At 32.6% G+C, this 52,280-nt stretch overlaps 3 protein-coding genes across 9 annotated transcripts; all 3 read left to right on the forward strand.

Moving 5' to 3' along the window:
• The first annotated feature begins 14,199 nt into the window (after positions 1–14,199).
• On the forward strand, positions 14,200–20,247 carry LOC147401779 (large ribosomal subunit protein uL3y). 3 transcript variants are annotated; one of them, XM_086443189.1, is made up of 6 exons: positions 14,200–14,330; positions 16,512–16,620; positions 18,125–18,235; positions 18,387–18,691; positions 18,781–19,190; positions 19,718–20,247. In XM_086443189.1, exons 2-6 carry the CDS (start codon positions 16,536–16,538, stop codon positions 19,974–19,976), a joined length of 1,170 nt encoding a protein of 389 aa, XP_086299315.1. In that variant the 5' UTR covers positions 14,200–14,330; positions 16,512–16,535; the 3' UTR covers positions 19,977–20,247. The 3 variants fall into 3 exon arrangements, with proteins under 3 accessions (XP_086299315.1, XP_086299317.1, XP_086299316.1); XM_086443191.1 differs by having other exon boundaries at positions 14,282–14,330; positions 16,498–16,620; XM_086443190.1 differs by lacking the exon at positions 14,200–14,330 and adding an exon at positions 14,525–14,603.
• A 6,918-nt stretch (positions 20,248–27,165) lies between these two features.
• Positions 27,166–32,032, forward strand: LOC147401780 (RAF-like serine/threonine-protein kinase PRAF). Of its 3 annotated transcripts, none has more exons than XM_086443193.1 (3): positions 27,166–27,243; positions 27,811–28,112; positions 31,114–32,032. In XM_086443193.1, exons 2-3 carry the CDS (start codon positions 27,944–27,946, stop codon positions 31,869–31,871), a joined length of 927 nt encoding a protein of 308 aa, XP_086299319.1. In that variant the 5' UTR covers positions 27,166–27,243; positions 27,811–27,943; the 3' UTR covers positions 31,872–32,032. The 3 variants fall into 3 exon arrangements, with proteins under 3 accessions (XP_086299319.1, XP_086299320.1, XP_086299318.1); XM_086443194.1 differs by lacking the exon at positions 27,166–27,243 and adding an exon at positions 27,332–27,634 and having other exon boundaries at positions 27,746–28,112; XM_086443192.1 differs by lacking the exon at positions 27,166–27,243 and adding an exon at positions 27,332–27,634.
• A 10,984-nt stretch (positions 32,033–43,016) lies between these two features.
• LOC147401781 (Acyl-CoA N-acyltransferases (NAT) superfamily protein) lies at positions 43,017–47,366 on the forward strand. Of its 3 annotated transcripts, XR_015178697.1 has the most exons (6): positions 43,017–43,505; positions 44,822–44,874; positions 45,291–45,467; positions 45,548–45,765; positions 46,663–46,799; positions 47,222–47,366. XR_015178697.1 is itself a non-coding variant. In XM_086443196.1 (5 exons), coding segments are annotated over exons 1-5 (906 nt in total). In that variant the 5' UTR covers positions 43,017–43,049; the 3' UTR covers positions 47,224–47,366. The 3 variants fall into 3 exon arrangements, 2 of the variants coding, with proteins under 2 accessions (XP_086299322.1, XP_086299321.1); XM_086443196.1 differs by lacking the exon at positions 46,663–46,799; XM_086443195.1 differs by having other exon boundaries at positions 46,663–47,308.
• Positions 47,367–52,280: the final 4,914 nt, after the last annotated feature.

Here is a 52,280-nt window from a genome sequence, read left to right on the forward strand (position 1 = left end):
CAAGCCAGATTTTCCAACATATCAGCCAAGGCACCATTTGTCCAAGAAACATTAAAATGAGTCTATCTGCTAAATTATATCTATTTTCGGATCATACTCCTGAGTCCTGATCGGCAGACTCTTCCAAAATTGGCCAAGGGACATATTGAAGTTGTACAAAAGAAAGTACATATACATATGATGAATTTGCATTTGATAAACCTAGGGATTATATAGGTTGACATGGAAAGATAAATAAGAGGCGTGGAGTAGGAACATCCAGCATGTAACACTGAATTGCATCTCAGTTGACGTGAATGTGGATGTGGCAATGTACTAAATAGAAACTGATATCTTCCCTTGGCCACAAAGAAAGGGATAGAATCATATTTGACAAAATGAAGAGGTTGGGGAAATGATTTAGATAGTTTATATTCCTTGTCAAGTTCTATGATTACCATTAGTACGAATGCTAGACTTCCAAATCTTTTTTTAAATCACTTGAAAATTGATTCCAGAATGTTGTGGCAGCTGGTTTCATGGTTCAAAAGGAAAACCTAATTAACCAAGGCTATTTAAATGACATTTCTATTTTTTTTCTTTTTTTCTTTTTTAATGCTGAACATCCGCCGGATACGGGTAAAAACTTAACTAGATAGTGCAAGTTCTCTTAGTCATTATAAACTTAATAGCATCTAATACATTTCCTTGCAATATAAAATACACCTAGTATAAATTATGCAATAACATCATTCGGTTCTCCATATGATAGTAGGTAGGCAATTAAATTGATTAATTTGGCAAACCAGCATTTAAATGAGATTAAATTAAACCTTAATGAAGATTCAGTGGTCGAATACAAAAACGTCATCTTAATCTTCACTGCTAGCTAGGAAGAAGAAAAATGTTCACAAAAATTAAAATGACCAATTTTTTCACTACAGAGGGTTATAATTCCATAATATATACCTTCTATACTAATATGCAGTATCTAGTTAGAAAAATATATGAACTTACACATTGATTACTTACAAGCTCAAACGCGGTTTACAAAAAACTATAAGACTCGAAGCAAATAATCTTTAAATATTTAACATTCCTATAATGAACACAAGCTATGTTTTTCGATATAACATTCTTCTCATTGTGCCCACACACATTCTCGTAGATTGGCTCTTTGGTTCAGAATAGAATATGGCTCCTCAAAATTTAACTGATTTTTCTGATAAAAGATAAAATGAATCGGTTACATCCTAACATTTTAGTTCTTGGAGATTCTTTTTATAAATTTCAAACTTAATGATAGCTTCAACCACTTAAAGTTGATCACATATGCATTCTGGCTCTCATTAGCTGGCCCATACGTGGCCTCCTCATGGACAAAAAAAAAAAAAAGGGTTAAGATTGTTTCAAAAGTGAGTAGCTAAAGATCAAACAAGGGAGAAAATGAATGAAAAGAAGAGTGAATCACTTCTATAAATATGCAATATCAATAATATCTCCCTTGGGAATTATATTTATGAATTACAAATGTGCGACACGAGTATATGCATCTCTAGGCAGCAACCCTGTGCTTGCCACGTATAGATCCCATTGGTAAAGTGAAGCACTAAGGAAAGTCAGGTAAATCGTTGATCCTACTCTTTCTCCATGCAGATTCTGAATCTTGTACATTCAAAATCGTCACAGGGTTTCGCCCGCATTTGTAGAAGATGAGTTCCGTAGTCGTCATTTCATTAACCATTGGAACACTTGACATACTTTCACATCTTTTACCACACATAAACACGGACCAGGTAAATCATCGATCCAATATTTAAACAGCTTAACATCAATGTTAAGCATCTGAGAATTTTCCCCCTTATCATCTTTTTTTTTTTTTTTTTTTCAAATTGGACATAAGGGATAAGAAAAAAAACTAAATACTATAATTCAAAAGATATGAATCCAAGGAAAAAATAAAAAATAAAAAGAAGAAAAAGGATTTCGAGAAGTTTGAAAAGCTCTCACCAAGACAACTTTCCTTTGTGATCATTCATGCGCGCGGCAGCTTGAGAGAAGAGAAAGAATTGAGGGCTCTGGGAAAAGAGAAGGGATTGTATTTATAGTCGAAAGTTAGGTTAAAACAATAGTTGCTAGAGTTATAGCTAGGGACGGTTATGGTAAGAGAAATGCTAAACTCTGTTGACGTGGTGGTGTCAATAAACCATAGATGCTTTTCCTCGAGATACTGGAATGTACACTCGGGGAAAATCTGTTGTTTCTCTGCACAAATAATACTGTAAAAAGTATTGTAGGGTGTCATTGTAGTACTGCTCTTATAATAAATCTACCATATTTATTAGGGCAGGCTGGTGGGCCAAGAGAAACACTTTCCATATTAGTAAGAGAGTCCGGATCCTATGTACCAGGGTGGAGGATTGAAACCCTCCTCCCACACCTCAACGCATGCCACCTAACTGGTGCATCCTACCTGGACTCATTAGTAGGATTTCAATTTTCAAATCTTACCAAGTATCGTAGACCTCACATGCATTATTACATATGGAATAATGCTAAAGTGATTAAAATTTAAAATGCTGATGTGGTTGTGTATGAACCGTAGATACTTTTCATCAAGATACGGCTGAAAAAGCATTTATGATTATGTGCGCACCTCGACATCAATACGTCACTCTGGCATGAGTTTTATCAAATTGACACTCCAATATCATAGTTTTTCTAGGTTTCATATAAAAACTCAGATCCCAAACAGTTTTAAAAAATAATCTTTTTTAGGGTTTGATCGAAGCTTTTGAAAATTGTACTGAAGTCTCAAATTTAAAATTAAAATTTAAAGGTGAAAAAAATGAGTAGCGATTTGAACGGTGTCCCGTTCCTAACCAAGGTCAAGTGGCACCCCATTTTATGCCACATGGAATTTTCAATGACCCACTGATCGTATAGATACATATGTGGTCCATCCCTTGGTGAATCTACACACAAAAGATCAGTTTGATTGGTGATGTGCATCCATTGATAATAGCATAGTCTTAAAAATGATTTATAGTCATTGGATTTAAAATCTTTCAAGAGCTTAGATTTAATGGATACAAGTTATCAAACACTCTGATTTTCAGTACGTAGGTTCACCAAGGGATGGACCACATATCCATGTGGTCAGTGGGTCTCAAAAATGTCACGTGGCATAAAATGAGGTGCCACCTAACCTTGGTTAGGAATGGGACACCGTTCTAGATCCCTACTCGAAAAAAAATTAGTTTTTATTTTTAATTCATAGAATTTTGTCACCTAGATCCCTATGGCATGGGATTATGTTTTTGGATGCCATGAGGTGGTGAGCTCAACGACCATTAATAAGATTTGAAAACTTATTAAGTTAGTAAGGCTAGACTTACTCTTGGCCAAAGTGCAAGTTACCATTGACGACTCCGATCTAACTTCATCCCCCTTCCAGGCCTAGATAGAATACCTATAAGCATCCCATCCATATTAACTTCAAAGCAATCTCCAGCTGATTTTAAACATATATTAATCAACAAAGGTTTTGTCCTTATCACTCTCACAGGAATAAAAGTTTAACAACCAATTCATCATCTATAATCCACATGGGTTGGAACTATTAAGTAAAGAATCGTGATAATCTGACTACCTCACATGGCAAACTCAATCAACTACTTGACGTGACAAGCTCGAAAACCATTGATATGTGCTCCTCGATATACACGATTCCCTCAGGATACATTTTTTTATAGGAAAGTGCAATTGTGTACCGAAGGGCACAGATCAATGGTTTCTGAGCTTGGCATGTCAGGGTAGTCAGATTATCGCGATTCTTAAGTAAATAATGTCCACTCTATTCCACAATTATTATAAACATTGGGTAAATAGTGTCAGGTGTCCCTTCAAAAAGGGCCACATGGATTTATCCATACTTGGTATGTGTGATTTGTGAGGTATTACATATACCCGGCAATTTGGACAAAATATGGTTCTCTAATAGGCCAATTGGCTCGCCCATGCTAGTCGGGCCTATAGGTTCGGAAACCCGTACAAAAAAAAAAAAAAAACAAAAACAAAAGATTTCCTAGCATGTCAGCCTTGATGCCATTGCTCCAAAAACATTAGATTGAGTCTTTCTACTAAACATTATCCATCTTTGGCTAATTTTTTGTTTTTTCTGCTAAACAAAAATATTGTACTAGAAACAGAACCAAGATACAAGAGAGAAGCTTAATTTACAAATCAGATATGAGGAAGATTCAACCTGTCCCCCAACAGAATTCAGTTAAGAGGCTTCACCACCACACATTTCACAAAGTGAACGTCTTTAAGCTCGATTTCACATGATTACTCAAGACAACAATTGAAGTCATTAATTTTGAAAATGTGAAGAAGATGAAGAATGAAGGATGAGTTGTTTTTTAATGAAAAACCCTAAATGATGATCTGATTCAATGAAAGTTAACCTAATACCGAAAACAAGAAAATAGTAAAAGAAGGTGAAGATAATCCTATGTGAAAAAAGGGTAAATTCAATGCGACTCTTTTAAATAGTTCTCTTTGCACCGGTTTTGTTTGGTTGGTCATCTCGGTCGGCCGTGCTATTTTAATGAAAAGCATACTTATCACAGAAAAAAAAAAAAAGCTTGTCACTTTTATCCAGAATATAGAAATCGAAAAATATTAAAATGAAAAGAAAATAAGTTGAAAAAAAATGAAAATTAGTTAATTAGGAACTTCATGAATAACATTATAATTACTCCAATTTCAAGTAGGGAAACTTTGGTCGTAAAAGAGCTCAGTAGAAGCTTCATGATGAATATGCAGTCTGTTAAATATTATCCCCAACATTATGAATTAATGATGCACAAGTAAATTACCTATTAGAAAACTATCCCATGCATTTAATTGAGCATCCATTTTAACATTACTTTGAAACATTTATTCATTGTTGAGAATCTTGACATAATCAGTTTGCATCAATCCTCTACCATAAATAAGTAAAACCAATGTGCAGATAAAACTGAATATATCAACTCTAAAGTTTAAGATGATTATTATGAAGGACTTAAGCTATGTTCTTCATTACGTCATCTTTTTCATTGCAGCCAAACCTATTCTCTAGACTGGTTCTTTAGAATAAACGTTCGCTTGCAGCATAAGAAACTGATTGATCCTTTGTAACCTAATATTTTAGTTCTTAGAGATTCTGAATATTAATTTCAATCTTGATGATAGCTTCGACATTTCAAAATTGATCATATACATTCATTCTTGTTGTTGGAGCTTTGAAGTCTAGAGTAATCAAGCAAAGTTGATAACATGAGCTGGCAAGTGCATGGGATTATATAATGAAAGTTCAGTGTTGATTCCTTTACTGCTTCTAAACATTGAAATGAAATATTTTATTTGTTTTTCATTTTCCTCTCAAAGGATTATAGCACGTGGCTACAAACCAAGGTGTCGGGGGTAGGAATTCCTCCTCAACCACAACCGGCCCAAAGGAAGGACCTTTCCTTTACCTCTGGGAGTAACAAAATCCTGATGAGTCGTGAATTTCTGACGCCCCCTTTGACACACGTCCTCTGATGTGGCATGGGGTAGAATCATAAATATTCCCTTGGGATACACAACTGCACATCCCCATAAATCTGTGTAGTTGTATATCCCAGGGAAAAGAATCTATGGTTCTAACCCATACCACTTCAAAGGGTGTCAAAAAATCATTATTCAATCCTGATTGGATATTTGTTGGTTTTTCATTTGCCCACTCCCTTATGGGAAAACAAGAACTTAAGAATGGTACAAAACTAATGAAGCAACTAAAGATCAAATAAATAAGAGAGAAAATCAATGAAGATGTTATTGTGGAGCATCACTACATTTGCAATTTGTTCATTGGTTTGGATAGAGAGGAATAGTCGTACTTTTGATGGAAAATGAATGAACGTAAAGATACAATTGTGTCTATCTTGGGTCTTATTTTCTTTTGGTCTAAGATTTTCAAGGAATTTAGTGGGGTCTTGTTTGAGAATTTCATTTGCAATTGGGATGGGATTAATTGTATTACTATTGAGTAGTTTATTGGTTGGTCATGCCATATAGAAAACTGCTTTATCAAGAAGCGTTGTGTTTTTAAACTCCTATTAAAATATGCCACATAGACACCGCTCCTATTCTAAAGAAACGGAACAACGTGTTGGATCTTGACCATTTCATTATGCTATGTAAGGCCCACTGGACTGTTACATTCACCAAATTGGACATTCAATTATCATTTTTATTTTTTATTTTTTTGTTGATTTAGACATGGCCCTCATCTTTTGATAAATATTCAAGATACCTCTGTATTTTCAAATTAATGACATGCCCCTTCAACCTTCATCTACTCTTGGGGCTGTCAATGGACCGAGCTGGGCCGTACTTTTTAAGGCTAAAAAGCTTGAACCGAACCCTACCCATTTAGATATCGGGCCGGGCTTAAGTAATAGAACCTTTGCCAAGCCCGGTCCAACTATAACCCGCCCACCTATATTCGGGCCATTGGTGAGCCGGGTCAAATCCATTTTAAATTCTTTTTAATTCATCAAAAGCCTATCAAATAATAATAAAATAATTAAAATAATATTTTAGTAGCATATTTGACAAAATTAATTGCATTCTATCCAATAAAATTTTATAGGCACCATTATTAATTCATAAAAAACAATTAGTATACAATACATTTTATTATAGTATAGTGGGTTGGGCCACCGATCAGGCCTACATTCAATTCCCAAATCCGGCTCTATAATGAAGTGGGCTTAACCCCGACCCAATAATTAAATGTGCTAAATTACTACACCCAAACCAATCCATAGCAGGCCGGGCCAGATCGGGCAAATACCCGGCCTATTGACAGCCCTATCTACTCTGCAATTCTAATAAAAAGGACCTAAATGTCCTAGTTTTCAACTACTAGCCAAAGTCCCACGATTTCCTCTACCAAACCCATCAATCTCGCTATAGATTTTTACCTTGTTTTCAACCTTAAAATTCTATCTCTGGTGCATTACTGTTCTACCTGGTACAAAAACTGTTCTACAAATATAGGATTAAAATACTAGCTAGGATCACCCCTTTGAATGATCCACCATTCCATTGAGCTTGAAGATTCAACATAATTAGATACTATGGTGGATGAGATGGATTGTACCATTATGTCTATATCTCATTGCAATAGCAAGTCTCTTTTACGAATGGAAGCTCTATTAAGTAGGTATAGCTTCAATTAAAATGTTATATATTCAAGACTATCGTTGTTAGCATTTTCTAATAGGAAGTATAAAATTCATGGAATTTTCTTCTAAACTTGAAGTTATATGATTCTTTAATTAATTATTTGAAGAGTTTCTTAAGGCTCTGATTTGCAACTAACAAAAGGTCATTGTACTGCCCCATCACTTGAGAAAAGTTTGCAACGGCCATCTAATGTATTTCCCCCCCTTTATTTAATCTGAGCTGATTTATATCATCTTTATCATAAGGTCTACTGATTTATCATCTATTTTCCTTTATTTTTTATTTTTTTTAGACTTAATTCCTAAAATTATAGGACTCTACCAAGAAGGTGCCAACTTATAGTTATAAGTTGGTAAGGCGTATGGAGCGTTGACCCACGACCTGAACCAACTTTCATATTGATCGATAATCCCTAGCTTGCTGCTTGCCTAGAGAAGAAAACAAATAATAACATAAAAAATTAAAAATAAAAGAAAAAAATAAATAAAAGAATAAAAGAAGTTAGTGAGATTGAGAGAAAAAGACGCATTATGCTTAGGGCATATTTTAAAAGCATTTCAAATCTGAATTGGCAGTGAATGCATACTTTAGATGCATTTCATGTCCAAATCAATTTTTTTACTTGTGTCCTCCATTCTTTACTTTATCTGATTTTTCTCTCTTTTATTTTTTTTTAAAGAAATTTATTACACTCAGTAACTACACAATTATGATGAGCCCCCTCAATGTTCGAAGATATGTGTGGCCCACTATTAAAATTACCATCCATCTTTAGACATCCCATTTTTACATCTATCTAATTCGACAATTTGTCACTTAGTTGATGTGGATTCATAATGATGAGCACCGAATGTATGAAGAAGTCAAAAGCTTGTGAAAGACCTTCTTCTAATTCCTTCTAATTCTTTCTCAGTCCTCATGATTTTGTCTCTTTCTTATTTGGCCCACTCGATGTAAAAATTACACATGCTTAGGATTGCTATATTTTACACTTGATTTAGTAAGTACATACGCTTAGGTTTTCTACATATTTTGATGATTTAAAGACCTTGCAACGCTAGAAAAATATGACCTCGATACTTAAAAATAATCATGTTTGGACTAAAAGAAGTCACTTGTAAAAATTCGTAAAAATTAATAAAAATGACTAAAATACCCCTCGCGGCTCTCACACCACCGAAATTTCTCGAAAGTACTTTCATTACCTTCAGAATGCAATTTCAAGTCTAACGAGATTAAAATCAATGAAAATAAAGAAGTTTACGAAGAATTACAAAAATGACTAAAATGTCCTCTAACGTTTAACTTTTAGGGGTCATTTGTTAAATTGAACAAATTAAGTACTGAAAAATTATAATTGTTGAAATTGTATAAGCACTGAATTTAAGTGTTGAGATTGATGTCTGTTTATCAGTCTTAATTGTATTGAATTGATTCAAATTAAGCGTTGTAATCACATAATATTGTTTATTACTTAAAGTTGAAAGCTGATAAATTGACTAGATTACCTTTTTCAAGCATTGTAATCACATAATAATGTATGTTTGATTATTTTAACTACTTCTTCACATCACACATAACAAAAAGAGCATACATGTAAAAGATAATCTGATTTGATATTTTAACTTACAAACATAATTTATTATACCCAAATTTTGAATTACATTAAATTATATTCATTTTTTTTTAGATCTAATTTTTCTTTCATATTCTTACATAAATATACAATATTGGTCCAAATTTCCTCAATCTTAATATTTTTGCACTTAGTTTTTCTTTATCTTCCTTCATGTTTATAATGAAATAACATCCGACTCCTCATACCATGCAAATAAGCCACAACCATTTTTTATTAGTTGTAATAAAAATAACGTAAAAATTAAATATATTAATCTATAATATGATATTGAATTATATCATATTTGTGTTATATATAATACCCTGGATTTTCAACTCATATCTCGAGAAAATTAAATGGTGAGATTTGAAGGAAAATATCGAAGGAGAGATTTAGAGTAAAACACTCGAATATTGTTATGATTAATTTCAAGGAAAATCGACTTCACCATTAGGTTCAAAATAATCGAAATATATACGTTAGCCTGTAAGCAAGTTCGAATTCGAGTTCGGATGAAAAAGTTATAGAATCCTCGAATTTCGTGTTAAGTGGGACCTAAACAGTAAAAATTTTATTAGAGGAAGAATCAGGAAAATTCGACATCACCATTAGATCCATAGCAAAAAAATTATTCGAAATAGAATACTCGTTCGTCATTTTTCGAGTCCGAATGGCCGAGTTGTCGCTAAAACTAGGAACAATGAAAAGATAATTACAAGTTTACCCCTCAAGCCTTTTATTTAAAAGAGAGTGGTTTCTTTTTATTCTTTTCTCTTCTTCTCCATAGAACCAAACGATTGCCACTTTTTAACCCAAGGGTTTCGACCCATTTCCATCAAGTTCTAGCGCGATCGAGGCCGAGTTGAACCTTGACGAAGAAGGCAAAGTTGTCGACCACGACGAGGGCCACAACTTCACCATCTTTGGTTGTCCATTCTCGTTCGTTTTCCCTACCCTCCATCAATAATCAGCCGTATAGTACGAAGAAAACTCTACACCTTCCATCCAAAGGCTCCATCGAGTAGGAGTTAGAGTTACCATTTATCGTAGAAGCGAAGAAGAGCATCGTCGTCAAATGCTTTGCAAACCCTCATCTATTTTGCATCCAAGTCAGCTCAACCTCGACTCTCGAGCCATCCAACCTTGATTTGTAGTGCTAGCTTATAGCCTTGGCGTCCACAACAATAAGGGACTCTCAATTCTTAGTAGTAACCTTAGATTTCGGAAATGTGCATTTAGGTTATTTTAACAAAACTTATTGTTTGTTTTAAATTGTAGAAATCTTTGTTTGAATTGAAATTCATGCTAGAAATAGAGATTTGATGTGTTTTATTTATGTTTTAAATGTTAAAATTCGTGGGTGGGTTGAATGATTCAAAAAACGGATGAAAGACTCGAAAAATTGATTAAAGGAATCCAAAAATCGTGAAGTTTCAGTTCTGTCGGCAGATGCCGTCGGTCCCACCGATACTTACCGATGAGCATTCTGTCGGTTCCACCGACAGAATCAACCTTCTACGGTCGATAAAATCCTTCTGTCAGCAGGAACCGTCAGTTCCACCGACAGAACAAGCTTTTGCAGCCGACAGCATTTTTCTGAGTCAGAAACAGACTCTGACTCTTGGCTTGACTTCCCCATTGACTATACTTGATTTCCTACCCTTTATTTCATTAAAAACATTTAAGTAAATGTCATTACTTTAAGTTCTTTAATGAAATTAAGATTTTACCCCCATTTCGGAACAATGGGAATGGTTTTGAAATCCGAATCTCAAATGATCAAAATCCAAATTTTAGTTTTAAGAACAAAACATAGATTTCGACATTTTTGGCAAAATTTCAAAATGTAATAACTTTCGCATTACTTTGAATTAAATTACAAAAACTATATGGTTTCGAATCTCGTGATCAAGACTTTCATTTCTAAAAAACCCGTTTTCAATTTCGAGAACTTTGAAAAATTGAGTTTCCGACACTTAGCCAAATTTTCACCAACTTTTCTTATTTTTAACAGTTTTTGTCCCGTACATCGTCGGGACCTCGTTTTGATTAAACCTTGATGTTTTTCGATGGAAAGACCAAAAATGACTTTTAAACATTTAAAATGAATGGTTTGACTTGAAGAGACGAAACGTGAGAATGTCGAGAGAATGAAAAAGGGAATAAACGGTAAAATTTCATAATCACACCCGAAGGGTGATGTCTGCATTTTACATTGTATGTTGTGTGTAGGTTGATGAAAGGATATCCAGGTTATTAATAAAAGGGTTACATGTTTATTTAAGATTATATTAGCGCGTGCGCTGAGTACTGTTATTTATTTTTAGACCGGGTGGCCACAGTTGCATGGTAGGAACTGGATATCCATTCTCAATCCTGTTCTGTTAGTTTCTCTTTTGTTTTAAATGAAAAATCATATATATATATACGTAACTATTTTGTGAGTTGTTAAGGGGTCTGTGAATACTTGAAGGGGTAGTACGCCACATCATCCAGATATGTGCACTATCCTGAGATATACGGTAAGGACCACCAAGCTCATACGTGATATGAGATGCGTATGAGAGTAGAGTCACAACTGGAATCCGGGTCCATTCCTTTCTTATCTTTACCAGTGAACATGTATTGTAAAGGTAATCGTATACGAGTGGAGTGTCATTTGGGAATCACATGCACGCCTGATAGGCATAGACGAAGATGATTAGTCAGTGATTACTAACAATCTAGTAGTAGTCGAACGTTCTGACACATCGAAAAGAGCCTCATTGCTTACGGTCACATCAAACGACCAGCCTGAGTCGGATAAATGATCCCGCAAGCGTGGTAAATAATGATCAGCCACAAAATCAGGAACTACGATGTTATTGAGGAATATCATGTCCCGATTAGGAACGATCCAGTCGTGAATCCCAACATTCAGATTTCATTACTCCACCACTTGTACTATGTATTTATTGTTATGTTTCGAATTATAAATTGAAAAGCATGTCTATTATTTCAATGTTGTCAATTATTTTCACATAAAATGGAAAATGTATAATGAGTATAGATGATTGATGTTATGTGGGATTTTAAACTGTTTAGTTGCTCAGAACATAATTACAAATTATATTTAGATATGCTTAGGTATGCTATCATATAACACATAAATGATAGCTAAAAGCAAGAGGAGAGACAACTATGAATTTGTGTCAGCTCCTGCATAGCAATTGGAGTTTCCTTTTACATAATCCACAAGATTTACAAGAGTACATGTTCCAATGCATGATGTTGAAGGCAATAAAATTATTGGAATGTGACAGAGTATCAGAACTAGAATGACAAGTCATCAATACCTTAGCAAAATGGGCATGCATCAAGCATGCCTGAAGATAAGTCGATTTCCTTGCCAGCCGAAAGAAGGCATTAAAATTACCCGTCCTGCAGGCTCTGAAAGGGAATGATAACCTCAGATATTAGATCATAAGAAAATCTTCTGCAGCAAAATAAGACCGAACAATAAAAAGGGATGAGAATACCTTGCAACTTCACGAGCAAATAGAATTTCTGGGGTTTGCCTTATTTCTGAAGTCATCTTTGCAAGATCAAGTGATAGTTCTACAGGTTCAACCTAATGTAACTTCTTACTCTCACAAACACATAAAATGGGAAGTAGCCCACAATAGTAGATGATTTAAAAAAGAAATTCTAAGTGAATTACAAACCAGCTAGCAAAGAGATGTGCATCATCAGTAGAACCAACGCTCTGCAAGCAATTCAAAAGCATTTGTTGGACAATTTCCGATTTGGTAATGGATTCTGAAGCTTCGGAAGTGCTTTCTCGCTCGGATTCATCAATAATGATTAAAATTAAATCATCTCCGAAGATGCGGACGTGGTCAGTACCCCCAATGTTTGAACTCCAAGAGAAAGTTGAAGTTAATCATGGAATGTTTATTTCAAGCCGTCAAGTAGCTCACACTTTCTTTCACCAAATTGAACCCTCAAAGATTGTAAAGGTTAGTTTGAACCACTGTCACACAAAAATTGAATTTTTTTTTTTGAAAAGTTTATCAGAATAAGGGACCAATTAACACCACCACCACTCTCAGCCTGAAGATTCTATCTTCTCCAACATTCAAAACTCTAGAATAAGATAGGGTTTTAGGGAGGTTGAAACCCAAAAACATTTTTTGTATAGTTCCCAACAAATTTCGGATTTTATTTTCAAACTTTTATGGCTTTACAGGAATTGAAGTAAATTGAAAAAGGAGGAAAAAATGAACCTCGGAGTGCGTGAAAAAGAAAATGATTGAGAGAGAGAGACAACGATGGCTCCGATTCGATCGATCTAAGGGCCTGTAACTTGAGAATTGTTCGAACTTGAGAAAGAGGACGATGATGGCTTCAAATCATTCGAGCTGTAACTTGAAAGAAAGAGAGAGAGAGACGACGATGATGGCATCGGATCGTTCGAGCTGTAACTATATATATATATATATATATATATATATATATATATATATATATATATATATATATGGGAGGGAAAGGGTTTCTTTGAGTTTCAAATAGATTACAGAGAGTTTTGTAACTTGGTTTAAAGTAGAGAAGAAGAGAAGATTTCGTTTGAGTTTCAAATAAGTTACAAGGGGCTTTTTATAATTACAAAATAGTTTTACTTTAAAACTATAAAACACATCCGAACCGTCGGATCTGATCAAATCTAATGACCAACAAAACTTGGAATAAAACTTGGCAAACTTTAGGGCCGCCGAACCGCGCCCATATATATATATATATATTAAATTATTATAAACTATAATGTTCTTAAAAAAATATATTATATACAAAATATCAATTTAATTATAATTTATGTTAAAGATGTGAGTTAATATAATTTTTTTTATCAAAAATTAAAATTCTTTTTTACAAGTGATAAACCTTTTGGAGAAATGATACATTTTAAACTCCCATGCGTAATTTATTTGAAAAATTGAATAACTTTATATAAGAGGTATAAGTTTTGAAATCTAAAAAACATTAAATAATCGTGGTACGTACCCATCAGATAGCTTCTAATAAAAACCGAATAGGAAATCGGGTTTTCGGTTTCGATTCTGGTTAGATTGGGGTTAAATGGGCACCCATTGACACTCATACACGTATCAGTTGTCACGTGAGAAGCTCTAGGGTTTAGCGTTAGCTCAACTCCAGCCGCCCAACTTTACATTTCTTCTTTTAGTCTAATAGCCATAAGTCATACTATTTATGAAAATGATATTCGGTTTTAAATTTTAATACACGAGAAAAGCATCCAACGGTTAATATCTTTTCTTTATTTTGAAATTAATCCAAACCGTTGAATTTCCTTTATAATGAAGCAGAAAAGAAACCAACACCACCTAGGGTTTCATTGAGCGAGCGAGGGAGAAGGTTCGAGAGAGAATCGTCTGGTCTGGGATTCGAGGTATTATCCTTCTTGCTTAGATTACGTCTTGTTCTTCGTTTGAAATCGATTTATTCAAAGAGATTTTTGGCTAATTTTTAAATCTAAATCGATCTTTTCTCTTATCATTTCTCGTTTAGATGAATCTGTGACCCGATGTAAGACGAATCTGATTTCTTGATTTATATTTGAATTTTATCTTCTTATTTTGACAGTAGTGGCGACAATCGACAGCGCCATTTCGCTTTCACACTTGGATCTATCATTGAATCCAGATTGGAAGCATTTCTGGTCGTAAGGCCATCGATCTGTGTAATCTGTAGATTAGTTTTGTCAAGAATCTGTTTTTTTTTATTTGAATACTTCATCCATGGTTTTAAATCTCGGACGATGTCGAGGCGATTTGGACTTTTTTTTTTTTCATATAAATATAAATATAATTGATTTCTAAATGTTTGTGTCCTATGTAAAGTGAGATTTTGTTATTGAATATTTATTTTTCCAAATTCATAATCGAAAAATGAATATTAGTTTACTGATCTCAGTGGGTACTGAGAAGATTTTAAATACCATTAGTACTTTCTTTGCTTTCTTCTTTTCTTTATCTTAAAATTTATTTAATTTAGGCTTAATTTACTCACTCTAATATTTATTAATCCTTTAAATTTTTGTAATGGATTGAGGTTTTGAGTTTAAAATTTTTTTTGTTTTTTTGTTTTTTTTAGTAAAATGTTTTTTTGTTTTTTTATATTATATAATTGCATAAATTACACACGCTTTGGAAGCATTTGAATGTTAGCCTTCTTGTGATGGCTGAATTGTCCTCCCTAAAACAATCACATTGAGTAATCAAGGCTTGAGTCTCAAAAGCGCTCTTTTGCCAAATACTCTTATTTGGGTAATTGGAGAGAAACACGAATGAGCCAGAGAATTGGTATGTGCTTATACCATAGGCCTTTGGTTTGGGAGCTTTTCTGATCATCCGAGGGATTTGGCAACAATGTTCTAATGTCTTCTAGCTGGTGGTGTTAATCTAATTTGGCTGCATATCCTTAACTTATTTAATATTTGACATTTTGGTATCTTATATTTTTATCAGTATACATATTTTTCTTTTCGAAGGAATAAATTCCTACTAAAAAAATATAATGATTTTATTTCTTGAAATCAAAGGGTAATTTTGTTGGCTTAATATGGGAGAAAACCCCTTGTTCTGATTTAATTTCTTGTCATATAATAGTTTAGTATTTATAAAAGTTCGTAACGGTTGATGAAATCTCTTATTGATGGCAAGTTGAATTTGTTGGTATTTTATTTGGTATTAAGTTTTGATACGATGTTTAATGTAACATATACTATTGCACAATGGAAAAAATTAGGTAGCCACCACATTTTTAAATTTATAGTTTTAAATCCTCATAATAGAATGCCAAGATATATTCCACAACATTAATAATAATTTATATTTCAACAAGAAATATATATATATATATATATTATATTTTGATAATTGAAAGTTTTTGAAATAGATAACTATTTTATTTTTATTGCAAAAAATGACTTAATACATCCTTTTCATTAACTTTTCAAGTTTGCTAAATATTGCAAAAAACGATTTATCTATCAAATTAATTCAATTTTTGTAGCGTATATTACTTCTTATCTTCACATTTATTCTCAAATGTCCAATCATGTTGCATGCCAGAGAGCAATATTTTGATCAATTGGAGTATCTTGTGTTAATTGAACTCGTACCAAGTGTCATGCTCACATCATGACATGTCTTGGAAACTGATGAGACGCAGTCCAAAAATCAGCTGGATTGGTGGCTTGTTGACTGTTTAATTTGTAGTTTGTGTGGTAACTACAGCAAATTATTTTTAATAGATTAATCATTGGTTGAACCTTTATGTTTTTTGCCTTTTTAGTTTACTTAAGCAGGGTCCATTAATGCGTGCGATTAGTTGTTAAACTCTAGATTTCCCTTCATTAACTTGAATCAATTCTGGAATTTTTTTATTATTTTTACGTGATAGCTTGTTCTGTCCAATCTTCATTAGCTTGAGTTATTTCTTGATGTTGGATTATTTTTATCCGATAACTAATGCAATCCAATTCAAAATCTGGATTGTGAGGTTTTAAATTCTTAGCCACCAAGGAAAATATGATGAAGCTCCATCAATTAACAGGTTAGTTTTGCAGAGGGAGATTTTAAGAGGAAAAAGCATGTCTCATCGCAAGTTCGAGCACCCAAGACATGGCTCATTGGGGTTCCTCCCTAGAAAAAGATCCTCTCGTCATAGAGGAAAAGGTTTTTAGTTTTTTTTTTCTCCCTATACTCTTCTCATGTAGATAAAAATATTAAGAAAAGAAAATGTTCATAGAATGTTGTTTCATAAATTATTTATAGCCTCTTGATGGTTTAGTTACTTTTATTGCTCATTTTCTTGTTGCTTTTGATGAATTGCGTTTATTCGTTCCATCCATTATATAATAACAAAAAATGGCTCTTTAGCCATTCATATTTTTTGCATTTTTCCAAATTGCTCCTACACTATCTTAGTTGGTCATAATAAAAAATCATTATAAGTGGAGTATTTTTCAATCTTTTCTTAAATGATCAAGCCCATTAGATTGCCAAAATTTAAAAAAAATCGTCCAGTTGCCTTTCATTCTTGTTACTCTGTCTGTCTCCAAACAAATATTTCTCTAACCAACTATTTTAAACCATGTGTTAAATCAATCTTTTCTTCAAAAATAATAATTTGTCGAAAAAAAAAAAAAACCATTTTCAGAATCTTGTAACATTGAGTCTGTTAGTTGATTTGTAGTAAAATTTTACTGTTGGAAGGCTCTAATTACATATTTTTAATGACGTATTCCTAAGTATTATTATTAAAGTACAAAATTTATGTTTACTTAGAATTAAAATATCTACCTCTTATCTATAAAAAAACAAAAACAAAACACACCCTACTTTCTACCTTTTTTTTACTTGCATTGCAAAACTCTATCCATTAAAACAACGTAAAAGTCGCTACTTGAGCATTACAGCATTTCACTCTACTTTATAATAATGTTGGAATTTTTTTCTTCATTTTTCTTTTTGTCATTACCATATGCTTTTGATGTTACAAAGGGAAGTCAAAAGTTAACATTAATTGCTAATACTGTATATATCTTACATATACTAGGAAGAATTCATGTGTCTTGGTATTTTATTATAGTCTCCTTTGCTTATTATTTTATCATAGAGTTTTTATAAATAATAAGGTCTTTTAGATCAATGGAATAGCAAATTTTGTAAAAAGGAAAATGGATACTTAGTAATTTATTACTTGTGCATGGACCATTGTTGGTTGTAAAATTTTTAAAAATCAAGTTTCGAAGTGTGATATTGGAAAAGTTTCGTAACAATTTTATATTTAAAATACGAAGATAACTTTTGAAAAACATATTTATTATGTGGATCATTGTAAAGATCTCAGAGAACTTTCTAATGGAATAATTTTTATCATAAATTACCCTACTTCTGGAAAGTTTTTGTCTTTTGGAAAATTTTGAACAAAAGAGGGCCGTGGATGGGTATGGTTGGGTTGCAACATGGTTGCTTGAAAATATTGTAAATTTCACAAGGAAATCTTTGTGGTTTGGCCCTTTCTATGCTTTTAATTGATAATATCTGGGCGTATTCATGAATAGTATAACAGTGACAAGGACATATTTTCTACAGGTTCTAGATCTAAAGTTCATTGTTTTATGACAAGGTTGCCACTTTTTACTTTCTAACTTTTAGCTCAATGGGGTTCATGCAGTGAAGGCCTTTCCTAAGGATGACCCAACAAAACCTTGTAGACTAACTGCATTTATGGGATACAAGGCTGGGTTGACTCACATTGTGAGAGATGTTGATAAACCTGGATCAAGTGAGCCTTCTCTCATTTATAGTCATTATTGATCCAAGCCCCACTCATTCTGATGCTGATGATGCTCTTGAATTGTATACTATATCTTTCTGAATTAAGTTCATGTACTATTTACTATGTCGTACTTACAAGTTCCTTTCTTTTAACACAGAGCTTCACAAGAAAGAAACATGTGAGGCAGTGACCATAATAGAGACACCCCCTATGATTATTGTTGGAGTCGTTGGTTATGTGAAAACTCCTCATGGCCTTCGTTCTTTAAACACTGTTTGGGCTCAACATCTTAACGAGGAAGTGAAGAGGAGATTTTACAAGAACTGGTGCAAGTCGAAGAAGAAGGCATTCACCAAGTATTCAAAGAAATACGAAACTGAAGAAGGGAAGAAAGATATTCAGTCCCAGCTGGAGAAACTGAAGAAGTACTGTTCTGTAATTCGTGTTTTGGCTCATACCCAGGTATTCCCTCTCTTCTTGAGCTTATTTACTCTTTCTTTATATTGAGTTGCTCATATTTATATCTTGCATCCCCATTTGTGGTTTTATAGATTAGAAAGATGAAGGGACTGAAGCAGAAGAAAGCCCACCTTATGGAGATCCAGGTCAATGGAGGAGATGTATCTCAAAAGGTTGATTATGCTTACAAATTTTTCGAAAAGGAGATTCCAGTCGATGCCTTATTTCAGAAGGATGAGATGATTGATATCATCGGGGTAACCAAGGGCAAGGGCTATGAGGGTGTGGTCACTCGATGGGGTGTCACTCGCCTTCCACGCAAGACCCACCGTGGTTTGCGTAAGGTAGCCTGCATTGGAGCTTGGCATCCAGCCAGGGTTTCTTTCACAGTTGCCCGGGCTGGACAGAATGGGTACCATCATCGGACGGAGATGAACAAGAAGATTTACAAGCTTGGGAAGGCTGGACAAGAGTCTCATACTTCCATCACTGAGTTTGATAGGTGAGGCAAATTTTCTTTTGTGGTCTTTTTCCTTGTATCTCTAAATATATTTTCGAAAACTATTAATGGACTTAGAATTTTTTTTTCTGACTCATAAAGGTGCAACACATGCTCTGTTACTCCTATTACTACCTAAATCTCATTAATATCATAGATATTTTAAATAAATAAATATATATATATACGTATGCATTTTTTTATTCTGGATTTGTTTTTTGGAAGCAAAGACATTACATCTGACTTCTTACTTGCTAGTTTGGGGCATTCACTTGGTTTCATTTTGGTTGGCCATGTCATAATGGAATTGAGCTGCAAAAGAGGAGATAAATTGCAAAAACTCAAATAAACACTTCGTTTGAATTGATATTTTTATTATTCAATATGATGTTGTCTTTCGTTTTTTTTTTTTTTTTTTCATTTTTTCCATGAACTGAAATCATATGAGGCTTGCAAATTTCAACGCCATAGTTTTGTGGTTCCAATTGTTTGTTGATTATATTAATTAGTTACTGAATTTGATTGATTAGGACTGAGAAGGACATAACCCCAATGGGAGGTTTCCCTCACTATGGGTTGGTGAAGGAGGATTACCTGATGATTAAGGGTTGTTGTGTGGGGCCAAAGAAGCGTGTTGTCACCTTGAGGCAATCACTACTGAAGCAGACATCTAGGGTCGCTATGGAGGAAATTAAGCTTAAATTCATTGACACATCCTCAAAGTTTGGCCATGGTCGGTTCCAGACTACACAGGAGAAGGCTAAGTTCTATGGAAGGCTCAAGGCGTAGAAACTAAACTGCAGAGAATGGGATTGTTATTTCTTGTTCTATCTTTTAATAAGTACTCTCATTTTTACTTAATCTTGACTCTTTAGGAGATTTGATTTCTTTCTGTTTGTTTTATTTTGGTTGGATCTTGAATTTTAATTTGCTAGACTAGATCTAGATTGTTGATACTTGTTTCAAGTAATTTTTGCATTTTATGCACCAGTGTTGCAGACAATCAAAATTGGATGAGTTATTGCTTCAGTTTATTACAGAGAAAGAGTTTTCCTTCAAATTTGTCTGCTAAATTGTTTTTTTTTTTTTTTTGGCAGGTTTCAAGTGCATATGCATTAGGTGTATTGTTTGCATAGTTTAACAATCATCTAAGACCGTATTTTTCCGTAGTAAGAAAATCTCCTTTTACAAATTAAATTATGTGTTTTACATATTTAAATAATTATGATTAGTTTATACATATATTAGAGTTTCCCCAAGAAAGATAGCGAAGTTAATGGGGTATTATTGAACAGGTTAGAATCGATATACTCATGGAAAGGAAACTCATGTTTACTCATAAATTCAATCTTGTAAACACAAGATCCAACAATTGGGATAGAAGATTTAGTTCGAGAATGCAACACATATCTCTAAGATTTATCGCAATGCTAGATTTTAGATATATGCATCCTCTTTAGGTTAGGTGGTAAAAGAGAAAAATAATAAAATTGTAATGATATTATTGAAAATCTTTGGAGTCAAAAGAAATCAAAGAGAAAAAATAGTAAAATTATTATTTGCAAAATTAGGTCAAATGACAACATTTGTTGGTCCAAATCAAACCCATAATTTCATTTTTTGATAAATTAAAGAAAATCCATTTTTACTGTTGATGCTACGGCCCTATATCCCTGAATATATTTTAAAAACCAATTAATGGATTTAGCTAATTTGAGATATTCACTTCGTTCTTTTTTATGGCTTTCCATATCATAATTGAATTGGGCAGCAAAAGAAAAGAAAAATTGCAAAAACTCAATTTTTCACTTGATTAGAATTAATGCTTTTATCGTTTAATATGATTTTTTTTTCATTTTTTCCTAGGACCAAAATCAATATTAGACTTGCAAATTTCAGTGCCATAGTTTTGTAGTTCCACCAATTCTTAACCATAGTTTTAGCCAGTATTAGTATGTAAAGGGGTTCTGGTTATTTATAAGTACTATATATATATATATATATATATTTTGAAGAGTGCATAATTTGATATTTATTGTTAACTGAATTTGATTGATTAGGATTGAGAAGGACATAACTCTTATGGGAGGTTTCCCTCACTATGGAGTTGTGAAGGAAGATTACCTGATAATTAAGGGTTGTTGTGTGGGGTCGAAGAATCGTGTTGTCACCTTGAAGCAATTGCTACTGAAGCAGACATCTAGGGTTCCAATGGAGGGTATTAAGCTCAAATTCATTGAAACATCGTCAAAGTTTGGCCATGGTCGATTCTAGACTACACAGGAGAAGACTAATTCTATGAAAAACTCAAGGCATAGAAACTAAACTGCAGAATGGGATTGTTATTCCCTATTCAATCTTTTAATAAGTACTCACTCCCCTTTTTACTTGATCTTGACTCTTGATGAGATTTGATTTATTTATTTATTTATTTATTGTGGTTGGATCTTGAATTTTAATTTGCTAGATTAGATCTAGATTGTTGAAACTTGTTTCAAGTAGTTTTTGCATTTTAATATTTGAGAAGAAGTTCTGAGTAGTAGAGATTGTTGTAATTTTGAAAGTTCCAAACTTGTTGGGAAGGAATACCATTTATAGTGTATTTTGAGTTTCTATTTTCCTCAACAGTTTCAAATCTTTTTCCAAGATGTTACAATTTCTGTTTGACAATTGAGATAACCCGGATTATACATTCAAAATCTTGGCACTATGATAATTTTTTAATAATTTATAATTAAATATTTTTTTTAATAATTTAAATATTTATTATTTTAAGGAAAAATATGATCTTGTGACTAATATTCTTCTAATCCATCTTATTATATGAAAAATATAATTATTTACATTTAAATGAGATGACTCATACGACTCAACTTGGCATCCGAACATGGGGGCAAGGTGAAACACGAGGTTTTAAAATGGCATCTCCTTCTAAGTTGGTTTGTTCACTCTTAGGTTGCAACTTTGAAGTGGGCAGGCCATTTCAAAATTTTTGTAAAACCCTTTCGTAACATCACATATGTCTTTTGTATTTATTTCACACTCTTATATTTTTATTAATATTTGAGAGACCTCCTTGGAGACACATGTGTAATGCCTCCCAAAACTTTGAAGCGGGTTGTCGGCTTCAAAGTTTTTTCCTCTTACCTAAAGGAAGGATTCTTTATTTATTGCCTAATCTTTTTTGGTATATGATGTTTGATTCTATTGGTTGGACTTTCATAACCCAAAAAGGGATGTGGCAATATAATTCTCTATTCAAATATCAAATTGTTGACCTTATTAATAAGGATAATGTTGAAGTAATATTGAAATATACATCGCGGGGGACATTTCTGACGTGGATGTGTATCAAAACCATCGATTCTTTCACGAGATCTCACTTGTATCTCAATGAAAAGTATCTATGATTCTGACACACATCCAGGTCAGAAATATCCCCCACAATGTACATTTCAATGTTACTCCAACACGACTCTATTAATAATAAGTAATGAATTTCATAGTTTAAGATGATATGGCAATAGAAGTTCTCTTTCTATATTATGATAGTTTTAATAAGAAAAATACTTTGTTTAGTAAAGATCTAATTAAGGGCATGGTTTTAATTCTCGTCTGAGATCAAGACGACTTGTTCGATACGTCTTGGTATTGTCCACCAACAAAACGGATAGACTAGTCAATGTATCGAATGAGATTTAAAACACATATTCATTTTTCTCATTGTTGAATGAGACGTCTCAGAGGTATTGGAGACGACTCGATCTTGTTCACAGATGAGACGACACGTCAAAACGAGTTTTAAAACCATGGCTAAGAGTCGTTTTGCTTAAGTGGACTACCACATCGACAATCCAACACCGATGCCCTCTAGATTTCATGTAAAAAAAACTCGAATTTAGAGAAAGACAAAAAAAGAGCTTTTATTATCACATCAACTTTAGCTAATGCTACACCAATTGTGTTCCATTCTTTAATAACTTCCATAAGAATTTGTGTGGCATCAGCAAAAGTTATTGTGACAATAGCAACTCTAAAAAAAATTGTATTTTTGGACTTGATCCTAGGTTTTAAAAGTGTTCAACTATCTAATGAACTCCCAAGAAGTGCAATATGAGGTTTTAGCTTGAGGTCACTGCACCACGACTCTAAACTAATATATGTAATTATTTATTATTATTATTATTATTATTATTATTATTATTTAATAATTATTAATTAATATTTAGATGTTTAATAATTTTTTCTAAATAGTATACAGTTACATAATAATAATAGGTGGCGTCTAGGTTGCATAGGTAGAAGAAGAACCGAACAAATCAAAAGAGTGTGGACCCACCTGACAGAATCCGTGTGAGGCCCTCATAGTGTCTACACCTCGAGTTGATCGCCACGCACAGTGGCTTCTGCCACGTTGTGGTGGAGTATGGTCCACATAGAGTCTCTGAGCCCACACACGCTGTTGCTATTGTAGCTACAAGACTCGTTGTGGGACCCGGTAACATGGTATCCTAATTCCAAGTCTTTAGAGACGTGGCACATGGGTTTCTGTACAAAATGAATATAATATTAACATCTGGAACACTTTGATTGCTTATTTTTAGGAATCAGATCCTCACAAACACGTATGTTAAATTGACAGCTCTAACGTGGTTGGTAGGAATTTTAAAGGAATGAGATCTTGTCTTACAGTACGGAGTGCATGAATGATTGAGCAATGAATAATTTTTTTTTCCGTAGAATATATTGTCATGACATGTCAAAAGGAAAATAATTTTTAGTTATTATGGTGGGAATAATCCTTAGTCATTTTTGAGCAATATTTCTGTGCACTTCGTATTAAGGGATCTACGGAGGGAATATATGTCATTTCCTATACTTAAAGAATAAAAAAAGGAAAATGAAATCATTTGCTATGATTTTCAAACTTACTGAATGTATATATGCCAAGCATCCTAATTATAAATATTTACCCTATTGGTCACAATATTAGTGATGGTGACAACACACGATGAATTTTTTTTGCTTATTATATGCTCATTGAATCTTGGGTCCATTAATTACACGATCCCACTTGTATTGATTGACATCTCCAATTTACAAAATTACCCTTGTTAGACTTAATGTGGCATGTGCTAAGGAATCTGTGGGCACTATGACATGCAAGATACTATGATAATCATTATTAAAGGGTTTAGTATAGATACGTGATTTTCGAATTTGAAGATCATCTCTACGAGTATTTAGAGTCACCACCATTCTTTTTATAAAAAAATGTGAATGATCATCTGAAAAATATTTTTAGAAAAGTATGTTGTTTTGGCATCATAGTGATTCTCGTAAAGATTAGGACATCGATCTACCTAGAATCTAGGTAAGGGTTCGATTACAGAGAGGGGAAGGTGTTAGGCACCCTTCTCTCTCCACCAAATAATGATAACCTTAACAATGTGATCATTTAAAGAAAAGAAAATGAGAAGAGCGACAGTTTTGTGCCCTTACACGTAAAGGACTTTTGATGTCTACTTGAACTAAGAAGGTCATCTCATTGGGATAAAAGACCCTACCATGTCTTACCTCAAACTCCCATGATTTTGGAAAAATATGTTTTACTATTAACTTGACAATTTTCCAAGTTGACACAACCGAGTTGGTTTCATCCAATTTTGTAGTGAAGTCTCCTCAAAATTCACTCAAGCTTAGTTGAGTTGAGGAGTTTCAAAACCATGATCTCTCATCTCTTTATCACTCTCTTTGCTTTTAGCCACATAAATCATGAGATATAGTGGGATGTGGTTATAAAAAATAAATTTTGATAGGTAGACTCATGAAAAGTGAACTCATATGTGGACATAATCCAGGTTTTTTATATGTAGGATCCAACGGTTGGGATAAAATATGTATCCCAAGAATATATTACAGATCTCTAAGATTAATCTTATAGTTTACCTAGACTGACTTAGTTAGTAAGGATTTCACATTTATTAAGGGTTCTTGGGCTCACCTCTTGGCATCCAAAAACATGATTCGAAACTTTAGGGTTGTAGAGGACGAAATTATATGAACTTTGAAAAAAAAAATTGTTATTTCTCATTGTTGAATTTCATTTAAGTTTGGGAGTTATATGGAAGTTCGGTAACTTTCCATTTAAAAACCTTGATCTAGTTCAAAAGAAATTGTTTTTTGAATTTGTCATTTTTTTTATTTGAGCTTTTCGATGAAACTTAGAGAGATGTGGTGTTTGGTTTTTGATGTGGTAATCTATTTTAGTAAATGACTCTTAGTAAAGGAAGGGTTACACTAATCTCAAATAGTTAGTAATTCGGTGTACGGAAAAAAAATTGTCATGAGATTAATTCGAGTACAACTCAGAATATTCATTTAGTAGTTGATTTAAAATTTTGGTCAAAATTTGAAGAATAGAAAAAATGCGAAACGAGAATGGTTTGGGTATAATTCGACTTCACTACTCTAAAAATATTTCAAAAATTCATATGTATACATATTAAAATTTTCATAGTACTCATGTCCAAATATTTAGAAAACTCCCCTACCTTTTTAAGATTTATTATTTTTATATCTTATTTTTCAAAATTACCATCAATACCTTTCATCTTTGAACTCATTCTTGGTAAATTAATAACATATGACATTTTTATGCGTGTATATCAAACACTTGAGCATTATTACAAATCAATAACACTTGGATACCATTACACATATTCAATTTCAATATTTATTCTAAAAATGCATATATAGAAAAAATTTAAAACCAAGAACATATATATATTTTTTAATGATTTATCATAATATTAAATTCAAATCTTCATAATGAAAAGCACATACTATTGTAATTAGTTGAGTTACCAAGACTCATGCTCAAAAAATCCGAGAGGATGGAGAAGATATGTATAATGAGTGAAAAAATTAATTATTGATTGATAATCGTGAGATTTAATAACAATCAACAATTAGTGATTGTCTAATAATGAAACCTATAAATGTGAAGAGAGAATAATGAAAATATTATAATGCAATATTGAGATAAAAAATTTATTATAAAAATATGGGTTAATTTGTGTTTTTAACTCTTTGCAGGAAGTATTTTTTATTTTTTATTTTTTAAATTCAAGAAAATAAATCGTGAATGATTCGAAAATGTTGAAGATGTCAATTATATATATAAATTGAATTGGATGAAAGTTTTAATCGTTTTGTGTATTAACATATGGGCTCAGTTTCACAAGTGAGGAGTCTACAAATCCCAACCCAATTATCAATCGAGTATGACTACTCTTACTAAGCTAGTAAGGATTTCACCCTTACTAAGGTCCTTGGCTCATCTTGTGGCATCATTGTGGAGGATAAAATTTTATGTACTTTGAAAAAGAAAAAATTCATATGTTATTTTTCACAGTTGAATTTCACTTAAGTTTAGGAGTTATGTGAAAGTTTATTAACCACCCATTATAAAAACCTTGGATCAAGCTTAAGAGAATTTTTTTCTTTTTAATTTGAGTTTTTTTCTTTGATGAAACTTAGAGGGCTGTGATGTTGGATAGATGATGTGGTAATCCATTTGACTAAAACGATCCTTAGTAAAGCTTATTTATAAGGAAAGTGTTCCGCTTATCAATATTCTATGGGTTGTGCTGGGGTGACACAAAAGGAAACACAAGGGTGACAAAAACTCGTGGTGTGACGCACATTATCGTAGATGCTTTTCCACGAGATACGAGTAAAAAACATCTAAGATTATGTACACGCCACCGCATCATTGTTGCCACCTTTGTGTCTCTGAATGACAAATGTCATTCTAGCATTTTACATATTCTATGCAATGCTTTCGTTTGAGTGAAAGGAGAATGTCAAATCCTTGTAGAATAAGGGTATTTTAGTCATTTAAATGTTATTCTTAAATTGCCCCGATAAATCGGGTATATAAGGAGGGGAGTTGGTTTTTTCGGTTTCAGTTTTGGAGGAAGTGAAAAGACATCGGTGGAGCAGCGGGTCGCAAGAGGAGTCCAATCTGTGGTTGGGAGTCACAACAGCAAACGTAATCATTCAAATTCCTCGATTTTCGGTTTATCGAAGAAAATGAAAAAAATTATTATTTTATTTCTTTTTTTTTTCTCATAATAAATTTAAAAAACAAAAAACAGTTACGTTTTTTTTTTCTTTCTCCATGTTCAGAGATTTTGCAGCATCTCTGTGTTTGTTTAAACCATAGTTCTCTCTCAATCTCGATGTCGAGATTAAAAGATCAGTCGAGAAAGATCGAAATCAAAGTTTTGATTTCTGTTCTCGTGATTCTTACATTGTAGAAGATGTGAACGATCTCTGATCGTTCCAGCTTGTTTACTGATCCAAGGACCGCTTCTTATTTGCAAAGTTTAGATTGAATCGGAATCTGGAGTTTTTGATTCGAAAGAGCTTCGATTTTGCTGGTTTGTTCGATTTCAAATCTATTTTTCCTCTTTTTTAATGAAGTTTCTTTATAAGACGAACTCAGATTATGCATTTATTCTCGAACATTTCGATTATTTTATTATTTTCAGGAAATTGTGCGAGAATCTCCCGAAACTTCGATATCCAATAATTTATGATTTTTGGAATTTTACAGATTTTATTAGAATCACAGATTCGTAAAAGCGATTCGGCGTTGGCGCTGCGAAACGGTGTCCCGTACTGTTTCAACTACGTTCTCCTCTTCTGGCTTGTAATTAGTCGGCGAGTTATAGTACGAATAGAGAGTAATGGAAAAGGTGGAAGGAGGAGAAGAGACATTGTTGTCGCCAAAAAATCGGGTGAAACTCTTGTGTAGCCATGGAGGGAAGATCTTGCCGAGGCCACCGGATGGTCAACTAAAGTACGTAGGCGGCGAAACACGTGTCTTCGCTTTTCCTCGCGACATCAACTTCTCAGGCATCTCTCTCTCTCTCTCTCTCTTTCTCTCGTGTTATCTCACGCCGTATGCACCTCTTCGCTTGTTTTGAAATTTTTTATTTTTCTCGTCTTTTTTTGAGCCATAGCTTCCAATTTAAGTGTACGGCTGGGATTTGAGAAAAAACTCAGATTCTTAGGAATCAATAAATTATTTTTACTTTTAAGGATACCTAGGCATATTTTCTCATCTAAGCCGTATGTTTGAGACTAAAATTATGCTTTTTAACAAAAACGAATTTTTACAAGAATTTTTCTAGTCTCAAACCAATTCTGGATAGTACAAAAGTGGAACGGGAATATGTAAAATCTTGGTGACTATTAATTTTTTTTTTATTTAAATAAATTATTTTTAATAAATCAAATTTTAAAAAAATTTGAAAATTTTCTTGGTCAATAAACAATTTTTTCTTATTAATGATTTAAAAAAATATAAAATAAAAATTGATAGACTTTTTTATCTGCAAAAGTCAAAACCATATATATTTTTTTCTTTCTATTTATTTATGAGAATTTACAATGATTTACTTATGAACCCAATTTAATCAAGAATTTGCAAATAGCAAAAGTGAAACCTTTCTTTATTAAAAAGGTAATATTTATTATCATATCAGAAATCTAAGTTTCATGAAAAAACTCAAATCCAGAGGGAAAAAAAAATTTAAAGAACTATTTCTTTTGAATTAAATCCAAAGTTTTGAAAATAGACGGCTACCAAACTTTCATATAACTCTCAAACTTAAACTGGAATTCAAGAGCAAAAATAACTTTTTTTCCCCCAAAATTCATAGAATTTAGTCTTTTACAACCCTAAAGCTTCGTATCATGTTTTTGGATACCAAGAGAGGAGCCCAAGGACCCTTAGTAGCTTGGTAAAGCTAGGGGCATTTATAGCAAAATCTTGAAACTTAGTAATTTTTTAAACTAACATAGTCTCCTTTTAAGAGGGACATCTAGATTTGATTTTAGCTGAATTTCCTAGAAGCCTTAAAGTGCAACTTCAATTGCTGTTCATATCTCTATATTTAGAAATAAAGGCTTTTCAAACACTCTATCCTGTCTTCAAAATGAAGATTTCATCTCTATTTCTCTGTTCACATATTCAAATATAGAGTGGAGAGAGAACTTTCTATCTTCACCTTTTTAAAATATCTATCATATCTATTTATTTTCTTCATAAATACCAATTTTGAGTTTCACTCTTAATGGAACATGTTTTAAATATCATTTTTATTTCATGTCCCTATTATATTCCCTTTTAAATTTTATGAATGGGTGAATGATGTTTTAGAGAATGAATAGTAATTTAAAGATGAGACTAGTTGTAGTTTAAAGTGGTTTGGAGTATTTAAAGTTGAAGAATATGATTCACTAGGGTGGTGGCTCAATGATAAGACGTAGCAACAGGGGTTTGCTTCCTTAGTTGTGACTTCGAAATTGAGTAAAATTACAAACTCCCCCTGATTAAAATGAAACATGTGGTTGTGGGCTCTGCTTGGGCCCATGTAGTTATAGTCTCACCAATGTGAGGATTCTACCTGGGTCACACACAAACAAAAGTTGAAGAATACTTCAATTTGGAGATTTGGGCTGGAGATGCTCTAAGCTTACTGTGACTTGCTAACATAGCCAGGCTAGAGTTTTTCAAAATAATATAATTATAAAATATACTTATTTAGTATTCTTTTTTTCTTATCACATCTATTTACCATTCTTGTAAGTATACTTATAAAAATTTAACGAATCCATCATTTGAGCATCACAGACACATTCTCGCCAAGTCAGATTGGAAATTCAGTTTGATTATTATATTTAATATTCTTATTTTTTTGAAAATAAAATAAATTTAACATCAAATTTTATAATATTAATATATTTTTTATGGTAAGGTACTTTGCTCTTCCCCCCTCCCCCAACCCCCCATTTTTTTGTTTTTTTTCGCCATAAAACAACACAAAGGGGTCAACAAAGTCACATATGTCATACCTAATTTTACTTTTTTAACTTAGAAATAGAAATGTATTAATCAAATCAAGATTTTTTCTATGATAGTTTTTGTACTACTAGACAACCTGATTTCACCCAAAAAAATAAGGGAATTTGCCATGATTTTAGATTTTTAAAATGTGGATGACACAATCTTGATAGGCATTCTTTGTCTTGGATGTGTTGTGTACAACATCGTTGGACAATATATGTATCCTTCTATAATTTATGAGTTGAAAAAGCTAGGTTTGGAGGGAGTTGTTTCAAATTTAAAAAAAATTTATTAAGAAAAAAAAATATTTTAAAGAAGAAAACTTCGCTAAGCTGATGAACAAATGACATGATGCCGCTCATGTAGTGAAAAAATTAGAGTGATTGGTTGATAGGAAAGAAAGTAAAACAATTAAGTGTTTGGATATTACACTCTTCTGTGTACATGTGGCATCTTGTCATTGATACGTCAATATGATTCGTTCCGTTTCAACTTTAGGGGAGTACATATAATACCTTAAATTGATGATATTAGTTGTATCCCCCTTTAAAATGCAAGAATAAACTTACCCCCTTATCGTAAGTCAAGAATGCGATTTCTTGATAATTTTAATGGTGAATTTTTGATTTCTTTTTTTCTTTCAAAATCCTCTATAAAATTCGGTAAATAAATTACTAAATCAAAATTTTGCCGTTAAATCATTAAGAAATATCAATCTTGATTTATGGTTTAGGGGCTAAACCTAATCTTGCATCTTGTAAAGGGTAAACCTAATATCACCCATTTAACAGGAGGGTATCTCTAAAATACCTAATTATTTTTTATTTATGGAGTCATCCGAGTCAACTACACAAATAAAAAAGTTGACTCAAATCAAGTTTTGAATTTTAAAGCATAGTTGCAAACGAACGATCATACATGACCATATAAATTTGTTGCATGTTTGTATTACATACAATTTTTAGCTGACATTATTCTTTTGATATCTTCCTCTTCTCTTACCAGAGCTAATGAAGAAACTTACTACCATGTCAAATGGTGATATGGTTCTTAAGTACCAACTGATCCCTGATGATTTGGAGACCTTAGTATCTGTAAAATGTGATGAGGATCTTCACCACATGTTGGCTGAGTACGATCGCCACTACGAAGAGAAATCCACCGAAGATGGTGGTTCCCCTAGACTTCGAGCCTTCTTATTCCCTTCAAATCCCCCCATCACACAAGAAAACCAAACATCTCCTAACATAATAACAGATGATCATGTACTCCAACAGACTTACATCGATGCAATTAATGGAGTCATTCGTACCCCTCCTACAATATACCTAAAAGGTACCTCTAGAAACATAAGCCGCTCCACCTTGAACATTGCCTCGGCTGGCTCGTCCCCAAAGTGCATCGACACTATCAATCAGGATGGATCTAAAGGGAGTTTTCTTATCAAAGAGATCCCTAAAGTCAGTAGTTCGCCTAGCCTATATAATCTTGGCCACAACCACCCCAATTATAATCAACAGCAGCCATACTACCAACAACCCCAGAAACTACATGGCCCGCGGTTGATGTCAGTGTTATCGATGGGGCGAAATGAAATAGGGAGGTACCATGTGGGTAATATGCACCCCTCACCAAGTAGACCCAAGAGAAGGAGTGGTGGTGGATGCATTTGTTGTGAAAAATCCAGCAGAAGTTATGGGAGTGGAGGGCCTGAAATGGTGGACAACCTTCCTCAGAGTTCCATGAAGGCAACAGGGGAGTAAGAGAGTCCCCTTGGGACCATCAAATTAAGGCATATTGGTGTTGGGTTTCATAGAATTTGATTTGTGTGGGTTGTAAACTTGTAATTGCATAGAGTCTAAAAGGGTGTAGACAATTCTTTATAATTTAGATTGTAATTGAATGGAGGAACATGATAGTATAATTTTGGGACAAGACTTTGATGATGATGATGATGATGATAATATTTTATATGAATGCTAAATTGTTTCGTTACAGAAATTTCAAAAGATGATAGATTGTAATATTTCCTCTTTCTATTCAAGTCCAGCCAGTTAAGTGGCAGACACCGCTAGGCATTTTTTCTAGCAAATTGACCTTTTTTTTATGCATGTAGGTAGTGCAAAATGAATTAGTCCATGTGTATGCCACATGAACTACTCATATGTGAGATGGCAATAGTTTGAGTGGCCAAGAAATTATCCTGACTTGAGGAGTGATCACCTATTCGACGTCTTTTGTCTAAAATTGTACACCACACTAGAGGTCGTTGAATAAATTAGAGAATGGTTTTTCAATAATTTCATGCTCTTGTTAACTATAAATAAATTATTAGGGAAACAAAGCAAGGGTAGCTCAGCCATTTTAACCCTAACCTGATCTCTTGGAATTGAATTTCTGTCATTTTTCCCTTACGATTAGGGTGTCGGACACATCTTACCCTATCATCTCCTAAGGCATTATCCACATACACAAAAACCACCTGTTTGACCTATATATATATATATATATATATATATATATATATATATATATATAGAGGTCAGGAGTGATTGGGGGACAAAAAATTTGATAGTATCTCAAAAATATGGGTTAGAATTCAAAATGGGATGATTTTTTTGTGATGATATCCTCTATGGCAAGAACATCATCCTCACAAAAAATCAGCCCACTCTAATCCCATTAAAAGTGCTTTAGAAATAATTGATGGTCCACAATTTTTAACCTTGTAAAAGTGGGGTTAGAAGTCTCCTTCTCCCATGTCTTTAGAGAGGTCAACAAGGCTGTCGATATGCTAACTTCCTATCAGAATAGTTTAGGTTGTACAGAATAAGATTGTGAGTTGCTATCAAACGACCTTGTATCTGTTATTTATCAGGATGCCTGTGGTATCCCGTTCCTTTGGTTGTAGTTGGTCTGGGTAGGACTGTCAACGGATAGCTATCCGATCGGATAGTGCTATATCCGAATTCAAATCCGAAAATAAATAACACTATCCGAATTCGAATTCGAATCCGATCGGATATCCCTAACAAACATTCGAATTCGAATCCGAAAAATATATCGGATATCCGATAATATCCGATTCGATAAAAAATCTGACGAAACCCACAGATTTGTCCGAACAATCATTCAGACCAGTTCAGATCGAAGAGAGAGAGAGAGAGAGAGTATGTACCTGCATGCTCGCCGGTCGGGGAAGACTTGTCGGAGTTTGCATAGTTGAAATGACGAAACCCACAGATTTGTCCGAAAAATCACTCTGACCGGTTCAGATCGGAGAGAGAGAGAGAGAGAGAATACGTACCTAATGCTCGTCGGCCGGAGAAGATAGTGGTCGAAGTTCGATCGAAACCCGCCGTGTCATCTGGTTGTTTACGGCTTTAGTCATTAAGGTGGATTAGATAGAGAAGACGAAATTTTAAAAATAAATTTTCGTTGTATAAAACGAATACATAACACATATATATATATATATATATATATATATATAAACGTTTTGTTGTAAAACATAAATACATGATATGTAGTGTTATCGGAGCGGATATTATCGAATCGGGTATTGCGATATCCGAATTCATATCCGAAACTTATTCGAATGTTAGAATGACATCTGATATCCGATATTCGAAATTTTCGGATAATATCCGATTTTTCAAATTCAAATTCGGATTTCGGCTATCCATTGACACCCTTAGGTCTGGGTCTGCCTTAACCCTGTTGACCTTTCAAAAAAAAAAAAAAGAAATTTCAGAATAAGCTGATTTTTTGTGAGGTGATCAGCGGTCCAAAAACTTCTATCCATTCAGTTTAAGGTCCATCCTTTGGAGAACTTGCACACAAACCAATATATGTGATAGATTTCTAACCATAAAAAATCCATCTACATCCACGCTTGAGGCTCCTAGGATATTAAATAGAAACTCAAAGAACACTCACCAATCTTAAAAAAAATGTCAGAGTAAGATGTATGTTTCATTAGTCACGATGTCTCAAGACCCTTAACAACAAATGGAGGAATCCTGATTGACTGTCTGTAATAGAGATGTGGCCCACATGGATGCCCTAAATACATGTATAGGCACAAAAACCCATGAATATTTAGTCCACCTTTTCTTGGGCTTACAGTCTAAAAATTAACTTGATTGGTGATTTCTAGCTGTTGGATTTGAATATGGTAAGAAAAGTATCTAATTCGATCCAAAGCTCTACATACAAGAAGCTTCACACATTATTATGTACTTCCTCGCCTATTGAATGTGGTGAGTGGAATCTCCAATCAAACAATTGGTGGGCCAATACTATATCATCAGGACCATTCAATCAGATTGCACAAGATTGTTTGGACTATGTCTATTAATTATCCTATAACTGCCATGTGGCAAATATTATGTGGTCCTCAAATAATTTCCAATCGGATTTATCATGTACACACTCGTATTTATCTTATCTCTTCTCAACACCAACCACATAATAACATCACAAGTTGGACCTTCCAATGACAGCTTAGTGGGCTGTAAATGGGCCTGTCCAGGCTGCCAATGGGCCTTCTCAAAAGGCTGATCCACGCCCTAAACATGAATCTGGACTAGTCTGGCCCAATAACGTAATGGGTCCGAGTTTTGCTAAAACGTGGCGCATTGATAGCCTTACGGCTAAAGAGATTCTCAAGTGAAATCAACATTATGGAAATGACTTTTATCTATCCGATTGTAAACTTCTTCTAGAGCTCCAACTCAAATATAGTTACATATGGTTTTGTAATCCGGCTACTCGTCTCATCTTTTGCAACCACCAAGGTAGACTGTATGAGTTAATCATTAATGTCATTTAAATTATTTAAATAAATAAATAAATATATATATATATATATATATATATATATATATATATATTATGTAGGTAAAAAAAATATATGATTAATCTGGAACATAAACATGTCACCTCGAGATTCTTACAAGTCGGGACATGAATTCAAGAAATTAATAATAAGGAAACCCTAACACCAAGACAATGATCTTATATAATAGATGAGAAAAGACATGTAAGGAATTCGCATCCCTAGTCATTCGTTGAACTTAAGTAATCTTACTAACGTAAGCATTAGAGTATCTTTGATAAGGTACCATATTGGTGCTCGATTACAACAACTTAAGTCAGCGTTGGATTCGATTTGTTGATGTTTTGAGGTATTGTGATTGAAGGAAAAATCGCATAGGTATTCACATTTCGATAATAATTAATTTTATAGCGTAAACTTCACTAACAGGTTCTGTAGACACCCAAATTTGACTGGGCGCTCAATGTAAAATGCCTCAAAATTGTAAAAATTGGAATGGGCCCCAAGGCCCAAACCTTCAAAAATGTAATGTATTTTGTCATCCTCTTTCAATAAATGGCCCAAGGCTACTCGCGTGGCCCATGGATCCAAACTCCTCACTACCCTTCTACACTCCTCAACCCAACCCAACATAAGTCCAAATTTATTCATATTCAACCCATCACCTAAGTCCAATCGTTCCTCAACCCAACACTATACTCACCCAAGCCCATTCAATTAAACCCCAAGTCATTTTATTTAGTTTTTCATTGTTAAGTTCATTATCCTACCCATCATCATTACACTATTGCATATACATGCACTCTCATTACATTTGCATTAGTCAAGAAGAAAATTTCAAAATTCGAGGATTTGAAATCTTTTTATCTAAGGACAGCTTTTACCCTCAAGGATTTGGACATCTCGATAAATTGTTGAATCTGGCTGCAAAATGAACTGTCATTGAATTTGTCATTCAGATGTCACACTATCTATCAAAGTGTCGACCATCTAATTTGCTCTCACCCTCTACTAAAGAGGGGCATCTATAGACACCCTATTTTTGTATTTGCCTAATTCGACAATTCATCATCCGATTGTTATAGATTCTTAATGATAAACGCAAAGAACTCGAAAGTTTGAGAGGCCCTTTCCCAATTTTTTTATTTTTAGTCATTTCGCTTCTCTCACTCGTTATCATGCGACATAGAAAATAACGCACACGAGTGATCACTACACTTTACACTCGATTTAACAAGTATATATGCTCAGGGTCGCTACAAATTTCAATAACTTAGAGACCTCGTCAAGCTAGTAAAATATGACCTTGAGACTTAGAATAATCATATTGGGATTAAAAGAAACCTTACACCAAAAATTCATAAAAATCGATAAAATGACGAAAATACCCCTTATAGGTCTCACACGTTTGAAAAGTCTCGAAAGTACTTTCATAGAATATGATTTTGAGTCTAAGGAAACTAAAATCGGTGAAAATGGAAAAAATTTACAAAAAAATATAAAAATGACCAAAATACCCTTTGATATCCGACTTTTACCTAGAGACCTCAATTCCTAAGAAAATGTGGCCGAAAAAAAAAATTCAATAAATCTACACACATTAAAAAAAAATAGAAAACCTCTTCTTACAAAAATTGAAAATTTTAAACATAAAATAACATTGAGTCGAATTAAAAATCAAAACTTAATCGACCATTCAAAGCGAAAATTAAAATTTAATTAACCAATCGAATTAAAAATTAAAACTTAATTGACCAATCAAATTGTAAATTAAAACTTAATTAACTAATCGAATTAAAATTTAAAACTTAATCGACCAATCAAAGCAAAAAAATTAAAACTTAATCAATCAATCAAAACGAAAATTAAAACTTACCCAACCAATCCAATTAAAATCTTGAGATCGAATACTAAAATAACTTTTTTTAACTTAATCGACCCATCAAAGTGAATGTTAAAATCAAAATTTTAACTTAATTAAATTGAATCAAGACTCATCCAATCACCGATTGACGAATAAAACATAAGGGACAATCAACAACATGTACAACGCCTTCACTCTCTTACATTCACAGTCAAGTCTTCTTCTTCATTAACGTTGTAGCCATACTTTCTTCTCCATTAACAACACGTGCAACCCCTCATTCTTCTCAACAATGTTCTTACAACAACTTCCTCTTCCTCTTTAACGTCTCTCCCATATCAAAACCACCTCTCTATTCATCTCTATCTAAGTCCCTAACAACAACATCGCGTTCTCTATCCTCTCTTAAAACTCTGCAAATAATAAGATCACATACTCTTTCTCTCTTTAACGCCACTCTTACATTGTATCATTACTACCCATTCATCCTATTTCACCGCCGCCCTCAAGTTATCGTTGAATTGAACCTGAAGGGATTGTACCACAACAACTATATTATTATAGAGGTGAGTTTAGTTTTGTTATTTTACTTTTTTTTTTTTTCTCTTTGACTTATTTTTTTTCTCCCCCAATGTTTGTTTTCTTCGATATACCTTGTGCTTTTTACCATCATCCATTGTTGATGTTTTATTTTATTCTTAAGTCCTAATCATCATACGACTGAAGAAGTTTTTTTTCTTCTTCTCACTCTTTTCCTCGTTTTTTTTTGTACTAATGGGATTGGAAAATACATCTTCTTTGATAAGTTCTTGATCATCATACTTAAATCAAAATCTTTTAGAATTGCTTGAAAATTTCTAATTGGAGTGATTCAAATTATTTTAATAATTTGTATGATTAGGAATAAAAATTTGTTCAACTCGATGGATTCTAATTGGGTGATAATCATGTGATAATGTGTTTGGTAAATCGATAAGTATTCATGATGACTATTTTGGAGGTTCATAATTTTCCAATTTTGAAGTTTTACATATGTTCATAATTTTTCACTTTAGAAATTTTACAAGTGTCTATATTTTACTGATTTGGAAATTTGTCACATATTCATATTTTACCAATTTAGCAATTATGAGTGACATTCATATTTCATTGATTGGAAAAGTTTGCCCATATTGATATTTTACCGATTTAGCAATTATGAGTGACATGTTCATATTTCATTGATTGGAAAAACTTTTTCATATTCATATTTTTCTAATTTAGTAATTTTATATGATATCGAATTTTTCAATTTAGGAAGCCATGTGTATCCATATTTTCTTGATTTGATAATTTTACATGATCTCAATTTTTTTCAATTTAGGAATCTATGTGCATTCATATTTGATCAATTTGGTAATTTTATGTGATATTGATTTTTCCAATTTTGAAATTCATATAGGTCCATATTTCATCAATTTGATAATTTTATGTGATATTGATTTTTTTTAATTTAACAATTCACATATGTCCATATTTTATCAATTTGGTAATTTTATGTGATATTGATTTTTTCTGATTTAGCAATTTATGAGTATCCATATTTTCTCAATTTGATAATTTTATGTGACATCAATTTATTTAATTTAGAAGACTTTATATTTTGCCAATTTATTAATCATTTATGAATTTAAGAGGTTCATATTTATTTTCGTTTTGCTAATTTGATAACTATGAATAATGTGGATTTTGCCAATTCAGACTTTTTCACATGTGAATAGTCTTTATGAATTCAAATTTTTAATGCATATGGTGAAAGTTGCTAATTTTAGGGATTAATTTATACATGTTATAATAATTAATTTAATTGATAATTGTTTATGCATGTTTCAACATTGGACTATTTGATATTTATTTTTACATGTTTTGATATTGGATCAATTTGATAAGTACTCGTGTATATTTTGTCATTAGATCAAATTGGAAATTGCTTACACATGTGCAAATTGAGGCAAATTTGGGAAGTATTCCTACATGTTGGCTCTTTGATTAAAAATTATTTTGGTAAAAATTGCTACATGAGCCTTAGGATATATAACAAGATTTAGGCTTTTTCACGTTCTTTCCTTTTATGTGCCGACTTTAAAGTATTATGTAATTCTTTGATTATTTTAGCCACAAGATTTGTTTAGCAAATTTGACATAAATTGATGATGATTGGGCTCTAGTTTGACTCTAGTATTTGCCTGTTAACCATATGATAATTTTGGATTGTAGTAGAAATTGATCATTTTGATCGGGTGGGTTCAGTGCCTGACACCTTCTGAAATCCATAATCTGACCCATTACCCATTTCTCTTACCCATGAACCGATCTAGATCCACTTTAGAGTTATTTTTTATTCCTAGAACTAAATTAGGTGGCGTCCCCAATTCTCAGGAAATCCTTAATTTACCAGTCAGATACATTTTTACTATTTAATGAAAAAAGGTCGAGGTGATTTCACTAGCATACACGCACTCACACTTTCTAATTTCGTTCATTTTTTTTTTCTCTTCAACACACTTTTTCATTGATCCTCATTCTAATAATTGGTCCTTATCATAATAACCATCGTTCTTTCCTCATTTCATTATTTTTTAAAAATGATGACCTCAGTTGGGACTATATAAAAATCACAAATAATAATAAAAATAATTACAAACATGTCAAAAGAAAACAAAAGAAAACTAAGCCAACTTTGCAATGCACTAATATTTAGGATTGTCAAATTTAATCATCAATGTCCCCCGTAGAGTCGCCATTGAAAACGCCTTGATTCACGAGTGCGGATTCAATTTTTTTGGGACTCGCCACCTAGTTTTATGATTCAGAAACCAAAGATGACTCTAAACAGATAAGAAATATAGAACTACGAAGAGGTTATGAATATAAGGATCTGAATATGAGATTGAAAGATATTAGGCACTAATCCCACCTAACGAAAGTCGATCTCTACTATTCTAAAAAATTTACATTACAAAACCGGCCTAAATTTAGAATAAAGATAAGAAAAATTACATTTTTTAAATGAGTGATTGCGATGATCAGTTATACCAAAAATTAGCATTGAGCGTTTGGCGAGAGAATTTTCTCGATTTGTATTCGCTTCTAGATCAGTTCCCGCACTTCAAGATAAGATTTTTTTTTCTTCTAGATCTGAATATTTTTCTAACTTTTTGATATATTTTTTTAAGGTTTTTAAGTGTTTTTAGGTTAAAAATTAGGGCTTGGGGGTTAGATATTGACTTGGGACATCACATTTACGACTTTGAGAGAGTTTTTTATCTTTATTTTCTATGATTTCTCAAGACTTGCGAGATAAGATGGTAGAGTTTTATTGATAAGATTAGAGTTAGATTAGGTCTATTTGAGATAGAGTCTATCTCTGACTAATCTTCAAGATGTTTATATAAGATTTCAAGTGATTTTATTTGGATTTTGATTTTTTAACTTACGTAGAATGAATTTTTTAAATTTTGGAGAACTCTCCAATGAAGGATTTTTTATTAAATTATTTTGAATTCTTTGAGATCCGTAGTGGAGAGTTCTTTAATTAAACATCAGGTGGGCCCCACTTGAATAAATGAGCCGTCACTTGAAATTTAGCCCATGGGTTTAATTAATTGAATTTATTTGTTTAAAATTTTTAATCTAATTTATTAAGATTTTAATTTAAATTACTTAATATTTTAACTATTAGTTTCAATTGAATTTTAGAGTTGGAATATTATTGTTTTGCCATCAAAGAAGATTTTTGCTTTGGGATGTCACTTTTTGACATTTTGAAATATTTCAAAATCAATTTTTTGTAAGGAATTCAATGAGATTATTGGTTTGTGTCACTTATAAATTTTTGAGATTTTTGGTGTGAAATAATCACGGATCTTACGAGAGGTATTTTAGTAATTTTGTCAAATTTTGTGAAAATTAGCAAAATAGTTTATTTGATTTTAGTTTATTGTTTTATGTGCTCGAAAGGGTTCTTCTAAGCGTAATGTAGTCGTTAGAGGTGTTTTGACGTCAGGAGTATTTTAGTAATTTGATTATTATTATTTTTTTATGATTTTTCTTGTAAAACTTCTTTTAGTATCAAAATGATGATTTATATGATCATATTTTCTTAGCGTAATATGATTTCTAAGACTTGTTTACATAAAATATCTCATCCGAACTTTGAAAACACAACTAATAACAAATATATAAAAATAGAATATTCATTCATCATTGAGAATCGTCATAATCTAGTTGACGAGTTGATTAATCATGCGAGTGCAAAAATGAGGTGTCTATACTATGAAATCCACATGTTTATAAATTGATGAATCGATTTTCATATACAAATATGCTCAAAGAAATACAACCAAAGAATTTGAAATAGTAAAATTTTATTTCATTTATTTTGATTTTAATGGTCTCAATATTTTTCCTTCCTTTATTTTAAATAATTTTCTTAAAGAGTTACAACTAAAAATTAAGATATTGGACAAAATTGAAAATCAGTATAATGTCTAATCCAAAATCAATATTTTCCACTCTTTTTATAATGACAAATCTGATCAATTGATTAACATTACAACCAAATATTTATTAAAGGAAAAGTAAAAAATAAGATAAAGTTGGTTATTTATTTAGCATGCATGTGTATTATGTGAAGTCAAGCTTGCAATAATAAAATCCAAAGAAAAAATTCTTTATGCTTATTCTCTTCTAGATAAAATTTTCCTTTCTTTTATGCTTTTGTGAGATCACTGTTATTGCAATTTAGGTTTCATTTTTATTGTTTTGACTCAGTATTTTGGTTTTTCAAATGTTACTTTAAAATTTCAAAAAAATACTTACATGTTCATCTTCCTAAGTGCTAGTTACGACCATCATCTAATTCCCATTGTAAAGGAATGGCAAATGATAAAAGTATCCAAATTCTTAAATTTCACTTGTAGTGATTCAGAGGTGTTATTATATGAGAAATCACATGAAAAAGACTAGTTTAGACATGATCAAATACATGCAATTAAATCGAAGAAATTTATTTCCCTAACCATCCAAAAAATATAATTAAGTTAAATCAAATAATTAATGATTCAACCAAGTAATATTCTCACAAAGATCATCTTTCGAGGAACTTATGAATATGATAAAAGCCTGGCATGATATTATTATTCCTAAATATGACCTTTACAATTTAAATCCATAAACAAATGGCTCCAAAGGGTATTTGATGTTGCTAATCTTCCAGATAACTTGGGAAAGTCAAAACATTCGTATATGAGAAACGATAATAATGTGTGGACTCATGCCTTAAACCTTGAACTCCCTCAAATATGAATATTATTGTATTTTTGTATTATCTTTTTTTATATAAAACTTACACAAAGGGCAAAAGAAACATGTCCAAGGAATTTAAAAGAGTATAATTTTCTTTGCTTTTTTTTTTTTTTTTTTTGATCTTAATTGTATAATTCTCCAAATTATTCTTTCTTTTATTTTAAACTTTTTTTGTTAAATAATTACAACTAAGATTTGAGATATTAAACAAAATTAAAAATCAATTAAATGTTTAATCCAAGATCAATCTTCTCCACTCTCTTTGTAACTGCAGATTCAATCCATTAATACACATTACAATCAAATTATTTATCCAAGTAGAAGTGAAGCTCAAATGTAAAACCTTATACAGTTGCAATCTCTTCAACAGATTGTATTCTACTAAAATCTCCCTTACATTAGTAATTTCCAAGTATATTATAATGAAACTTGAGGTAATTAATGACAATCATCCAAAGGTATATCCATTTATGTTGAAAGAACAAGTACTTACCCCAACTAGAGAATTTACTATCAAATTGAATGTTAAATTTGTCAAATATCACTCGAAGATTTGAAAAAAGTCACAATTTTTTATGCCTTGAATAAATCACGATTCTTAGTAAAAGGTTAAAGATTGATGTCAAAATCTATTTGAATCAATTTTGGGAATATTTGATTTGTCCAAGTCGGCGAATTCGATGGGTGCCATTAATCCAATCTCAAAATCTGGTTATTAAATCATGATCCTAATTAGTCCAAACCCAGCCCATGGTCTCATTGGGCCCCCCACAACCTCTTGTACCCTATAATGTTGGACTCTTCATGACAGCCACAAGATACATGTGTCTAAATAAGATTAGATTTCACCTTTATATTTTTGAAGGAAATTTTCCAGACCAAACAAAACATATGGCTCAATTGAGAGCAAGCCCAAACATCCCCATTCTTGTAAAAAGCTTCTCAAGAAATTATACATGTACTAGAACTAACAAATGTGGTACTAAAATAGGAGTGTTCTGTATGTGTTTGGGTTCAAATTGTAAGGATGTAAGTTATTGTGGGAGAAATAGTGAGAGGAGAAGAAGGTTTTGGGAGAGAAAAAGAGGGGTAGTTGTGGTGCCTTATTGTTCTTCTCCGACCTCATCAGCTGGAAAGGTGGTGGGGTTAGTTGGTGAGGATGAGGGTCAGGATGGGAAATGTGGGGTTAGTGAGGGGCAGTTTGGGTATTTGGTGAGTGAGTTTGGGTGGAGGGTAAGGAGGTTGGTTGAAAGGGAAGATGAGATGAGGAAGGTGGCTCAAGTTCAGGCTGAAGCTTTTCATGTCCCAGTTGCTTTCTTCAATGATCTGTTCTTCCAATTCTTCAAGGTCAGCCTCTTTTTTTTTTTTTGCTATTTTTTTTCTTTATGGATATTTAAATATATATTCTTCTAAGGCTCAGAAAACAAAAAAACAAAAAAATTCCCTAAAATATTTCCTTATACTGCTTTTGAATTTTCTTTGAAGATTTCAAAACAATACAAATTCTAAGGAAAAATTTTTCCCAAGAAAAGATTCCTAAGCTTGCATGCCTCTTAGTATAGTTTGTTTTGTTTGTTTAGGTTCTCTGTGTTTATGTTACTGGGGTTGAATTTAATTTATATCCAATTTCTTATTTTCTCTCTTCCTTTAGTAAATCTTAGATGTTTTCAACAAAAAAAAAAAAAAATTCCTGCATGGCATTTGGGTGTACTTTGATTTTATTGTGTTTGCTAATCTCTGAATTATGGAGAAAATGCAAACTAGTGTGAAGAATCATATGTTCTTATTCTTCTAGGGAGTATGAATCCCTTGGGAAAAAGAAAGATGGCTTTTAGCATAGTTTTAAAATACGTCGAGTCGACTAGACTCAATTGGATTTTAAGGTGACTCAACCCCAAAACTAGATGAAACCAACTCCCAGTGTTATCCAACCCCAAAACTAGACTCAATTGGATTTTAAGACCGATCTGTTGGAGAAGGGGATAACTATGAAGATAAGAGGGTCACGGAGCTTAACTGGGGTATGACTCACCCGAGAGTGGAGGAGAAGATACACTCAACACTCCTCCTCACCCATAAGGATGGAAAGATTCGAACCCGTGACCTATACGAATCAGCGCTCTGATACCATGTTAAGCAACCAACTACTCCAGAAGACCGATCTGTTGGAGAAGGTGAGAACTATGAATATAAGAGGGCCACGAGGCTTAACTAGGGTATGACTCACCCGAGAGTGGAGGAAAATATAGACTCAACACTGAGTCAACTTGGCAAATCATCTAGTCAACTTATCAACTTAGTAGAGTCAGCTTGAAAATGCATCGAGTCTGGTCGGAAATTCCATCGAGTTATTCAACAATATAATACCCCCATTATGCTGCATATGTAAATATTTCCCTAAATATAATTCCTGTTGTTGATCATTGGTTATAACTGTCTACGACCTTCAGGGTCTGTTATAATCCTTTCATCAGATTTCGTGATAAGTGTGATAGTATAAAATGCATTCACCATCGAATGGTCATTTTAACTGTTATAACTTATAATAGTTACAATCCATCACCCTTAACCCTGAAATTTTCTTTATTTTAGATTTGAGCCTAACTTTATTTTTTTACGATGCTTTAGTTTTGACTTATATTTTTCATGTACAAAAAATACAGGCTGAAGTTCTCTCAGGCCTTATCTACAAGCTTAGAAACTCACCGCCGAATAGGTACGTTTCTTGTGTACATTGTGAAGAGAATAGTTCGATTTTTGAAAGGAAACAGAGTAATATTTTCAGTGGATGAGCCATGATTATGCTGTAATGGTCCTGCAGGCTAACCTCTTTTATTAGAGTGTTGAAGATGTCAGCTTGCTTAGTTGGCTAAAGTCTGAGAGTGTTGAAACCACAACCTAGGTTCAAAACCTGCCTTAAGCTACTAATTACTAACTACTAAAAAATCATTCTTTTTATTTTTATCGTAACTATTTGGTTGGCATATTGCAATACAACTTTGAGGTCATGGGTTCAAGTGCAGCTTATCCACAAAAAAAGGGTTTAGTCTAACCACCATCTAGTACCCAAGAATCCGATATACTTTTTATCGATGATTTAAGCTTGAGCTGAACGTTTTTTACTCTTGTCAGGTATGCTTGTCTTGTAGCCAAGCCTATAGATGTTTCTGATTCACTTCCAATGTCACAACGGATACTTGTTGGGGTTGTGGATGTCACTGTTTTGAGAGACAAAGCGGTTCTTACGCATCTTGAAGGAGCTGAAGAATACCTTTATGTGTCTGGAATAGCTGTGTTGAATGAATACAGGTAAAAACATTGTAGAACATAGAAACCAAAATGTGTTTTTTTAATCTCAAGACATTAATTCGATTCTATTAATAATATAGGAGGCAGAAAGTAGCGACCGTATTACTTAAAGCCTGCGACCTACTCTCTCTTCTTTGGGGATTTGACTACCTTGCCCTTGGGGCTTATGATGATGACTCGGCTGCTCAGAAATTGTACACAAATGCAGGCTATAGAATAGTCTCAAGAGATCCCCCATGGATGAGTACTTGGATTGGAAGAAAGCGGCGTATTTTAATGATCAAACGGTCTTCTCTCTGTAAGTACCTTTAATATCTTCTCATGAATAATTTAAATAAGATTTTAGATGTTTGCTAAAATATTGGATTTGTTAAGATTAAACTATGCTAACTCTGATACACACTTAGCATTAGATTATGTTAAGGAAAGTGAACAGAATAGGTGGGAATAGACGAGGGCTAAGGATTCGAGATTCTCTGTCAGTTCTTTTTACAAGTGCCTTATCCCCTGTGCTGAGAGATCAGTCTTGGGAACAATCATTTGGTCCAAGTCAGTTCCTTCTAAAATCTCTTTTTTTGTTTGGTTGGCTTCCTTTGGGAGGATTCTTACGTTGGATAAATTGATTGTTCGGGGGTGGACCACACCAAATTGTTGTCCCCTTTGTTTGAAAGATGGGAAAACTATAGATCATCTTTTAATTCATTGTTCTTTTTCCCATAATATCTGGTCAACTTTCCTTGATATTTTCCATATTCATTGGGTCTTTCCTTGTAAGTTCTCCTTGTTATTAGAAGAGTGGGCCAACAATGCTTTCTCATCCAGAAAAAGATTCCTTTGGGCCATACTTCTCTCAGCTATTGCTTGGGGGGTGTGGAACAAGAGAAATAACTGGGTGTTCAATAATAAGATGAGAAGCTCTCGCAGCAGTTTTTTGGAGATCTTGGGCTATTTGTATCTTTGGTCTAAACAAAACATAGACTTTAGGGGGATTTCTTTTGATGACTTTCTTTTTAGATGAAACTCTTTATGTAATCTTTGACGTTTTATCTTTTCTTTTTTTTGTTGCTCTTTGAGAGGCCTCCTCGGCGTCCTTGTACTTTTTTCCCCTTTATCAATAGATTATACTTACCAAAAAAAAAGCATTAGATTATGTTAAATCATCATTTGTGTTATGTTTGTGCGTTGGCTTTGTTAGCACAAGGGATTGTACACCAAGGAGCGGATATTGTGGGACCAGCTCTGAGCTGACCTAGCTAGGGGGTTGCATGACGGAACCCCCCCCCTGCTTGAAGGTCAGGGTTTCAAGGATAGAGCCCATCATCTCTCGTGGAAGTAGGCAATCTTGCCGAATCACATAAATTTTCTGTTGTGTTTTATTTTGATTGTTACCATTGATTGTCGCACCAATTTTTCTCCAATCTTCTTATGCGAATTATATATATATGTAAGGTATAGTTTCACTCCAATGTCATGCTCACAATTAGCATAAAATATTTCCAATCCCTCCACATGATTTCTTAAGTGGCTGATTGAAGGGAGATATTATTGTAGTAGGGTCTGAGAAAACATTCTCCCGATAAAATGTTCTCTCCTCAATTGTACACACCTTGAGTCAGTGCAAGTGCACCACAAGTTTTGAACATGCTTTCCTTTGTAGATGATTACTTCAGCTTTTAGGATTTCGTACTTTGATCTTCAGCTAAGATTATTAACCCTTACTATTTTGTTGCTGATATATATATATTTTTTTGCAGGAGATATGTTTTGAGGAAATTGATTTGGATAGAGAAAATTGTATTGTAACACATTTAATCCATCTTTATTGTATCTCTCTTAAGGCATTCTTATAGCAAGCTCATCTATTATATTAATATGTAAAGTGCAGTTCTGGAGTTGCAAGTTGTTCTTCTGAGATATGCCTTCCTCTGAACCTGATTACCATTAAATTCTATGGGCATTACAGCCCATACAAACATTTTTTTTTTAAGATAAAAAAAAAAAACTCTGAACCATAAGTTCCATGTTCCTTTCTTTCTTTCCTTTAAAATTTGTTTCTGCAGTTCTTATGAATGGATTTTTTTTCCCATTTAGATTTTTCAAGTATCCATGATTTCAATCCACAATTTGGTTGGCCAAAATATAAGATCCATTAAAAACAGTTCATACCCATGCACCTAGCAACGCACTATAAGGGACGGACCACATTCTAGATATTTTTTTACTTTTTTTTCATTAGCTTTCTGAATTGGGACTATAATAGCCAACTTATACATGTGAGCATAGTCACCAAGTCGGAGAATAGGTTTAAATCGGCAAGAGAAAACTTCAGAAATAACAGAAAAAATCGGGAAAAAAAAAACATGAAAGTCTATGTAGCTCTATGGTGAATTCTTGTAAGCAAACTAAACTAAATGTAATAATAATAAAATAAATTTAAAATTTAAAAATAAATAATAATTTATCTTCAATCTCAACTAGGAAGTTGTATGAAGTTGGATTTGGATTTTTATTTTAAAAGTTTCCTCCTATCACCTAATGGAGTTGGAGTTCTATATAACTCTATGGTGAATTCTTGTAAGCAAACTAAACACAGAAGTTATGATTCAAGCCCACTGATAACTTTCAAAAGTTGAACTTTAGAGAGTACTTGGAAGTCTAATTTTTACTTGAAATCCTCACTATCAAACAAACCCAAAGTGTGGTATAGATGAGGAGGTTGAAATGGATTAATGAAAAAGTTGGAAAAGATAAAATTAGAAAAGAAAACATTCAAAAAAATGAAGAAATGGTTCTAATAAACAATAAAGTAAGAGAAAGTTTCTCAGATGATTTGGACAATGTTTATCAAAGGCTCATTACAATCTTTTAGAAGAAATATCATAGTTAAAAGTCTTAGAAAAACGAGCAACAAATCCAAAATTACTTCGATGGAAATATTGAGAATAGATTTGTAAATTCTTTCAATAACATAAAATGCGGTTGCTATTCCAAATTTTTAGAATAAGTATTTGAGGATGAAGTTCATGATTTTACCATTATTTCCATTTAATATTTTCTTTTTTCTTATTTAAGTTGGGACCAACAAATTGCTCACCATCCATTACCAATTGCACTCAGTGACTTAAAAATTCTCCTTTGCACTCCATTTGGATGATTGCACTCCAAAAATAATTTAAAAAAAAAAATGTTACGCTCCTTTTTCTATAATTCTTTCCTCTATTTCCAATATGCTCACAAAAATAATACCAACACAAAGAAGCCTCCACTAAAGATTCCACAACAAAAGGGCCACCCTTCGTTTTCTTCATTTTATATTTTAAATCAGTGTCAATGATTTTATTTTTATTTTTATATTTTTTTGAATATTCAATATCTGTAATTCGTTCTTTTTAAAAGAAGAACAATGATTCTACCATAAAGAAGCAAAAGTAAAATCATTGACACTGAATTTAATATAAACCAAGTAAACAAAAGCGCAATGATTCTACAATAAAGAAGGAAAAGTAAACATCTCTCTATCGACACTTTGGGTAAATTAAAAATCATGAAAATCCAAGGGATGAGATTCAGACATAGGTTCAAATTAATTTCTAAATAAAATTTAAAGAGTGATGGAAGAAAACAGTACCCTAGATTGGACCCTAAGAGAATACGTGCAAAATTTGTCACAAGAAAAATAGATCATAAGCATTGTATAACATAAGCAGAGAATATAGACCTGCAGGAAGATGATAAATTTTAAACCCTAAAAAGTTACACATTGAAGTGCAACCTGTAGGTTAACACAAGCTATAAAAATAAAACAAGAAAGAAGAAGATTTTTTAAAGTTTGGTGTGCAACTAGTCGGTCCATTAAGTTTAAGGAAAAATACAAAAATATGGTTAAATATTTTACTATTAACAAAGAAAGAAGTTTTTTTTTTTTTTTTTTTTAAATTACTAAAAATGACTAAACTGTAGACACCAAAATTTGCACGAACCTATTAGGAATTTCTAAAAATCTTGAAGTTGATCTCGATTAAAAATCCAAAATCCTTCAACAGGCCCACGTTGCATAAAAATTGCCACTTGATACATTTCTTAATGCATACATGCATGCATACATGTACCCATACATTATTTCATATCATTTTGCATATTCAAACATTATCCCTAACCCATCCAATTACATACCCAATCTCCAAACCCATGAATCAATCCCTTATTCATTTCCTAACCCAACACCAAACCCATTTTCAAACCTAACCTAAATATCCAAACTCAAGCCCATGCTAAACTCGTTCCCTTAAGCAAGACACATGCTAGTCTCTCATAAGCCCCCAATGCCCAATGTTCCAATTTAATTGGAAGGTCAACTCTCATTATGAAAATCCAAGAATACCCTTATAAAAAAATGTGATCAACCCAAAAAGGTACTTTGGTCTTTGGTAAAAAAAATTAAAAGTTGAGAGAACTTCCAATCCTGTCATCAAAAGGTACAAATATTCAATTACATACATGGAGCTCTCCCATTAGTTTATTTCAAAAATATACATTCACTTTTACTTTATGAGTTATTTACAAATGAACTAAGATCTACTTTTTACTTACTACTTCATTTTTACACATGCTACTCTCTTACTCACATTTTCAAAAGTACTTTTATTCTCTCATCTCTATTTATCAAAAAATCAAAGATCAAAAATGCTTTTAGGGTTTCATCTTACAAATTTCACTTTTAACCTCATAAAAGTAAAAAAATCCAAGAAGAAATAACTTAAACCTCATGTCCATTATCTTTACGTTTAGAATTTGACCACTTTATCCTTAAAAGTTCTTTAAAAATTCTATAAATAATATTATTTTCTATGAGCAATTCATGTTCTCAAGCCTCCATCTTTTAACCTAAAACTTTTCCAAAATCCCTACTCCATCTTTCATCTCCCAACTTTCAACTCAACAACTTTCATCTTTTACCTTCAACTAAATCACTCAACTTTCAAGTTCATCTATTAAGACTTAAACTCATTCAAGACTATAAGGGACAATGTGGGTTAGGATTTAGTTTACTTTTAAGCTTACATCTTTTTCTTCTATCATTTTTTTCTTTTTTAGAAATCTTTAAGATGTAATGGTGAATCCTCGGCCATAGAACACTTGAAGCGATTTGATTGAAATGATGGAGGTTGAAGTCCATTTTTAACCAATTTTCTTCTCATGCATCATAATGTATACTATGCATACATATCACACATGCTTGGCAATGATGATGAAATGTGTAACTCTTTTGATGGAGTTAAAACACTTAATTTTTAGCCAAGCATGCATGCATTAAGGTAATGGATCTAAATTGACTATATCCATAGAATTTCCTTAAAATTTCAAATCAATATTTAAATTCTTATAAAATGTGATAACTTCATGGGATATCCTCTTCCACAGGATATTTTTCATGTCAACACTAACATTAAACATTCTTTCAAAGAGATACACATATTTGCCATGTGCATACGCCAACTTCATGCATCTCATATATTTTGTTGTTTTGTTAATTATTCAAAATGAGAAATTGTAAAAAGGTAACCACCTTAGGTAAATAGAATGGGGTGCATAACACCTTTTCCATTCTCTAACCAAATCCCTTTACATAGATCTTAGGTAAATCATACATTTTTCATGAATGAGTCATTACAATATCATGAAAAATGATATTTTTTTAAAATTGATTTGGGTGCTCTTTCACATCCATTTAAAAAAAAAAGAATGGTAGGGACTCCGAACAATGTAGCATTGATGTTCAAATATGAACAACTCATATTTATAGAAGGTGTTGTTTGTTAAACTGAAAAAAATAAGTGCTGAATAGTATTAAGCACTGAAATTTATAAGCGCTGAATTTAAGTGCTGAAAAAGTTGTTTGTTTAGATACTGAATCATGTTTGTTGCACATTGCTGAAACTGATAAATTGTCTTTGTTACCCTTACAATCATATTATACATTATTTGCATGTTTCAAATGCATATTTCTTATCAAACATAATAAAATATATTATTTCTTATAAAATTAAAATATAATTCATATTTAAATAATAAATAATACTCAAATTTTCAATTTATAAATAATAATTTCTATTTATAAAAGCCCACAAATTTCAAATTAAAAATAATAATGTCATACAAGTCACCAAAATTTGAAATCAACATTAAAAGAACTTAATTTTGGATGAATAATTTTCGATGGAAATGAAGGATGTGTAATTATAAAAGCACCCTATGAATTAATAAGAGCAACCCACACCATAGCCAATTTTTTTTTGTTTTATATGGGTTAAAGTTTTTGGAATGAGTAAATTTTTAGAAAGGATGGTCTTTAAAGATCATCCTCACTAAAAATCAGTCCATTTTGAAACTTCTAACTCGTCAAAAATAATTTTATTTATTATTATTTTTTTTAAAAGGACGATTTACGGTTCTTGAACTTGTTTTGATAGGGTTAGAAGTTTCAAGATGTACTGATTTTTGGTTAGGATGATCTCCTCATTGTAAAGATCATCCTCATCAAAAATTAACTTATTCGAAAACTTTTAACTCATATAAGACAAAATAATTTAGTCATGGTGTGGGTTTATTAATTTGTGGGGTGCTTATATACTAATGAGGAGATCATCCTCACCAAAAATCAACTCATTCCAAATTTTTTAACCCATATAAGACAAAATAATTTAGTCATGGTGTGGGTTTATTAATTTGTGAGGTGTTTATATACTTATCCATGAGATATAAGAGGTAATATCCTTTTAAGAATAAGGGCATACTTGTCCGTGTAAAAAAAAA

This window comes from Akebia trifoliata, chromosome 5, assembly GCF_017979445.1.
Source record: "Akebia trifoliata isolate Shusen 1 chromosome 5, ASM1797944v1, whole genome shotgun sequence".
Classification (NCBI taxonomy): Eukaryota; Viridiplantae; Streptophyta; class Magnoliopsida; order Ranunculales; family Lardizabalaceae; genus Akebia; species Akebia trifoliata.

What these genes read in the sequence shown, in the direction of transcription:
- LOC147401779 (XM_086443189.1), top strand. Translation starts at nt 16,536, where the DNA reads ATGTCTCATCGCAAGTTCGAGCACCCAAGACATGGCTCATTGGGGTTC. An exon ending in GTGTTTTGGCTCATACCCAG is followed by an intron (nt 18,692 to 18,780) that starts GTATTCCCTCTC and finishes GTGGTTTTATAG; the next exon opens with ATTAGAAAGATGAAGGGACT. An exon ending in TCCATCACTGAGTTTGATAG is followed by an intron (nt 19,191 to 19,717) that starts GTGAGGCAAATT and finishes TTGATTGATTAG; the next exon opens with GACTGAGAAGGACATAACCC.
- LOC147401780 (XM_086443193.1), top strand. Translation starts at nt 27,944, where the DNA reads ATGGAAAAGGTGGAAGGAGGAGAAGAGACATTGTTGTCGCCAAAAAAT. An exon ending in TCGCGACATCAACTTCTCAG is followed by an intron (nt 28,113 to 31,113) that starts GCATCTCTCTCT and finishes TTCTCTTACCAG; the next exon opens with AGCTAATGAAGAAACTTACT.
- LOC147401781 (XM_086443195.1), top strand. Translation starts at nt 43,050, where the DNA reads ATGGCTCAATTGAGAGCAAGCCCAAACATCCCCATTCTTGTAAAAAGC. An exon ending in AGAAACTCACCGCCGAATAG is followed by an intron (nt 44,875 to 45,290) that starts GTACGTTTCTTG and finishes TACTCTTGTCAG; the next exon opens with GTATGCTTGTCTTGTAGCCA. An exon ending in GCTGTGTTGAATGAATACAG is followed by an intron (nt 45,468 to 45,547) that starts GTAAAAACATTG and finishes TTAATAATATAG; the next exon opens with GAGGCAGAAAGTAGCGACCG.